We start from the raw sequence: 72089 nt of genomic DNA, 5'->3' as shown, positions 1-72089 counted from the left end.
TGGAGAATTTTTTTTTAACCTGTGTGTATCTTTCTTTTCTCCTCCAGAGGGGACAAGTTGGCCTGAGTGTCAAAGGCATAATACTGTACAGTATTTATGGTAAACAATTTGACAATTATAGACGCATAGAACATTCCTACCAAGAACCAGTGCCGCTCTTTAATTTATGTGCTCTTTTCATCTCTTCAGGACAATGTTATTGGCTGCACTGTTCTGTTCTCTACAGTGGCAGTCTAGCTCATTATCTCTATTCTATTCAACACCTAATTGAAATCTAATTAATCCAGGTAGATGTTATTAAACTAGATTACATTAATCTCTTGGAGAGTTGAGAAATTTAAAATAAATGGCAACATTGTTCTTTTTCATTGGTGAAAATGATTGGGTCCAAAGTAATTTGTGTAACACACTTGTAGCCAAACACAGCTGTGATGTGTATACACATGGAAAACAACGAACAAATGAATTTTGCCTTTAGGTGTAACCAGGTAGGTCAGGTGTGCATGGATATGAAAAGGTCACAGCAGAGAGAAACAATTTGCTTGCATGCTTCCTATGAGACTTATTTCCCATTGAGCTTAATTCACCAGAGATCCGAAAAAACATGAATATACTCCCAGAATAAAAGTAGGTCAGATTTAAGTTTTCTGTTTGCATTATAGTTCCTTGTATTAGCCTATATAAACTACCAATGAGCAATGCCAATTGTATGTCATTGACTTCAGATGGGCTATCCTTAAAAATGTTTTGGAGGTCCCCAGGCAATGTAGAGCTGCTGGAATAGCTCTGTGCAAATAGGCTTTGCCCCTTTCCCTGCCCAACTCCTCCCACCCCCTACCAACCAACTGAGGTTATATAAAGGGGAGGAAGGGGGCATGACCAGGGCTGTGCTGTGCTCCAGCTATTTTCAGACAGTTTAATAACCCTGTAGGAGTTATTATGAGCCAGCATAACCTGGAGAACTCCTGAGGCTACTCTAAGGGCACATTTACACTGAAGCTGGGAGTGTCCTTCCCAGCTCTGGTTGACAGACATCTAGCCCAAGCCAGTGCCTGTTCTACCTCAGCTTTCCTGTTGTTTTTAGTGTGCTAGTTTGAACAGAGCTCCTGTTTCAACTAGATCATCTTTCTTTTGGGAATAGGAGGGGCAGGGAGACACAATTTTTATTTAAAAATTTCCACTGACGGAGTGTCCAAGCAATCCTTGTAAATTGTTCAATTGTTAACTATCCTCACTGTTTAAAAATTTTCACCTTATCCATACATATATAATTCCTATACATAGATTTGAAGTCTATATACAGAATGAGTCTGGTAATATTTTATTTGACCTATAGATGTCTGAATACTGATGGCCTTGTATTTATGAAGTGATCAGTTGAAAAAGCACAAATGTAAATTGGCCTCATAGCTCCCTATAACAATAACTTAGGTGAAAAAATAAAATGCAGACCAGCTGTATGAAGTTTTTGCCTGTTGATTAGCTAATTGTACAATTATTTTTTCTCCTCAATGAACAAATTATGTTTAATAAATTAAATACTACATTTATTGCTGATTATCCCTATAATTTAAATACATATTAAAAACTAGAGCTTTGAGTGACTGGGAAAACTAGACTGGTAAGCATGCATTCTTTCCTATACATATCTGGGGAAAAAAACTTAAGTCTGGGGATGGCGTAATTTTAAATCAATGGAGAATTAATAACTGAGGAAAAAGAGAACAGAGCAAAATGACTTTAAACAATTCCTTAATATGTTGGAAAGAGTGCAGAAGAAAATTGAACTGGCCAAGTTCTACTCTTAGTTGCACATGTTTAAGTCTACAGTAATAGAGAGGTATATCATAGCTCCCAATAAAATAGTTAAAAGTAGAACTTTTGAAATGCAGTTTTGAGCTGCTTACTGAGCCAGGAAAAGTCAAATTATATATCAGTTTTCTCCAGTGTTGACTTTTAAATAACTTCAACATTTCTACTTATTGAGAGATATGTTATACATCTTTATTCCTTTGGACCTGCACAAGCCAATGATTGTTAAATTTACAACATCGCTGTGAAATCTGCATAATAATGATGAATTTGAGAGATTTGGATCAAAAATGTGATTTACTTCAGGGTTAGAAATCAGGCATCACTACAAAAGCTGAAACCAAAACAAAGACATCACAAACAAAATTTTTTGAGGATTTAAACAAAAATTATTATGAATTATTAAAATTTTCAAATATTTTTGACTTTTTATGAAAAAAACATCCCCTTTGATTTCCATTAAGGGCACCTTTTAGGCATGTGGAGTTTTGAGAACGTTGAATTTTCAAGAGCAATTTGTAAGCATGAAAAGAGCAAACTGGAAGGTGGGGTGGGTTTGTTTGTTTGTTTGTTTGTTTTTAAACACTGTTCAGAATGTTATGATGGTTTACTTAGAGCTCATGTTAGAACCCTGATCAGGAATTGATTTGACAGGAATTATGTTAGACAAGTCATTCTTCATCTATTAGTAATCAAGTTAGAATGATTGAAGGGGCTTAGTCTAGTGCCTAGATGAAATGGATAAGGTGTTTCATGTGTCCTAATGGAAATTGTCTGATTATGTACTGTAGGTCAATTTGATTAGAATGTTCTACTGAATGAAAGAGATAAGCAAGAATTCTTGGAAACTTTATTGGCTTCCTATTGGCTAAAATCTGTGTGGACAATTTTAAAATTGGTGAGCTGGGGAGTGTGGAGGACACATGGATTTTCTTTATGCTTGTGAATGTGCCTGTTGAATTTGAAAACAGCACTTTTGTGATTCCCAGGTCCCCCATTCCACATGCCAAGGAAACACAATTTCCCCCACGTCACATCAGTCTGAAGGCAGCGATTTTATTGTTACTCCCCTTGTGAGAATGGATGAAGGGCCTCAGAAAAGGCAAATGCTATCACAGGAGAGAATCACAGATGTGGGTGGGAGGGCAACATATATTAAATTTGTCCTGCCATCTGTGAGCTAGCGCAATGGAATCAAATAGCAAGTGATCTTTATTCCACTCTACCCCACTCTCCACAGTAGCTGAACCTTAACAGCTGGAAAAAGACACACCCAAACTTGATTTTAGCTTTGATTCTCCCATCATCCTTCAGAGCAAAATGCTGCTGCCAGAGCACCAGACTGACCTGAGCTCCTCACTTTTGTGAGAACTATGATCATTAGAGTGACGGTAATAGGGACACGTTTGGATCCCACCAGGAGGGCCCTCAGAATCCTTGTACACCTCTGTCCCAATTTCCCTAAAGGGCTACATGGAGCCTTTAGGGCTCAGTCACAATTTTCTCCCTTTCTCTGTGGGAGGGGATGGTGTGGGAGAAGGGGTGATAAAACACCGCGGCTGTTGAAGCTTACTCTGGCCAGTGGAAGGCTGGACATGGAGCCCAGGCCTTGCTAACACCAGACCTGGACCCAAGATCCAAATAGGTCAAACAGAAGGGTGAAAGGACCTTACTCCATTGCACAGCTGAATAAGACAGAGGCAAACTGTAGCCCGAGGTGAAAAAAAATCTGATCTATCAGATGCATTTTTGCTTTTTAATTTCAGTGTGACAGCTAGTTTCATGACGGGGACAAAGGTAAATAGGAGAATCTGACTGATCTCATCTATATTCAGAGGGACCATTAAAAAAGCAAGGAGTCATGACAATTGACACGCCTTGAGTTGTCCAGAACATCCAGGCTACCTATTGTGAGAACTGTTGTTTTGGAGGAAGCATGCATAGACTTTTCCTGCACTGCTTCTTCCTGGCCACAAGCTGCTTAGGTTCTTTTTTCCACGTCAGAGCTCTGTCTTTTGCATATTCTGGACCTGATTCTCCACTGTCTTGCATTCTGTGTAGTCATTTACACAATCAGAATGGTAGTACTGTACATTCACTTTGCACAGGTGTAAAACACTACTCAGGATAAAGAGCAGTGCAGAATCAGGCGCTCGATACACTTATCACAGAGACAATGAACAGAGATGCAAAGCCCAGCCTGGCCATAAAAACAGACTGAAGCACAGGGACATAGCTAATCACCTGATACAATCATTTACTTGTTATCTATTGTGGTGGTTCATTCATATGTAATCAATGTGTGATGAATAGATTTAGGTTGTTGGTATATGTACAGGAATAAGTAGAATAGTATTTTAGAGGGTGTAAAGTTGACAAGCATTTATGAGTGATGAGTATATTAGGTATATAAGCAAAGTAAAGCTCTAATGCAAGGCCTACAGGCTGAGGCCTGTAAGATTTTAGCTTAGCCTCATTAGGCCATCAGTGTAAAGAAGGGTTGATATGAGGAGGTGACCAGGAATAACCCTGTACCAGTAAAATAATGATATGAGGAAAATATGCTACAATGTACTTTTTGGAAATTCTGCAGTGACCACAGGTTACCATGGGGACTTGTTGATGTAAATGCTAATGATAATAAGGGAAACTAAGGTGATAGCCTATGATAAGTAGGACACCCCAAATTTTAGAGGGTGTGGAAGTCCCGATAAGGAGAAAGGGTTTGAACCCTCACGTATGCGCATTAGGATTATTGGTGTGAGTGTAACAGCATAAAAGTGGTTGTTCAGCATGAGCACAGAGGAAGACCACCACCCAGTAAGAGTGCCACTCATCTTGATGGTAGCCTTGGGGATGTGAGTATGAGAACACCGATGCTGAACATCTTAGGGTATAGCCCCATCTTCATTGATATATTGTAATTGTGGCATTGACCATCTATGTAGTAAAGCTTTTAATAAAGGGAAGCTTGATAACTGTTGTGATCACTGCTGTAGTTCTTCATGTGCTCCTAGAGGACCTAATGCCATTTTTAATGGTAATTCTCACCCTGCTAATTCTAATACTGTATCATTGTCAATATCAATACATCAGTAATATAAAGGCTACAGGGAAGTCCATTAAGATTCTACCGCATGTCCTCCGCCATACAGACTTTCTTTCAGTAGCCACTATTGAAACTTCCATGTTTTATACCTGTTCTTACACAGCTGTATAACCTAACATATCAAAATGAATTGATTGTGTGTAGATTATTAAGACGTGTTTCTCATTGCTACAGCTTTTCAGGAGAGATCATAAAACTCCTTAACAATTTTGCGTCATTTGAGTTCTTCAATAATGAAGATATCTCTGCATTAGATCAAGGAACATACATAGATCTTGGTCTTGAGTGGAGTCTTAAGGGACTAAAAGTTCCTTTCATAAATAATCCAGTTCAATCAATATTCTTATTTGTCTTTAAAAGTGATTCAAAAATTCAGCCAAGCCCTCCCACACCCAGAAACAGCAACAATTCTTGCCTCAAGGGCCCTTCTGGGCATAGGTCCATGGTACCAGTGCCTGCCTCCCCTTGTTGTTAAATGAGAAAGTGGTTCACTAAAAATCCATAGTCATGCAAGGTAGTTTTGAACAGGGGTTTCCTTTTCAGTTTGAAACCTCAGTGAATGCAAACATCAGATAGATACCAAAAAAAAAAAAAAAAAAAGGTTGAAGCAGGCAGTGCGCTGCTGAGCCTCTCCTCTGAGAAATGGAACAAGTTGCTTCTGCTCGAGAAAAATGCCATTTCGAAAGATGTATTTTTGTCCGTTCTATCTCATTTATCTGTTTTATCAAACAGATGTATTATATTAGATCATCTTTGCATGCAGGCTGATACACTGGATTCGTCTGACTGCTGTTCATCTGCAGTGTATCATCCTGAGCTGATTTCACTTGATCTGATTGTCTGTTTTTTTCTTTCCCTTAGTTTGAAAGTGCTTTCTGGGAAGTTGGAAAAGGGGTTATGGTGCTTCCACTATATTTTGCAAAAGAAGTTATTTTACAATGGAGCAAATATTCGTGTTGTGAGATATTTGTTAATTAATAATACGAAAATAAATTTATTTGCTAATCATTTTGTGCTTTCTCTGCATTGTACTAGGTGTTAATATTAGGCTAAGCGCTCTCTCCACCACAAATAAGCTCCTTTCTCTTGTGTCCATGACATCACAGTCTGTTACTGTAGAAGATATTATGATGTAACAAATTCAGCATTGTGAAGTGTAGGTTATTTCAAACTGTAAATTTAATTATTCCATTGGATCACCTAATCCACTAGTTTGCCAACAAATGATTATTCCCTGCAGTGTATTCTCTTGTACTTTGTCCACATTCAGTACTAAAGGCCACATTCAGATGCCCTTATAAATGCTAAATATTATCTTACTCCCTAAGTAGTTCTATTGAAGTTAAATATGAGTCCTCGTGAATTACAGTGTTACTAAACTAGAGTAAGGGTATCAGAATCTGACTCTACATTATTTCGGTGATGTGGCTTCTACCACTTTCTTGAGTAGACCGTTGCCAGTTGGCTGTTTCAAAGTCAGAAAATGCTTTGGTTTTTACATTTCCCTTTTAAAAAACTAGTTTTAATCATACTCTTAGACTAGTTTAAAGTGTTTTTTTCTCTCTGCTTGATGTCTACACTGTTCAAATAATTGTGTGATTATCATAATTTAGCCAAGCTACATACTGTGCATTTTTTCGCTCTTTCCTCAAAAATCAAGCTTGCTACAACCTTAATGATTTGTGTTTCTTTCCTCCACATTTTCACCAATTTGTTGATATTGATCTGCCCAGATCTTAGCTCTCAGGGCCACCTCTGCCATTTAGACAGGTCCTGTAAAGTTCCTGATCTGTGATAGGATGCCTCTCTGTATGCAATCTAAAATCACATTGCAGCACTTTGTGTATGGGGGGGGGGGTTGTGTTGCTGCTCTGTTGTGTGCAAATTCATATCTAACTTGTTTTTCAGTATTACCTGAGGTCTTTTTCAGTATCACTGCTTTTCATGAGCTCTGTCCCACTGAATTATCTGTATTTTTAATCATTTTTCCTTGCACATATTAACTTGTTTTTTTTCCAGTTTGGTTCTGGTTTTATTTCTTGTCTTGATCCCACAGTACTCATGTCAAGGTTCCTCCCCCACTCTGAACTCTAGGGTACAGATGTGGGGACCTGCATGAAAAACCTCCTAAGCTTATCTTTACCAGCTTAGGTCAAAACTTCCCCAAGGTACAAAATATTCCACCCATTGTCCTTGGACTGGCCACTACCACCACCAAACTAATACTGGTTACTGGGGAAGAGCTGTTTGGATGGGTCCTTCCCCGCAAAATACTTCCCAAAACCTTGTACCCCACTTCCTGGACAAGGTTTGGTAAAAAGCCTCACCAATTTGCCTAGGTGACTACAGACCCAGACCCTTGGATCTTAAGAACAATGAACAATCCTCCCAACACTTGCACCCCCCCTTTCCTGGGAAATGTTGGATAAAAAGCCTCACCAATTTGCATAGGTGACCACAGACCCAAACCCTTGGATCTGAGAACAATGAAAAAGCATTCAGTTTCTTACAAGAAGACTTTTAATAAAAATAGAAGTAAATAGAAATAAAGAACCCCCCCCCCCTGTAAAATCAGGATGGTAGATATCTTACAGGGTAATTAGATTAAAAAACATAGAGAACCCCTCTAGGCAAAATCTTAAGTTACAAAAAAGATACACAGACAGAAATAGTTATTCTATTCAGCACAATTCTTTTCTCAGCCATTTAAAGAAATCATAAACTAACACATACCTAGCTAGATTACTTACTAAAAGTTCTAAGACTCCATTCCTGGTCTATCCCCGGCAAAGACCCAGCATACAGATAGACACAGACCCTTTGTTTCTCTCCTCCTCCCAGCTTTTGAAAGTATCTTGTCTCCTCATTGGTCATTTTGGTTAGGTGCCAGCGAGTTTACCTTTAGCTTCTTAACCCTTTACAGGTGAGAGGAGCTTTCCCCTGGCCAGGAGGGATTTCAAAGGGGTTTACCCTTCCCTTTATATTTATGACAACTCATTCAGGCAAAACCTACTCATGAGATCTTTGCCTGAATCAGGATGGAAGGCCTGGTACTATATTTCTAACCAGCGAAGGTCTGTTTATATTAGCCATTGTCCTTACTGTAATGTTTTGGTAGCATGTGCTGTTACCGTTTGCATAGATATAATCTGTAGGCAGCAGCTATACCTAAAAATGATTCTTAAACAGAGACAGGGAGCTGAAGGCAGGGCAGACTTTACTGCTGATATGCTCAGCATCTAAAAAAGAACTTCCTCGTGGCTGACAATAAGCATAGAGCTGGCTGCTCTGTAGTTATACAAAGACTCTGAGAAAGAGCACCCAGTTGCTGGAATTCAATATCTTGCAGCTTTATTATTCTATGCAAATATGTTTAACATAGGGTAAAATTTTTGCAAGAGCCTAAATCTCATTTAATTTCAGTGGTATTTAGGCTCTTAAGTCACTCAGGGTACATCTCTACTGCAAAAAAACAACCCAAAACCCTGCAACAGTCAGCCTACAGAGTCAGACTTGCAGGGCTCATGCTATGGCATTAAAAATAGCTCAGTCTTTGAAGCCCAGGGAGCAGGGTGGTCTTCAGAGCCCAAGCTCCAGTATGCGTTGAAATGTCTACATGGCTATTGTTACTGCTGTAGCATGAGCTTGAGTCTGTAATCCCGGGCTCTGAGACTCGCTCCTGTGTTCTTGTTTTTTGTTTGTTTGTTTGTAGTGTAGCAATTGTTTTGGTTTGTTTTTCAAAAAAGTCTTAGAGGATTAGAAAATATATTATATGTTGTACAGCACCTAACAAAATGGAGTCCAACCTGGTTGTTTCCTGTAGGTGCAACTTCAATCTAAATGTTAAAAAATAAAAAAGTGATATTGGCAAGTATTGATAGGTAAGCTTTATTGGTTAATAAAATAACAGAAGACTTTAAGAGATGAAAACATCTGTAAGCCCTTAGACACCAATACTCCAAATTGCTCCATTAAAGCATCTCTTTTAACATCCCTGGGGTTCAGCCCAGGATGCACCAACATAGAGCAACTTTCAGGATCAGGGCTTTACAGTGTAAAAGAATTATATATATATACTGTAAAAGCAGTAATTATAGCAATAGACTATATATAAATTAGTAAAATAAAAAACTATAAAAATCAAGCCTTGCCAGTTGAAGCCAGACTATTTTCAGTAACATTTTCTTTCTCTTGTTATTGCAGTTCTTTATTTTATTAGTTACTTTTGAAATCAGACATCCTTCCCATACTACAAATAATACTAATTATTCTCAGGGCCTTCTTTTACTTGCTGATTGGAGCCTTCTTTACAACACATGTATATGTGCTTGACGAAACTTAGCTAACTTTAATTCTTTAATTTTATACTTAACCTATACCAATGCAAATCTTAATTGATACTGAACATTTTTGTTCCAGTCCTTCCTCCTGTCTTCATTTCTGTATCTATTTTACCCTCAGACTTCTAAACAATCTCTTGTGAAGCCATTGTATGATCAAGTGAAAGAAGCAGATGGGCTGAGATATGTATTTGTTTTAATACTGTAACTGCCTTTGATGCATATCATTCAGACTTTGGAGTTTGTGTTGACTAGGGTTGGAGAATAAAAGAGAAAATTATAATTTGGTCATGATATGACCATCACTTCTTGCAGTTCAGAGTACAGTCTTAACCTTTTTTCTCATCGGGGAAGTGAACCTGTTTCCATAGGACCAGCAGTAATGGATGGCTTCAGACTCTTTGAATAGTACCAAGCAGGTTTGGTGATAATACCAAATTGCTTGAATTATGGCCTTTTTTCTACTATTTTTACTGCTACTTTTTAATAGGTTAGGGTACCAACTGTTTTCAGACGAGTGGTCTAGAAGCATCTCTTAAAGTTCTTAATCTCAGCAACTATCTCCCAGTTTGTGCCCTTGTCTTTTGGAGAAAGGTTATTGCAGAGGACATAATAATGAAGAAATTCTGGTGTCATATGAACTCTTTAGATTTCCGAGATTCCTATTTCTCAGGCTACACTAAAGAGACTGTGCTGGTCCATTGTGAACTATGGTCATGTGCCATGATGATTTCTTTCATCTCAGTCAAAACCCTTTAGTACTGCTTGCAGTAGTTTTGTTGACTCAGCTGCATAACCTGGCAAGGTTGGTGGGATCTCGAGTGGTTTCATTCTTGCCTCATTCTTTCTTGAGGGAGCTCTGTTGTAATAATTGGTCCTACAAACTAATAAATAAGCCAACTGTAAAAAGTATATGAAAGTTCATAAGATGTTGCAATAACAAATGTTAATGTCAAGTTGTTTTCAATAATAAATTTTATAAACAGGTGCAAGAGAATGAGAGAGAGAGAGAGAGAGAGAGAGAGAGAGACGAAAGTAGTCCAAACAAAAATCCACATTGATATGGTACAAGGACTATGTTGAAATCATCGTTAGTAAAAACAGAAGATATGGAACTGTATATTAATGAACCAAATTTGGTGTGTTGGATATTAGTCCTAACTGGTGGAAAAATAATGAAGAGATGAGCTATTACACCCATCACTCCCTTTTTGGGTCACTAAGGAAAGACTCTATGAAAAGAAAAAACAGAAGAGATCAGATGTAGGCTACTAAAGTGAGCTCCACCATCTACAGGGATCCAGAACATTCCTTGTCCAAATCCTGAGGGAATTTCCTGATCAGATTGGGCCAGAGAAAAGGACCCAGCTGCTGTTGCCACCCTACCAGCTCTAGCTGAATCTCAAATACCACCTGAGATGCAGTAGGATTGGACTTTAACAACAACAACAACAGCTCCAGCTCATCTCAACTAACCTCTCTTTTAAACAAGAGGACAGTTATCAGCATCTTTAATACCTCCTAAAGGAACTGTCAAATACGTTTCTATAACTCTCTCCAGATAAAGGGAAAGGGAACAAGAAATGTTGTTAAAATAAAAGCTTTACTTAATACTTTATATTTTAAAAGCTTTAACTGATTTTCCCTTTTCTGAATCTTAAGAAAAAAGGCTAACAGGATGTTTAATTGTGTGTTTGTCTTGGTATTACGCTAGCTGAAGTCTCTGTATACCAAACCCCACACCTTGTTTAACACTGTTTAATGTTGGACAGTGACTGGGTTATGTTAACACGTTGGCCCTATATTCCATCTGAATTAATACAATAGCTCTCACACAGGTTTTCACGAAGTTCTGTTCAGTTACCCCTCATGTTTAACATGGATGTGAGAACAACAGTCTGTTTCTGTGACAAGGTTAATTGACTTATGGATAGTCTAATTACTTGATTTGAGTCTAAAATTCATAGCTTGCAAGCAAATGCTAGGGTAAAATAATGGGTTTTGCCCCAAATAATGAAGGACAGTAACTTCAAGTCCTTCAAACAAATGGGGAGGTGAATTTTGGAGGACTTCCAATGGAAATCCCATGCCATGTTCCTTCAAATCTAGAGACTATTACTCTCAGCAAAGGGAGAGAGATGGATTCTCATGTAGTTGGTCACTAACATTTAGGGTTTTAAAGATTAATGTCAGCACACAGATCTGCACCCTGAATGAACAGAAAGTCATTGCAGTCTTTGGCGATCTGATGATATATATCTATATCTATATGTAGATAGATATATATGGATAGATCCAGAACCAACTCTAAACTTCAGCTCTAATTAGCTATACATGGGCAAACTCCCTCCATCTGGTTACCACTATATTATCTAGATGCTTCACCAAACTTACCAGCATTATTTCCAACCCACATGGACTGAGCTTCTGACAACTTGGTCTTTTCAAGTCCCTCTTTTGGCACAGCACTGGGAAAGGAATGGCATTGCACTGTCCAGATATGATAAAAAGAGACTGTAAGCATGTAAGGGTATGTCTATGCTGCATTTTAAAACCTGCAGCAGTGAGTGTCAGAGCCCAGGTCTACAGAGTTGGGCTCATAGGACTTGTGCTACAGTGCTAAAAACAGCTGTGTAGACGTTGCAGCTCAGGCTCTGAAGCATGGGGAAGGGCATTTGGGCTCCAGAGCCTGAGCTCTAGCCAAAGCCTGAACAGCCACACAACTCTTTTTAATGCCATAGTGTGACCCCCTTGAGCCTGAGTCTGTGGACCCAGGCTCAGCAACTTACTGCCACGGGTTTTTAAAGCAGAGTGTAGACACATCCTTTCTCACCTGCAGGTGCAGTCCGTGGTAACTCCTCAAATCCATTTATTTTTGGCATTCTACAATTTTTGTGTTGGCCTTAATGAATTTTAAATGCACTCCTAGAGGCTTGGCCACATTTTAAATATATATATAAACTGGCAATGGAAATATATTTTTATTATGTAATGAAAATGGATCTAAGTTTTTAAAGATATTTCAAACTTTCCCCAGTTTCTCCAGACTAGTCTAGGTCTGTCCAGCGCTGCGCTTGGATAGCACTGTTTTTAAAAAAAATAAAGGTTTCTTTCTTGGCCCCATCTCCTGGCATCTGAGTTGCTAGAACTTTCATTTTCATAGTTTATTCTATGATTATGTTCATAGTTTATTCTATGATTACGTTCAGTGATTTTTACTGCTGCCTTAGTAGCTATGAAAAAAAATCACTTGATTACAATATACATATGTTTAAACTAATTACAAAGCAGGCACTATGTGAGATTGTGTGGTTGGATATACATATCTATTTAATTTCACATCTCTCATTGGTAGTTTTTATTTCAGTTTTTTGCTTTGTCCTTTGTATCTCTCTCTTCACAGAAGTTAGAAATCTTCTTTAGCTTAAAAATAGGTGAAGCTTTTTTAATAACAGTATTTCTGTCAATCTCTCCCATGTGGTGCTTTGAAAACTGAGCCAATGAATTCCAGCAATTTTGTTTTAAATATCCCCATCATTGAATTTTGTGTCCATTTACTGTAGAATAATATTCTCTCCAACAGAGTTGAACAGAGGAGTGTTAATTTTTATTCATAAGGCCAGTAAATTTTGTTCAAAGCACACATCTGCTAAAGGCTGAAATGACTATGAACAAGATGAATTGTGACATTGTTTAGATTTCTAATGGCAGTTATTTATTTTAAAAAAGTACAGGTTTTCTGGATTTTCCTTCCTTTTGAATACTGAAGAGGGTTGGTGAAATGCCAATTAAAAATATGGGTGATTTGAAATTATATATTCCAACAGAGGAAATAAAACAGTAAAAATATCCATTAAATATTTAATTATTTTCATTTTACTTATACCAAGGCCACATTTCCAAGGATATGTTAGCTCATCTGTACTGTACATTGGACCACATAAAGAATTACACTGTGCAATTTACTTTACATTTCCCAGTCGTGAAGGGAGATCATTTTTTAAAACATTATATATATTTATTAATAGTTTTATTAGGAATTGAAAGTTACATCAGTCTGAAAGCATTCTGCAGTGTTTGAGTAAAGTTAGTCATGGTTTCATTATGCTTCCAGGAGCTTACTATGGAAGTAACTCTGGCAAAGTATATGCAAGGTGCATACCATAAAAATAGAGCAAAAAATCCACCTTATGACAGCTGTGTTTTGTGAAACATGCCCAGCATTCAAAAAGCCATTAGGGACAGCTTTTGCAGATTTTAGTGACAGAAATCAAGAAGGGAATGATCAAGCATGGCCAGTAGTCCAAGACTCTGATTTTGAACTATGCATGTGAGTAGCCCTGTTGAACTATGATTAAAGTTACGCAGATAGCATAAGTATTTGCAAGACTGGGGCCCATGTGTAACTATATGGACCAATTATGGTCATTATGCACATGCTTTATATTATATTCTTAGTTGGGTCATTGACTAGAAAGCAAAAGGGACTGTTCATAGGTAGGGTTTTTCTGAGCAGATTAGTGCTGTTATTGATTTTAAGCTAGTTTCATTCCAGGTGCCAGAATTGAATCCTGTGGTAATAGCAGTTTGTCTAAAACTTCCTTCCTATATCCCCCAGTCTGTTCGCTGCCCAGCACCTGTCCTTGTGATACAATCTGAAAACTTTAATATATTCTGTGGGATACAGCAAAGCTATGCAAAATTCTTTGGCTTTCCTTGAACTTAGAAAGAAAGCAACCCTTCATTAATGTCCTATTTGTTTTAGATTCATAGATAACAAGGCCAGAATAAATAATGAAGATGATTCAATTCTCCTCTGAAGAATCTGCTTTGCCATCATGCCTTTGAGAGGTATAATAAGAGTATTCTTACTTAACACATGGCCATGGGATCCTAGACTCCCAGCAGAGTCTGCATTTATTTCTGAGGTTCCAGACCTTGGCAGAGGACTCCTGACTGTGAAAAGACCACCTAGGTCCTTAAGCAGACAGTGCAGTCACAAAAGATGAAGGTCCTTGCTGTGAAGGGGCTACAATTAAGATGGCTGGGATATATGTTTAGTCAGTACATATCCTTGATAGCCTCTACCAGCATGGCTCTTGCGGAACTCCTCCGTACCAAGGTATTTAATGATATGACCATATGATTTTTGTTCTGCAGGACTCCAGCATCATTCAGTGCACAGGATGGACAGTGAATGAGGAATAGTGTTGTAAGAAGAGGAATGAAGTTCCATTGTGGTAAGGTGTTAGGCTGGGAGAAAGGAGAGGCAGGATCTATTACTGGCTCTGCAATAGGATGGCTAATTAAGGCTTCATGGCCCAATTAAGACGATCATTTCCCAACTTTTGAGTGCTTCATTTTGCAACCATTGTTCTTTTAATGCTGTTTTTATGTAATATGTATATATTTACATTTACAATTTCTTATTAAAAATAAAATCCTCCCATATAATGACATTGATGCTTAACCCTGCAACCTTAATGTTCTCAACATACATTTTAAAATGGAATTCTGCATTCTTTAATCTTCTAATAGAAACAAGGGTTTTTCCTCACTCAACAAATTGTAGGATTGGGGCTTTAGATTCTAAAACCTCTCTGATTGTATTTGCAAATTTTGGTCTTAGTTATCAGGATCCTTAAAGATGTCTCTTCGTGTGTCATATTATGTAGAAAATGCAGCATATTGGATAAAGCATTCAGAGACTTTGCAAGGCCAAAGACTTAGTTGCATCTCCATCCCGGTTATTCATCATGGTAACAGACCCGTTAATAAAGATAGCACTCATGAAGTGCCCTTGTAAAAGGAGATTTTTATTTCCCATGAATACCATCCATGAGGTGCAGATGTTACAGAATAAAACATAATGCATTAGGCTTATACCTTGATACTTGCAGGGTTAAAACAATGAATAAGAATTAACACAACATAAAATCTTATCTGCTGTTGGAGGAGTATAAAATCTCCAGAGGTGTTCTGTTGCACAGCCATATGTTGTTTTCTCACATATGGTCTGCGAAAGTTTAAAAGATTAATAATATTACTAATATTAAGACTGAGGCTCAGAGAATTTAAGAATAAAAAAAATAGACAAATGTGATTAAAACATGTAACACTTAGGAAAAAAAACGGTCAGGCTTGTTGTCTAGCTTTAAAAAGAATTTCATTATGTGTCAATAGAATGGGTTTTTATCTGCACTTGAGCTTTCATGTCTATGTATTTCTTTCAGCAACACTTTATATAGATATTAATAAGTGATGAAATAACTTAAACTTTGTATTTTTGCTTTGTACATAAAATAAAGGAATGCCTGCTGTTTTGTCTGTAAAATTTTAAACAGTTAAAGCACCAGGCATAGTTCTAGCATTGAGCAAGTAATATTTTATGGCATGATTCAGTATCTTAGCTAGATTTGTTGTACTTATAACCTCTGTTCTTTATTTCGAGGTTGTGTACAACTTTTCCACTCCCTGCTCTAAAAACTGGATAGTCCCTTGAAATACAGACTCTGAGTTTACTTTAAAAAACATTTTATTAATAAAAACAATTAAAAAAAACACATCCCTTTTAAAAATAAATTAAAAAAACCCCCAGAGGGTCTGAAGAAATCCATAGATCTGTGAAGATTCCCTTTGTAATTATGAAGCGCTTTCAATATTAGAATGCAAACCTTCTATGGAATAAAAATGACATAGTGGAGAAGCTAGTATTCCATTCCTGTCTTGGTACCAGTGCACCTGATTTGGTCTTTATACAGAGAACTGTGATATCAAGCTGTGGAAGGCTATTCTTTTACAATGGTGGCATCTGGCTTCTTGGCAGACTCCCCAGGCTAGCACACATTGAGCTGCCTCTGGGTATGTCACATAGTAAAGCTACAGATGGCTGGTTTGTCCTCCTTGGACATCACCTTGAGAATAATGATTTGGGTGAATTCTTGTTCTGCTATCTAGTTTTTAAGAAGATCTTTTCCTCTTTTCTCAAGTGATTTTAAAGAAGGTCTCTCAAGATTTTTTCCCTCTTTTCGTGACCATTTAAGGTGCTGTGCTGATAACCTTGGAGACCTTAGACCCTATAATTACCACATTTGCAATGCAGTTCATCTCCATCTGGATCTGGAGGGGTAGGCTTCATGGGTCAAAAGTTAGAGTGGGCATGGGAATGGAACTATTCCTTCCCTCTACTGAGGCTGCCAACAGGTACTCATTAATTCCATTTCTGAGGTAATGTTTTTATACTGTGGGTACTTGTCCACTAGGATCCAGACCGAGACCATGAAATAGTCTCATATAAGTAACTAAACATAATTAGATGATGTTTCCCTGTTTCAATCCAAGTGACTAGTGAAAGCTGGGGGCCCTGTGTGTGTTCTAGGTGGGAGTAGAAATTGGTTGGTGTCAGTCAGTCAGTCTCTTATGCTGTTTTGTTTATTTACAAATATTGTACGAAGTCCTGGTACTCTGAAAGCAGAGAGAATCAAATAAGCAGGAAACAGCTTCTTTCACTCATAACCCCAAGGTAGGGTGACCAGATGTCCTGATTTTATAGGGACAGTCCCAATATTTGGGGCTTTTTCTTATATAGGCTCCTATTACCCCACACCCCCGTCCCAGTTTTTCACACTTGCTGTCTGGTCACCCTACCCTAAGACCACTTTTCAGCCTGCACACTTGACCCAAAAACCTCTTCCCAGGCTCCGTCCAGAGTCAGCCACCATTATTTTTAGCTGCTCCTTCAGGCTGAATATCTGTCTCTCCTTCCTTTTTCAGTTTTCTGTGTTCTCTCCCCTGGTAACAGTAGTCAGTCACACCCTTTTCCTACCTTTTGCTAGTTTCTGGGAAGATTCTATTAGGTTTCGTTTTAACTTTGTCCTCTTCACTGATTTATTCACACATCGTTTGAATGAGGTTTTAACTTTGCCACCCAGCTTATAACAGTGGCAAAAACTTTCCATAATCTAATGATCAGAGCCCCAGTCCTGTAACTAGTGGTACACAGGCAGACTGTAGGCCTGTCCACACAGAGTCCCTCTGACTTCAATAGGACTCCACCCAGGTGTGAGAGGTTGCCTATGTATAATAAGTTGGATGACCAAGGTCCAAGACTGGATTTTAATTGGTGATATAGAGATGAAATCCCATTAGTAGAGCTGAATGAATAACTTGTAACAAGTAATTAACATAGCAATTTTAGCCTCCTTTTTAGGTTGGTGGCCCACTCATGAACAGATTGCAAATGAATGGAATGAATATATATATATATATATATATATATATATATATATATATATATATATATTCACACACATATATAGTGTGATATTTTAATGTAATAGATTCATCTAAACTGTTTATCATTTACTATTTGATACTTGCTATTTAACGTGTATTATAATTTAAAATAAGCTATTGTTTCTGTTCTTTGATTAGCTGGCTGTGTAAGCACTCGTGGAACAAGTACTGTGAAAATATGGAAATGTCTCTTCTCTAAAATGGGAGATTCATGCCAGTCAGATTCTGTTTTATGGAAATATAAAATGGGATGTGAGCATCACCGAAGATAATTCATTATAAATTTGAACAGTATTGATGGAAAACCACTAAGGTACTCAGGCTGCTCTACCCATTACCAGTCCCCTATGTGATCCAGTCCTACAGAAGGCTTTTATTTATTTATTTTTGTAGTAGTAAGAGCTTTTGAAAAATAACACTTAAAAGAGATTCATTAAAGGGAATTTTGTAACAAATCAAATTGAGTAACTCCCTAAAAAAGTTAAATCACTTTAACTTAGGAATTTTTTTTATTGAAAGATGTATTTACACGTTTTCATTTTAAATGTATGTAACCTTAGTCAACTTGTTTCTCAATGCAAATATGCCATTATAAGCACCTTGAGACTACCTATAACTAAACTTCATGTAACTAAGGCTTAAAAATTCTCCAAATAGAATTAAATCTAGACATAATTCCCTTACATTTAATAAATTGATTATGATTTCAGACAACAATACTTTTATCACCGCCCACAGAGAGCCAGTATCATAGTGCTTTTCAGAAGCTACAGGGGATCATGTCACTTCAGAAAATAAAAACAATATCTCCTGAGAACATAGTATTATAATGGCAACAGATACAAAAAAGAGCCAAAGAAGGATATCTTATGCAGTCAAAGCAATGAGGGAATTTATGTCCGTGACATGTAATTATTCATATTGAAACTGGCTAGGACATTGTTGCAGCTACTGTTACTCTTGTTTTGACACTTTTTTTTAAACCCCCAGAAATAGTTAGGACTTTGGTTTCATTTCATTCAAATAGCAGCACATCCTGGAGGGATTCAAAAGCAATATTGACACCAACTAAATTACAGACATGTACAAAGGAATCAAGATTTTCAAAATTAGGGAACAAATTAGCACCTGGTGTAGCTTTATTTCTATGGAGCTATGACTATTTACACTGGATGAAGATCTGCCCCAAGTGCCCAAAGTTAGGCCCTTAAACTAATATTTAGGCATCTAAATAGGAGTCTTGGTTTCAAAAATGCTGAGCACCCAGCCACTTTCATAGAGGAATGCAGTTTTAAAATCTTGTCTCACATCATTTTTTCCTTGGGGGTCTCTTATCTTAGTGCTAACTAGACCCACCACCTTACTTAGCTTGAGAACTGCTTGCTTAAGGAGGGCCGAGCCTGAAATGTTAGGGCTGATTGCAGGGTTGTTAGTGCAATATTGCCAAATCTGAACAATTTCCATTGACTGTTTTGAATTTGTTCAAGTTACATAACACTTTAAAATGGCTTGAGCTCCCAGTGCCTAAATACATTATTTAAAAGTGCATGGTAACTATGGCACCATTGAACAGATGTAAGTTAATAAAATACCATGATAAATCCCTTACTAGACCATTTTATACAGTAGACAATACAATGTGGCAGTTTATTATCATTCCATAAAGAGCTCAGAAATAAAACTACTTTTATTTACCCAACTTTGCTCTACAAAGAACACGTACCCTACCACAATTTCAAATCCAGCAGCTTTCTTAGTGTCAGTAAATTTTGCCATAAGAAAGAAGATATAAAAGGGGGCTATTTAAAGGACATCATTGCTTCATCTTTATTTAGTGCCTAATGTGTTTATGTTTTGTTCTTTTGTAGCTTATGAAACTATCAATCTGGTGTTACAGTCAAATTATCATACAGGTAACAATACTTTGCTTTGTGCTAGCTTCTTCTGACATACATTATAAAGCTTTTGTTTTGTACTCTTGTTTTGCTATTTCAAAGTGTTTGAGAAAAGCACTTGCACTATTGAATTGTTTGCTTACTTTTTAAAAATGCTGCAATGCGGAGAAAGACATATGTGCAATAAACTGAATTTTAAATTTCCATCAGTTTAGTGGCAAGGCAGGCTAATTTTAAACTATTATCTTTCAATCATTATACCTTTCAACTGAATCACACATATACACCAGCTGTGTTAAAATGTCTATAGAGATATTAACTTTATGCAGTATATGAGCCTGACTGCTAATTCTGTCTTAATATCAAGTGACTAAAGACTTATAGCTTCTGACACTATGCATCCATGTCAGTTTTCTATTCTGGAGGAGATAAAAATATTATCTCGGTAAAGGAAAAAGTTCACTAGATTTACTTTGGTTTACGTACTTGAGTTACATTTTCAAATGCAACAAATGTTAAACAGTTGTTTATCCGCCATTCTGTCTTTGTGTCCTTGTATAATTTTGCCTGAAAGGAGCCTATCTTCACATCTGCCAGCTGTTAGATTAATTCCTCTTTATTCTGGTGGAAATAACTGTGGATGACCATGTCCGCTCTTGTATCTGCTATGGTGAGGTGCAGAACAAAGGCTTCAGAAATTGGTGGGTATGTCTCACCCAAAGGCTAACTCCTGAAACAAAATATGGTGGAAAGGGGGAATTCTACAGGTGCTGAACTTGTCCAACTACAAGTGTCTCCCTTCTGGAGCAGAGTAGAGGTATAAGAAGAGTACTTCTGATGATACTGGATGGGAATCAGGAGGATACAAAACAATAAGTGCTTCCAGCGCATTCTCCCCCACAGCCTAGATTGGGCAGATGAGTAGGACTCACTCTTCTGCTGAGCTTTCCCACCTCATAAGCCCCAATGCCCTATTAGTTCTACTTACATTTGTAATTATTGATTATTAGATGGCTGACAATTCTATTCATACAGTGATTCGACACTCCCCTTGAACACTCATCTCATAGGCATTAATACAAATTAGAATTTAGACAAAGTTGTTCCCAGTTATTTAGTACCAAAATTAATTTATTCTTCTACAGAAGCACCTGAAGGGAAATGGATCCTGAAAGTATGGGATATAGAGAACCAAACTACATATTCAATATCATTCATTTCTCAGGCCTTGAGCACATTGGAAAGTTATAAATATAGGAAAATGCTTAGGATAAATATAAGCTGGTGACAACTGTTAGCTGTAACTGCTGTCTTTCATCGTGCAGGTGAGATGTTAAATGCGGACCTTTTCTGCCTACTCCTTATGTTTTTGTCCTGGTGGATATTCAACCATTGCATTTTTGTTTCAAAGAGAGATGGCATTACAGTATTTCTCAATAAAACAAATTATGTGTTAACTACCACTGAATGCATAGGACCAACTTCAGACTTCAGTGGTGTTGAATGGGTGTAATAGAATTTGTTGCAAAATGGCTGAAGCTTTCATGTTTTGCATTTGATTAGACTATTGCCTATCAGTATTTAACAATTCAGTCGATGCCATATAATGATGTTTAGAAAGAAGGCACGATCTAAAACCAAACTCTGGTTTAAATAGCCAAATATCACCATGAATTCAAGAAATTCATAGTTTCATAGTGCCAAACCTGAAAAAAATCCCTTATCAGAGAATCTGCGGTTTGACTGGATAACACATGTGGGTGCTTGGCTCTGTGAAGGTATACCAGGAAGCAAATACCTTAGAACAAACACTCTCATTATTTTAAAGAATCTCTTTCTTGAGTCACTCTTTTTCCACCACTTTTTATCTGAAATTGTTAATGCTGGAGGCACAGGTAACTAAGCCAGATGGATTCTGATAGTCTCATATCACTGGCTGCTATACAGGTCTTCTTTGCAGCTGTCCTTTCTCCTGCTGCCTTGTCCTTGAATTTTGATGGCCGGAGTTAGTCAAATAGATTTCTCCAACTATATCATATTTACATTTTTGTAGTCAGAGACTGAACCACACAGTCCACTGACACTTTAAAGGCAGTACCAGAGTACTCAAGCAGCCTGGAAGAGAACCCGAGTTGCAGTGGACAGGGTATTTATTCTTCCTTTCAAACTGGACCCTTTTCAGTGATCCTTTTCAGAATCATTGGATCAGAGAGAGAGAGAGAGAGAGAAAAAACAGTAACCATGAGAATGACTCTATAGCCTGGTGGTTAGAACACCCCCTACCCCAATGACTTTATTTAAAATTATAGATCCACAGTGCAACAGCTTCAAGAAGAGAGACTGGAGGAGCCCTACATTAGAATATCTTATAGCCTAGTGACTAGAGAACTCACCTGAGACGTATCAGAGCCCACTTCAAATCCCTTCTATCCTTGAACTTGGGCTGAGTATCCTAACCACTGGGCTGAAAGTTATGAGGGAACTCCTCCTCCTTGCTTGTTATAGCGGTTCAATCTGGTGTCGCGGGTGTGGGAGTGTGAGTACACTCACTTGATTGGGCCCCACGCGTGAGTTAGGCTGAAGAATGTCTCTCTTTCCCTAGTGTGTGAATCACACTGGGGCTTAGGTGTCTGGAAACTTGTGTGGGGCAGTAGTGCACATGCATAGAAACATAGGCATCTAGGGAACTTTTTATTAAAAAAAAGTAAGCACACAGTGGGTTTAAGCACCTACAGTGTTAGGGGGCAGCTGAGCATGGTCTCTGTGAATCCCAGGGAGCCTGATTCTGCGATTTATGTGTCTACAGTGTCAAGCACCAAAGTCCTTTTGTGAATCTAACTTTTAGTGCTTTCTAGAAAATCCAGTTGAAAACTTCAAAAAGAAGGGAGAGGAACATTCAATGGGTCATCCAAATAAATCCCTTAAGGCCTGTGGTTTTAGTAAGTGTCTAAGGGTATGTCTACACTACCCCCCGGATCGGCAGGCAGCAATCAATCCAGCGGGGATCGATTTATTGTGTCTAGTCTAGACGTGATAAATCGACCCCCAAGCGCTTTTCCATTGGCTCCTGTACACCATCGCTGTGAGAGGCACAGGCGGAGTCAAGGGGGAGTGGCAGCAGTCGACTCACCGCGGTGAAGGCACAGCTGTAAGTAGATCTAAGTATATTGACTTCAGCTACGTTATTTACGTAGCTGAAGTTGCATAACTTAGATCGATCTCCCCTCCCCGCTGCCCCCAGTGTAGACCAGATCTAAGAATGAAAAGTTTTCAAGCTTCACAGAAAAGTTTTCAAGCTTCAGGTCTGGGAAAAGTACAGTGTGTTCCACAGCTAAATATAAGGTGGGACAGACTGCTACCTTTCCCATTCCGGAAGAAAAGCTCTGTGTATCTTGAAATCTCGTCTCTTTCACCAGCATAAGTGGGTCTAATAAAATATATTACCTTACCCACCTTGTTTCTCTAATATCCTGCTACCAACAACAATACTACAAATAAGAATTTAAAGGAATTTTTACACAGTACTGTAAAGCCCCCAGGATGGCTTTTGGAGATTTGGGATAGGATAGGGAAGAAATAGTTTAAGGTTTAATTTTTACTACTTTGATAGGGTGAATGTGACTGGATGGCTGACATTTGAGAACAGGATTTTGTATAGTACCTGACCTGCATTATTATTTTTTGTAAATTGAGTTCTAGTCATTTTAATGTATCTGTATCTGTATATGTATCTACTATAAAATAGTTCAGAAAACAGACATTGATTTAGAAGTTAAAACTATAATGGATCACATTCTGCACTCTTCATTCAATTGACTTGAGTGGCAGCTTTGTATAATAGTAACATCACTGAACAGCTTTTTTAAGCTGTAGATCCCAAAGTGCTACACAATGGTATTTCGTCTATTTTATTTTAATAAATGGAGCATATGAGTGACAGACTTGTTCAAGATCACTCAAAGTTAATGGGACACCTGATACTAAAACTTTGTTCTCCTACTCTGCCTGGACGAGTAAACCATTCCTGTAAGGAAACATGGGTTACATGTATTTGGAGCAAAAATCAAAGCAGGCCAGCAAGATGAATCTTTTACAACTCATCTTGACATATTCCTATTCCCAGTTATTCCTTGCAACATTCTATGGGTATTAATGGTCGACATTTTTTCATGCAGAATGTTTTCATGGCAAAAAATTGTCAATTCTGAGGAAAATTTTTGAGTTCCCAGCAGGAAATGCTAAATGGAAAATTTCCTTTCATTTCAATTGAAAACACTTTTTAGTTTCAGCTTATTAGTTTAAGAAAAATGAAACAACATTTTATATCAAAATGTTTCACTTTGACTTTAAATGTCCTGTTTGTTTCACTTTGACTTTAAATGTCCTGGTATATTTTTAACCACAATTTTTTACCAAAAATAAATAGGGGTGAAAATAATGTCAAAATAAGTCAAAATGGACAGACAATTTAACTAAATAAATGGAACTAAATAAACATTTTTTATTTTAAATCAGTTCAAAACTTTCCATGGGAAACCCAAAACATTTTGACTGAAAAACTTGGACAATTTCTTAAAATTTCTCAGAGGTTTTTTTTTTTTTTTTTGGACAGCAGAGTATTTTAGCTGTCTGTTTGACAGCTCACAACTATACTCTTACTCTACTCCAGGGATCGGCAACCTTTTAGAAGTGGTGTGCCGAGTCTTCATTTATTCAATTTAATTTAAGGTTTCGCATGCCAATAATACATTTTAATGTTTTTTAGAAGGTCTCGCTCTGTAAGTCTATATATTATATAACTAAACTATTGTTGTATGTAAACAAGGTTTTCAAAATGTTTAAGAAGCTTCATTTAAAATTAAATTAAAATGCTGATCTTACACCGCCAGCCCGCTCAGCCCGCTGCCAGCCTGGGGTTCCATTCATCTAGGCCGGCAGTGGGCTGAGCGGGGCCTGCGGCTGGGACCCCAGCTGGCAAGGGGCCGGCAGCCAGAACTCCAGACAGGCAGCGGGCTGAGTGGGGCCAGTGGCTGGGACCCCAGACCGGCAGTGGGCTGAGCGGCTCAGCCCACTGCCGGTCTGGGGTTCCGTCCGCCAGCTCCTGCCAGCCAAGGTCCCGGCTACCGGCCCCACTCAGCCCGCTGCCGGTCTGGGATCCCAGCCCTGCCCACATAGAGTGGGTACCTACCTTCTCCCTGGTTCTGGCCCATTCTCTTCCTCTTTCTCTGCACTGAGCTGAGGGTGGGAGTGCACTGAGCACAGGGCTGGGGGTGAAGGAGCAGGTTGGGGTGCAGGGTCTTGCCAGGAGCTAGAATGAGGGAGGGGGCTCAGGGTTGGGGCAGGAGGTTTGGGTGTGGAGCGCTTACCTGGGCAGCTCCCATTTGGTGTGAGGGGTGCAGGTGGGAATGTGGGGTGTGTATGAAGGAGCTCCCGTTTGGTGCTCAGGGCAGGGGGCTGGGGGTGTGTGAGGAGTGTACAGGAGTCAGGGCAGGGGGCTGGGTATGTGTGAGGTATGCTGGAGTCAGGGCTGGGGTTGTGGGGGGTGCAGGGGTGAGGGCAGAGGGCTGGGTGTGTGTGAGGAGGGTTCAGGGGTGAGGGCAGAGGGCTGAGGGTGTGTGTGAGGGGATGCAGGAGTCAGGGCAGAGGGCTAGGGGTGTGGGCTGGGGTCATGGGGGTGCTCCCAGCCCCCTGCCATGAGCCCCCTGCCGTGAGCCCTGATTCCACCTCACTCCCCAAGGTCCCTGGAGCAGAGAGCATGCTGCAGTTCTGCTTTTCCCTCTCCTGCTCCATAGCAAGGGCTGTCAGCTGATCAGCCGCAGGGAGGGAGAGGAGGAGGGGCAGGAACCCAGCACACTGGGGGAAGAGGCGGGGGGAGGGGGAAGCTTGCCTGCCCTGCAAGGAAAGAGCGGTGGGCAGGGGGTGGAAAAGAGCGGGCCGGGCCAGGCAGGAATTTGAATGGCATGCTGCTGTCTGCCAGAGTCCGGCAGACAGCAGCGTGTCATTAAAAATTGGCTCATATGCCGTCTTTGGCACGCGTGCCATAGGTTGCCGACCCCTGCTCTACTCTTTTCCTGCTAAATACAGAATGCGAAAGATATCTATTTTTTTTTACACAGAACTTGCACAGGTTTATTAGTCGAGCTGAGCAAAATTTGGAATTTCTATTTTAAGATTTGTTTTCATCCAAAAGTGGGATGAAAATTTGAAACAGTGATAATTTTTGTGGAATGAAATAATCTGAAAAAAAAAATTGTAAGTGTTGAAATGGATTTTTTTGGTCAATCTTTCAGTCAAAACAAAAAAAAATCAATATTCTAAAATAGAAGCATTTTGTTTCAGTTTGTTGAACTATCCCAAAATGCTTTGTTTTGAGTAAGTTCGGTATTAAACAGCATTTTCCCATCGGAATTAATTTGCAAAATGGACACCATTAAATTAGTCTTGAATAAAGACTGGGAATGGATGGGTCATTACACAAAGTAAAAACTCTTTTCCCATGTTAATTTTTCCCCCCTACTGTTACTCACACCTTCTTGTCAACTGTTTGAAATGGGCCATCCTGATTATCACTACAAAAGTTTTTTTTTCTCCTACTGATAATAGCCCACCTTAATTAATTGGTTTCATTACAGTGTGTATGGCAACACCAATTTTTTCATGTTTTCTGTGTATATTTATCTTCCTACTGTATTTTCCTCTGCATGCATCAGATGAAGTGGGTTTTAGCCCAAGAAAGCTTATGCCCAAATAAATTTGTTAGTCTCTAAGGTGCCACAAGTACTCCTCATTCTTTTTGCTGATACAGACTAACATGGCTACCACTCTGAAACCATTTTCCCATTGTGTTGGATTGTCTCATGAGAATTGTAGTTCATGAGCCTTATGCCCACATTCTCCCCTATGGGCCAGGCTCCCTTACTGGACTACATTTCCCATGAGATGCTGAGACTCATGTGATTCTCATGATGCATGACACAGGTTGTTTATGGGATGTCTATGCTGCACTATTGCAGATATTGTCGTCTATGGAGCCCAGCCCAAAAGAGAGAATAAGGGACCAAATGACTATTCCCATCAGGCAAGGATCTATAATAGGAATATGCAGTTTAATGTTGTTTTGTCTTGAATTGTTTCATTTTGGGCCAATTCAACAAAATTAAATATTCTTATTCAGGTCAAACTGACTCAAAACAAAATATTTAATTTTGATTTTTTCATTCTAAAACTGATCATTTTTTGACCAAATTGAAATTTTACTGTGGAAAATGTGGATTTTGCAGAAACTGAACATTCTACTGCAAAATGATTTCGACCAACTCTCGGAACAGTGTATAAGTTGAAAACCAACCTGTACTGATACATAAAGCGGACACAAATTTTCAAGCCAGTTTATTCTTCAAAACAACTTTACTTATTTAAATATTTCTGTATATGTAATAATAGTAACTTATTTTCATACCAAAAAGATAGAACTATTAATGAGATACATCCCCACTTTGGTGTAAGTTGGCATAACAACACCTCAGTGGAGCTAGTCCAATTATTTAACAATAAAAAACAAATCTAAGGCCTTAAATGGGTTGTTCAAAACCATTTCCAGTGACTGGGAAGCATACCCCAGCTTGGGACTTCCAGAGTATAATGACAGACTATGACGTCTCTTTAGGACTGCCCTTAGTACACTCTCAGTGCAGGAAGCCAAACAGAGGATAGGGGAGGAGCCAATTACACTGGCTTTGTCACCCAAGGATACATCCACGAAGGGCTAGCTGGAAACTCTTCTGGCTTTTGAGTCCCTTTGTGCAGGATTGAACCTGTTTGTATTTAGGGTTTTGGTTTTTTAAATATATTTCTTTTTAGAAATAGTCTGTGATCAGATAATTGAAGATGGTATTGTAATGAATATACACTAGCATTGCAGCGAGACAAAGTTAAGGCTGCAAGTTCAACTTTGACTTACATTTTCAGAGCTTTGTCTGTTTACCCATCCATGCTTAATACGGCATCAAAATAGTTCACCTTTAATTTAAATAATATAGGATGTCTTTGCACCTGGAGGGTTTTGTGTGTGTGTTACATAAGTGAAACTTCACTTCTAGAGAAAAAGTTCTACCCTGCTAGTCTGTAGTCGATAAGATTGACTCATTTTGCCTATATGTTCCCACCAGGCAGCAACGGGAGCCCCAGGGCCAGGGGTCGTGGGAGCAGCAGCAGCAGCAACAGGGCTCGTGCCCAGGGCCAGGTGGCAGCCCATCAAAGCCTCAGCGCCCCCTGCAGGAAAGCGAGTTAACAACCGGTTCTAAAACTGGGTCTGTCAGATGACTAGACTGCTGACTAGTTCTGCTCTTTGTCTTATCATTCTGTCCTCTTCTGATTCATCTTTAATGCTGATAACTTGCACGTTCTTATTCATTTTAGAGTTAGATTCTGTACTGTTTTCTCATAAGATCCTTTCATGGTCCATCATTATCTGTGTATAGCTCCTTTTCTTACTGCCTCCCGGCTATTTCCTGATGTGTATCCCACTGCCACATACAAACTTACAGGGTGCATGTGCAGCATTTCGGCTATACAATAAATTGGAATCATGTTCAAAAAACCTGCAAGTCCAATCCAGTTTTTTTTTTTTAATTTGTGGGATTTTTTTGCTTTGTTTGTTTGTTTTAATTGTGTGTGCACAATTTATCAGGCAGAGATCTTAACTTTCTGACCCAGACCTGACCACTTAGTTGCAGAAGATAATAAATTTCTCTTGGTATGCTCTAGTTTAATAGTTCTGTGTTCTTAATAATAAACAGTCAAAATGCAGCTTTTGGGTTATGTTGCACTGCCTGATTGCAAAAATCAAACAAAAAAAGTATATCTTGTTTTAGAGATCTAGATGCCGAAATAAAAAGAGAGACTGTTTAGCAACCATTTTTTTTTTGTTTCAAGGCACTATTAATCTCAAACATGAAAATCTCCATTTAATGTTTGATCATATATTAATTAATTAAAATTACACGAGAAAAAAACCCACCATGACTTTGAAGTTCTTCAGTGATACTCTGGTATGCCAACCACAGTCATGTGTGAAAATCATGGGGTAAAATGACTTGGAATTATCTCCACAAACAGCCAATTATATTGAAGTAATCCATGCAGGTTAATGACTTAAAAAGCAACTCAATTAAGAAAAGTCCTTAATACCAGAATTGTGGCTCACTATTTGTACAAATTGATTTACTTGTTCAATTTCAAATGTTCAGTTCAAATATATCTAAATAAATCAGAGGTGAAATCCTGGCCATTGACGCCAGTGTCAAATTCCAATGGCCCTCAATCAAGCCAGGATTTTACACCAGTTTTCTAATTTTGTCTAAAATAATGTAACATATAAGGGGTTCAAAATATATGTTTTAAATGTAACATTATTTGCTTTTCTGTTTAATTATGATTCTTGATCTGTGTATTTATCCCGCTTTGAGAATGTTGTTTGATCACGTAATTTTATTTATATTTAAAGTATTAAAATGATAACACCAGCATTGGGCATCCTCATAACAACTAACCATACAATAATAAAGAATAGTTCTGTAATATGAAGAGAAAAGTTAAATACCTTATATTCCATTCTCCATTATGGAGTGAACATACCCTATATCCCATTCTCCATAATATCATCATCTCCACAGAAACCCTACCAAATAGGTGGCTTTTGCAGTGTCCCCTGACATCAAAAAATTGCCCCTCTTGCAGACCAAATGAAAAGAGCAAATTCCAGACCCCAGGAATTTTCCTGGATAACATTATAAGAGAGAGAGAGGGGACAGCAGCTATAGGGCTCAGTTGTCATCCAGAATCATGTTTGTTAAATTGAATCAATGTATTTTAATTATTTTGTGGTGGGTTATTTCATTTTTTTGGAATTTTTAAAATATGGATACCATACGATCTTTTAAAAGAACAATGCTTTCTCTCACTTTTAGTCATTATATATTACTGGATTATAGACCTCATTTGAAATTGGTGATTTGCTATTCATGAGATTAGAAGGGTTTTTTTACTACATTTTCTCAGATAGAAGATTCTTTTGATTCTGAAGAAGATATATTCTGCAAAATCATCCATTTTACCACCTTTAATTTAATTATTTAACAGATACAATTCTTATTAAAATATTTTGGTGTTCTTTGTTACTTTAACTATATCATCAGTTATACTTGTTATTGTCTTACCTCATTCATATTTGCCTATAAAAGAAATCACAACTTTGCACGTATTTTATTGTGAACACACACATTTCACAATATATAATGAGCCGCTGCATAAAACATTGACTGTGTGTGTGTGCGCACACACACATGCCAGATAAAGAAGTACTCTCTAATAGTTATTGAAACTTATGTATTTGTTTACCTAATAGAAATGTCACAATAAATAAAGTTTTATTCAATAATGGTAGCAACAAAAATAAATCTTTACCTTTTTTTTTAAATGTAAACTTTCTAAAAGAGCCGGGGCCAGAAAAGGCTTTGTTAAAAATTAACTTTAAAATAAATATTCCACAAAAAAGAGTCATTTTTTCTCCAATATTTCTTATTCCTCTTCCTTTTTCTATCTCCCCCCCCATCCCATCTTACCTTTCTTCTTTACACTTTATTTGTGGACTCCCTCTCTCTCTCAGCTACATTTTTTATTTGATCTAATTTTGTTAACCTTTCTTCCTGCCTCAGACAAGGTCCATTAAGTCCAAATATACAGTAACTATTATTAATAACATATATAATCTAGTTGTGAAAACCTTGCTCACTGGTGACATCACCAGGTCTACTGGCATGACTGGACTGCATTATATATACTTCCTGTATAAAAGCAAACAAATGGAGACCAAATCAATCAGTACACTGCCTTGGGTTCCTATTGGACTACTTTCTGCTACTGAATGGCCAAACTCAGATTGGCCTTGTTATTCCACACCCTTATGACCCAGTCATGCTTGTCAAATCATTGTCCCTAGGAATGAAGCCACTCATTGAAAAAGCGACTAGTGGTACAGAATGCAATGTAGGCTGCCCAACTGCTCTGGTCCCTGCACTGGCTTTTAAATGAGGCTTTGATTCAGTAAAGTACTTAAATACTTGCTTAACTTGACTTCAGTGGGATTTAAGTACTTGCTTTAATGACTAGACTAGAACATGCTCAAATGCTGTGCTGAATCAGGGCTTGATGCAGAGTAACATTCAAGGTCCTTGTTTTGACCTTTCTGTTCTCCAGAGATTTTGCCTAGCTTCCTGACAGAGCTACTCTCACTTCATGAAAATGACCACCCAAAGCCCGATGGGAAGTATATAATGATCTTTTGCCTTGTCAGGGAATGGTCTTCCTAATGCCCTGACTTTATGTAGGTCCATATTTGAATTATTCATTAAACAAAATTCTTCTAGAAATTCATGCATTTAGGAGTTCTTCATTGTCATGTCTACATTATTGGTTTTCACTGTTAAGTCAAGATAAAAAAATAATTCATTTTATATACAGTAATTTGACCAAAGAAGAGACATTTTGCAGAGCACAGGATTGTTGTTGTTTTTTAATTCTCCTTGTTGTACATTAAAAGAGAACTGTTGGCTGAATAAGATTTCTGATTTCTAAACTAGTGTTTAAATCCCCATTGAAAAGGTCATTAATATTTAAATAAATTTTACCAATGAAAGGAAACAGACTTGATATTTTAGTTTCTTGGTGCAAAGTAAAATATCAAAATGTCTGTCATCTGGATGTTCTATATTAGTTATAATTATGCAAAAGATTAACAAGAAGAGTGTCAGATCTGCCTTTACCTCTTCTACTATATACTCAATGAGTGTTATACCAGATTATTTTGTAGCCAAGTTACTTAATTAGTCCATTTCACAAAATGAATGTACTCTATGTTACATTATTGCCATCTATCTACCAGTCCATTGACAGCTAAATTAAAATTATATGGCAATTCCTCTTCATTACCATCTTGCTAATTTTCATTAGGCTTCTATATTTACAGGATCTTACATTCTGCATACTTTTAATATATGAGAGTAATATGTTTTTAATACAGCTGTGTGAACCTTTCAAAATGAATTCATATGACAACCCTTCTCCAACAGAATGCAGGCTATAGGAAATTTTAACCAGGCTGTTTCTTATTCATGCAGTTATATTCTATGATTTCACACTCTGAAAGCAAGGTAAAAGATCCGTCGAGCAGCAGTGGGACCTTTCTAGTCAAGATGCTGCAGACTAAGGAAAAGCAGACAAGTAAGACTATTACTACTATATATTTCTTTTCTTTTCTGGAGGACATAAAAGCTCGGAAGGGAGAAAAGTGGATCAGTTGACAATCTCATGAATAGCTCTGGGAACTGAAGAGGAAGGAGCAGGATAGCTAGCCTTGGATTAGCTTGCTGTGCACGTTTGGGCTGCTGCCTTTTCAAACATTGTGCATCAGGTTTTATACCCCCTCTTTCATACATTTACATATGTGTGACCATTGTTTACTTGTGTCTTGTCCCCTTATCCATATGTGTCTTTCCGAGTACCCATAATTGGGACTCTGATTGCTGACATAAGTTGGTCCAGTCAAAGATATTACCTCACCCACCTTCTCTCTCTTATAAGGTATTTGCATCAATTCTGCACATTTTCCCGATATTTCCAATACATTAGTGCAGTTATCCTTATGGTTGCACATACTAAAAATTTCCTAGCACCCATAGTTTCAAGCATAAACTGTTATTTTTGGTTAACTTGTTTTTCACAAAGCACTTATTGCTAAATCTTATAATCTTAAGTCAGACTGCTTTTGCTAACTTTTATATCCTTATGTTGAAACATTTCTAACAATTGAACTACTATACGCTGCAATGGACCTAGGTTACTGCCAAGTCTACCTCCTTAACATTAATACCCAAACTGTATGTTCCCCTACTTGCATTTCAGCTATATTGGCTTTACTCATAATTATTAAAAAGCAATTTTATACTCACTATAGGAATTAAGCTTATCTCATATCCTCTCCAGGATCAGGTCATGAATCACTGGTCAACAGATAGAGACCTTTGGAAGATAGAGGAAGAAAGCCCACCAGTAAGTGGATCCTTCATATGACAGCAAATGGTAAGTTTTAGGGTCAAATGCCCTGTTGGTGAAAGCTGTCATGGGTGAAAGCTTGATTCACTTTGGGTTGATAATGTAGGGAACATTGCCTTCCTTCCATGATGAAGACAGGGCACAGGGAAAGATTTTGTGAGGAGGGTGGTTTGGGGTGGGAGAGATCAAAGTCATGGCAAAACACAATATTTTGAGCTTCTCCAAACTGAAAACTTGGAGTGAATCTTTGGGGTGGTAAAGTCACACCTACTGAGATAGAAAGAAATGGTTTTAAAAGTCCAGAGACCCCAACCCAGCAAGTTTTTAACCAAGTTTTAATTTACATAAGCCACTTCCCATTTCTGTAATGCCTCCCACCAGTTTTCAGAGCGAACAGGGCGATCAGTCTTTAAGTGCCAGGGGGTGATGGGGCAGTTTGCCAGCCTAAGTAGTGTTGCAACCTGTCACAGGGTTTCAGCACCACTTACTGTCACAGTCACAATGGAGGGGCCACTAGAGAAAACCTGAGTGGCACTGTGACCCTGTGCTTCAGATCACAATGCTTGGAGTGGGGAGTTGGGCCCAGCCCCACAGGACAGGAGCTGCCACTGTTGGGTGAGTGTAGGGTGGGCTCACTCTGCAACCCTGTATCCAACTTGGGCCTCCCCTCTGCACCAGGATAAGGGCCAGGATTAGGGTTGTGGTGCCAGGGTGGATGGTGTTGCTGCAGCTGGCAGTGCCCCCTTGGTGGGGCGAGGAGGTGATGATGATATAGTTGAAGTTGGCACCATTGCCCCATTGCCTCCTCACCCAGTTTCAAAACCTGGCTCTACCACTGCATCCCATGGGAGGAGCTCAAGCTCTTAACAAGCACTAATACATTCAGCTTTTCAATACCACCATGAGGAGGTATTATCCCTATTTTCCAGAGGAAGAAACTGTGGCACAGAAAAGTTAAGGATAAAAATCCTGCTCTTCCTGGTGGGAGATGAAAGGGTCTGAAGAGAGGAAGAAGAGGAAGTGGGGGCTAAAAGAGAGCAATATTAGTCATAAGTATGGTGCAAAAATGTATTGTGTCAATACAATACAATACAATACATATGTTTCAGGGGTGGAAAAGATGTGCTGTCAGGCTGTCATTTTGTTATTGCTTTGAAAAGGAGACAAATGTGCCCTAGTTAGTCCATGCTTTTGACTTTCTCATGTGGTCCCAGCAGCAGACCCATGCCCTACCACCTAATATTCTCTCAAGTGCTACCTTGCTGCTCCACAGACAAGTTGGGGAAAAGAGGCTTTCCCCATTAGTGCACCAATTCAATACAAGGTAGAATCAGGCCGTAAGTATTTGGTCCAACTACACTATTAATAATGGTAGTATTGTGAATAGAATCTACATGGAGGTGTCCTGATTGCCAGTCCCCTTTTCTGACAAATAGATCTCCTCTTCTACCAAGACCCTGCAATGTGCTAGTTAGAGAAAAGAACTGGGAATTAGGAGGATCCTGATTTCTAATCATGTAGAGCCACTGACTCACTGTGTGACAAGCTGGTAAATTGAAGTGGCTCAATCCAGCTAGAAAAATGGCTAATAAACAGTGAAAAATGGATTCAAGGTGTGAACTTAGATTTCCTGAATAAATAAAGTACAAGAAAAATGATCACAAGATGGTACTGTATGAGATGTCGTTGTATCTCACTGAGTAAAATATACTTACCACTTGACCTCTACTAGCACAATGTAAAGAGAAGCAGCTACGAATTTTCTTGATGCACTGAGATTTAGTAATACCTGAAATAGACAGACAGACATCGTGAAGGAGTGTCTAGCTGTTTCAAAGCAATAATCCAAAGACCATTCTAATATAAGACACAATAATTAATAACACAAGCTCAGATTGTTTTCTTTTTGCATTTCATTTTTTTTAATGTAATTGACTTGAATGTTAGCCACCAGCCCCAGTCACTGTGATATCAAGCTTTACTATCTATGTCTAGTTCAAATCCTACCACAGTTTATATGTTTGAAAGTCATTGTTATGGGCCTGAGCCAGTGCCTATTGATGACCATGGCAGCTTTTTGATGGCATGTGTGAATTGATTTAGTGGTCTCAATGCATTTCACTGAAAGAACCATTATTTCTGGAAGCTGTTGGCAATCTCAGAAGAGAGGCCAAGGACTGGATGAAAATGGAGATTAACATACCCTTGCCTCCCCTAGACAGGGTGGGTGGGGAAAATTGCATGGCTAATATAGGCGCTGTACTTGTCCAGGGTTGCTACATAGAGTTGCAAGATTTTCATGAGGAGAGCCCTTAACCCAGCATGAAAACCACCCCAACTTTATGCAATCAAGAGTTTAGAGCACTCAAAGGGGCATGTGCAAGTGATCAGTACAGATGCACTGGGTATTCCAATTGCACTTCTGAAAATCATACTAATAATTTTATATACCATTCTGATTGGCTAATCCTGAGCTGCATTCTTAATATTCATCCATGCTCTCCTGTTTAGTAATCAAAACCACCACCCGTCCACCAACACAACCACCAATGGCTGTATGAGTTTTCAATTAAAAAAAAAACCCTGCAGCACATTAAAATCTGAAAATCTGGGTGGAGGGAGGGTTGCATAAAATTAATGGAACTGAGTACGAGTATAAAAATAGCAATATTGTGCAGATTGCCTTGTTTGTTGTCATATATAATTTAGTAAAATACTTTTTAAAATCACCTTAATGGACAAAAAAATGTCCAGCTTGACACACCAGAATGCCACATAGGGCCAAGGGGCCATGCAACTGAATTTTGGTCCAGTTTTCTGTAGAATATATTGTTTTTTGTCCATAGAATTGCCATAGTAAAGTATGCACGGGCCGGTATAGAATCCCTATTTCCCAGCATAGCTAAAAAGGCATCTTTGACAGAAAAAAATAGCCCACTATCGTTGTCTAGTACGTTGGCCTGTGGCAAAGCCTTTGAGAGGTTTATTTGTGTGCAAAACTTCAGGCATATTACTGATGAATTTCAGTCAGAGAGAGTTTAGAAATCGGTCTAATAGGCACAGATAAGGATACACATTCTAGACAGTTTTGAAATAATGAGCTGGCTTGAATGCTATCGAATCAAGAGAAGGTAGCATTAGAAAGTAGTGAAAGCTAGTATTTACACACTGATTAAATGACAGTACTTCACCCTTCTTGCTCTTGTTTTATATTCATTCCCATCTATCACTTGAAAGCTTTTCCATTAAGGGCAACACAATCCTCTTCAGTATGATGAGACTGATTAAACAGAATAGAAGTTAAGGTTTAGTCACTGGCAAACAATGCAGCTAAGCACGTCTGTGTTGTAACGGAGCGCTATGACAAGGCTCACACACCTTCAGATGCTCAGACTCCAAGACGGGTGTGTGAAATATCTATAAGAAAATGCAAATGTGTTCTAAGTTTCTCCCTCTCTCTCACACACATACTTTCACTCACACACTCTCTCTCTCTCTCTCTCTCTTCATTGTGAATTTAAAAATGAGCCTGAAGCTCACAGGAGGAGGGCAGGGACCCCAGCATATCACTGAATGGGCCAAATTTACCCGCTTTTTGGGATTTATTTTTATTAATAATTTAAAGAATAAGAAACTTGAGAAATTCCATGTTGCTTCTCCTGGAATGATCCAGAGCAGGAGGAGTGAGGCCAAAGTTAGTCCTTAAGCCCCCTTTAAACCACTCAGATTCTGAGCTCCTGTGGAGGCCCAAACAGCCTCCTGATAGCCCTGAAGGGGTTTGTTTCTTTCTTTTTTTTTTTTTCCATATCTTTCTATCATGTTTCAGAGAGGGTTTATTTTTCTATATTCATGGTCTTCGGTTAGTTATTTTATAGATTTGTTTATTGGTCTGTATTCCTTGCAGAGCAGTTTCTCTTGATTCATTCAGTTTTAGATATTTGAAAACAGTCTTCAGGTTATTGCAAGTTGAGCTGGCTTTCCTCAACAGGCTCCTTTTGGCCTTCGGGTTTTCATCTGTTGTTGTCACTACTAAATGCATGTTGTACTCAATTAGTTGGTGTGGGTTTGGGATGTTCTTGTCTCCTGCACTGAGTATCTTGTCAGAATCCTATTTCTGATCCTGGTCCTGGCATTGGATGCTGCAACATCCTGGCCCTTTGATGGCATGAAGGCTTTCATTCTCTTGTCATTTTTCCTCAATTAATAGTTCTTAACCTGCCAACAACCAAGTCCTTGCTTTGTAAGTCTGAGACATTGACATGATGGTAATAATGCTAGAAGCTGATGAGACCTTTGCTACAATTGCTGCTAAATCAGTTAAATTCACTAGTGTACACATAGTCTAAATATAGTATGGAATATTAAATATTCCATGTGATACAAAGACCCTAAATGAGGAACTCAACACCAAACAACAGAGGATTAGGTTTGAAAGGGGGGATCTGTTTCTCAGTAATGATTGCACAAAGTTTCTTTTTTTACAAAACTCCTTTGTTTTCTATTTCAGCATTTCTGGTGTCAATACTTTACAGTAATAAACAGCGAGATAATGCCAGGTCTATGTGTGAGGAAGGCAAGTCTGGGTGTGAATGCATGATGTACAGTATCTCTTAATGAGACACAGTACAGAAGTATGTTTCTCCCTGTGTTTATTGCTTTTCTTTCTTTTATATTTCCTCTGTGGTTGCTGGCTGTAATATGCCCCCTGCTCTGATTCCTAATTGCTGTAAAACGACTAAGTGGGAGGCAGCTACAGCAGGGAAAAAATAGGTGATTTTTTCTTTGTGAATCTGACTCAGCATTTGGCAGATAGTCAGACAGGATTCTGAACCACTAAGTCATCACTCTCACTCATTCTCTCTCACTCTGGGTCTGCAGGCTCCATCCGTGATTCATGGTTCATTGAAACCTTCTTGTACTTCTGAGGGGCTGAGTCACCGTAACATTCTCATCTCTCTCTAGTTCCTCCTGTTGGCAGTGTTGTGACTCATTGGGCAGTGTGAATCAAGTCAAGTAACATCTTGGATGACACAGACAAATCCAAACTGTAATTAGGTCACAAATGGAAAATTCATTTTTGGTCTCTCTCACCCTAATGAATGTTTGTCCATCTCCATAAAACAGTTACACAGTTTGTAATCACTGTGCTACTTCCAAATAGGAGATTGGAATAGGAGGTGTGTAGCAGCTCAGTATAGTGCACTTGTAGTTGTGCAGATAAGCTTGCACCTCATCCTCCCAAACTATGCCTGGAGGCTGCTACCACAGTCATTTCCCTCACTTTCTCCACCATCAAATTTACTTTAAAAGGCATTTTAAATAAAGGCTGTGGAGTGCCCTTAAGAGATGTTTCCCCCAGTCAGGACATTAATATGGTGAAGTTGTGCAGAGAGGTGACCCCATACATGATCCATTAGGGAAGGGTATTTGAATTCTCCCAGAAGCCAACCTCCTTTGGAGCTCTGCTAACAGGGAATGGTGGTGTGACAGTGCACCCCATAAGGCGTTATGGAATATTTTTATGCTACATATGCCATGTAACATATCTATGTAAAGGTTATGATCTACTGAATATATTCATCCTATTTGTATTCATGTCATTGTATTTGAAGTTATGAATATTGGCTGTATACTTGTTTGATTTTAAATAGCCTTAGTAAGGCATTTGGTCAGCTTCTTTAGAAAGGAATTTGCAAGTTAAGTGCCCAACCAAGAAGTACTTAACGCACAATGGATGTTGGAAGGCTCCAATCCACATAACAAGTCTACATGAGGATGTTCAAGGTAGCATATGGACAATGGCTGCTGCCTGTAAAAACTGAGTCATGCATGGACATGTGACTTGCCCATGTGACTCCAAAACTCCATCTTGGAGCTGGACTTTGCATAGAGAAAGTCTATTTAAACCCCTGGGAGACCCCTCCATTTTGTCTTCAGCTGGCTAAAGAGATAGCTTCTCCACCACCGAGCATACCTGAAAGAAACTGGAACAAAGAACAGTAACTACAGAGGGTGTGAGTGATTGCTGGACCCAGACTAGAAGGAGACTAGTCTGTAAAAGAAAGGTTACTGGAATTCCTCTAAGGGTGAGGTTTTTATCTGTATGCAGTTTTCTTACTGTATTAGACATAGACTTGCCTGTTCTATTTTATTTTACTTGGTAATTCACTTTATTCTGTCTGTTACTACTTGGAACCACTTAAATCCTACTCTTTGTATTTAATAAAATCACTATTTCCTTTTTAATTAACCCAGAGTATGTATTAATACTTGATGGGAGAGGGCAAACAGCTATGCATCTCTCTCTGTAAGTGTTATAGAGGGCAAAAAATTATGAGTTTACCCTCTTTAAACTTTTTATGGGGTAAAACAGATTTATTTGGGGTTTGGACCACATTGGGAGTTGGGCATCTGAGTGTTAAAGACAGGAACACTTCTTAAACTGCTTTCAAGTAAGCCTACAGCTGTTAGGGGACATGGTTCAGACCTTGGTCTGGGTTTCCAGCAGGCTAGTGGGTCTGGCACAAACCAGGCAGGGCACTGAAGTCCCAAGCTGAGAGGGCAGGGAAAGCAGGGGAAGAAATAGTCTTGGCACATCAGTTGGCAGCCCCAAAGGGGTCTCTGTGATCCAACCCATCACAGGTGGTCATACATGTACCGATGTTGACTGCAATGCTGATGATTCTTGTTAGCAGTTTATTGTCCATAGGGGAAGGGATATGCAACCCTGCAGGGGAGAGTTGGGAGTGGAGCAAGGCAAACAATTCACAACAAATAATTTATTTGGCTAATTCAGCCTTTTTTGCTGTTTATGAATTATCCATGTACGGGTCTTAATGTTTATCATTCACAGTTGTTTTAATACATATTTTGTGTGAACAAACTTTAGCCAATGGATTGTTCATTAACTCTTCATTCTGAGTATGCATACAAGTATCTGTCATTTTGTGATTAATGGTTTATGCTGTTTGATACATAGGTAAGCACTACCTCTTTTGTTGGTATAGCTTATATCTCTCAGGAGTGTGAAAAAACACACCCCTGACCATGAGTGACATAAGTTATACTGACAGAAGCGCTGGTTGGTGCTATGTCAGCGCTATGTTGGCGAGAGAGCGCGTCTCCTGCCGACGTAGCTACCGCCGCTCCTGGAGACGGTTTTATTATATCGCTGGGAGAGCTGTATCCCATCAGCATAGAGCAGCTACACGAGTGACCTTACAGTGGTGCTGCCACATCGGTACCGCTGTAGACAGGGCCTTAGTCACATGTAATTGTTTCTCTTTCCTACATGGTTGATCTAATCTTTATAAATAGGAAGGAAACCTGAATGAACTAATGGGGAAGTTAGAAACACTTTAATAAGATGGGAGGGGGAGGAAGCGGGAGAGAGAAAGAAAAAGAGAGCATTTTTGAAGTGAGAGCAGCACACTAAGAAGAGAGTGAACGAGGAGAAGGAGAGCAAGTCCAGGAAATTTTTGAACATTTTCCCTCTTCTGTACACCAAAGAGCATTATACATGGCTATGTATATAGACCCAGATTTTAAAATACATGGTAAAAATATACAAAAATAGGAGCATAAAGTTAGGCTTTTAAATTCATATTTAGGCACCTGAATAGATGACCTGATTCTCAAAAGTACTGAGCACCCAACAGGTCCGTTTAACTCATGCTCTTTTTTATTCTCTCCCTGCCACCACCCACAACAGCCTGTACTAAAGCTTTACCAAGCTGTGAAGGCTGTGATAAAGCATTCCTTTGACAGCGCCAGTGACGTCTGTCTGTCAGTTTCAGTAGGTGGATGGGTAGGTGGGAGGGTGTATTCCTACCTCAGAGAAGCAGGCCACTGAATATATTTCCAGAAGTGCAAGAGGTGGTTGAAAAAGGCGGCAGAGGGTTTGTGGGGGAAGGATTTCTAAAATTTTGGTTTGCATTTTTCTTTGAATCTTTATTTTCATCAGCATTTTCTGACCAGCTCTAATTAATGCAAGCTGGGTCAGCTTCTGTAGAAGCAGTAGCAAGCTCATTTGCTCGCATGCCATGTGGACTTCAGTAAATTTAGACAAGCAATTGTCCTATTAGAGACATTTATATAACTGATGCTGGCAGTTCCTCTTCAGTTGCTACTGCTGCTCTGGTTTCAGAGTAGCAGCCTTGTTAGTCTGTATTCGCAAAAGAAAAGGAGTACTTGTGGCACCTTAGAGACTAATGCTCAAATAAATTGGTTAGTCTCTAAGGTGCCACTAGTACTCCTTTTCTTTTTACTACTGCTCTGTCATTTTCGGTCTCTCCTATGTACAAAACAGCCAGTTTTAGCTATGTCCACATGACTATGACTCCTGCCTGATGCTGGTAGCACATTCTTGTCAGGTGCAATTCACATGCTCACCCTTCTGATTCGGGGTGACATTTTTTTAAACTTAATCACCAGTGAGTGAGTAGCATCACACTTTAGAATTCCAGCCAAACACTGAGCTAATGTTCTCTCTAGCAGTGGAGATGTGATTGCTTAACATTCAAGTTTTCAGATTTGTATGTGTGACGACACTAGTCTCAAATGCATCTTCTTCAGAATTCCTCTTAGCTGTTTGATTGCTATTTCCTTTTTCTTTTTCATTAGGCAGCTTATTTTTTCATATGGTTTACAGTGCCATTTATATGAAGATCACTGCTTTTTTCCTCTCAGACATTCACCGAAAGGGAGGCTTTGCAAGTCTATCCACCTGCGTAAACACTTGGAGCTGTATATGACAACATATTTTATCACCTCCTCCTTGTTTTGACTACTACATACATCAGATACAAGACCTCCTGGGATATCCATTTGCATAACTCTGTTCTCACCTGCAATTTATTAATGGCCTAAGTCATTTGCAAAGGCAATTTCCTAGTCAATGATTACCCACAATAAAATGCTACGTTTTCAACATTTCCAATAAAATAAGTCTATTCTGAAGACTACGGGAAAAGATCAATACGACAGAAAATCAGTAATGTTGTTATTGCATCACTACAGGATCTGATTCTTATTGCTTTTGGCTTTATTTTATCGACAATCATTTCCCAGATCAGAGATGCTGTTTTAGTAAGCATTCAAAGAATTCTACCATACTGGAATATTAACTGCATATATTTGGGGACAGATGGCAGCCTTTACCAAACAGCCAAAACTGGGGTGTTGCACAGCCTCATGGCCTCAGTGGCAGACTTAGATGGGCATGAGGCAGATTGTGCTTCAGAATGCACACTCTCTCCTGCAGCTTTCTGGTACACAGTGGTGTGCTTACTTGTCCATCTCTTTGGATATCACCACCTGTTTTCCTCTCTCTGTGTCCTGTCAACTCCATCACCTGTTGCAAAGGGAGAGAGAAGCAGATGATTTGCTTCCTGCCTGTAAGAATGAGCAGTCTCCATGCTCCCCTATGTGCAAAGAAAGTGAGATTGCCTCTAGCGTTTTTTTGTGCTAGGCCCCAAGGCAGCAAATACCTGAACTATGTGTTTAACTTTAAACACAACAAAGTGTGATAAGAGGGCAGAATGGAGGTGAACAGCTTTGTTCAGTCCTGTTCCTTGCAGTGGATTCCCCGGTAACATGATCAGCTATAATTTTCCATGAAGAAAACCTCCAAACACACAGAAAAAAATATTTTGAGTTCAACCAAAATCAGTTTAATGAAAAACAAACAAAAAGCCAGACAATCAAGATTCTTTTAAAACACCAGAGAAGCAAAGTGTTGAAATGGAATGATCAGCCCAGACTTTTCAGAAGGGATATTTTCCTTCCTAAATTGTTGTAAGAACCTGATTAATGTTGCTTTCACCTTAACATGGAATATAACTTATAAAAATGGACTATGAAGGTGAAAGCTTAGCAGGATGTCAATGAACAAAATACAAGTACGTTTCCTAACATACAAAATAAATCTTTGGCTCTGTAGTTTTCCTCTGAGAGCTTTGGGTGTTTTAATCCAATATATTCTCATTCTGTGTAATAGGCTAAGTGCTACAAACAAAGTTCTCTCAAATCTGCACTGTGGATCTTCACTTCAGTATTCTACTAATGCTCTCACCATGTGTATGGAACTCCTGTTGATGGAATGCTGTGTATTTCACTAGAGCAGAATATTGGAAAGGAGCTACATTATTGCCCACCTGAGGGGACAATTTGGCACAGTATACCAGATCCTCAGGACAGGCCTTCTGTTCCCTCCCAATCTTGTGCCAAGCTCTACTCATCCAGAGAAGCTAGCCCTATATGGTCAAACCTTTCAATGGGTCAGATCCTCAGCTGGTGTAAAGCAGCCAGCATAGTTCAATGTATAGAATATAAAATCAAAGTGACTATTCATATGTATAAGTATTTTTAGCTCCATAAGTCCAGGAGTAAGATGAAGGGTCTGACCACAGTGAGCTCATTGCAGGACCAGGGTTTAAGTTTGCAAGGATTAAAAAAGTGAAAAATCTTCACGTGGGGATACTATTGTGACGTTGTACTTTAAAAGGCAATCATCCTGGGCCAATGTTTACCACCATTATTTATGCTGAGTAGTACTTTTTCTGAAAGTAATGGTGCTCCCATTGATTTGACCTGGACCACTTGTGTAGCATGAATAAGGAAGGTAGATTTAAGCTCATGTGTAATAGAAAGCAAAAGATATCCTATAATAATGTATAAAAGTACTTAATTCACATGGAACAATGTAGGCTGAATGAACTCATAAGCAAAGGGCTGGGGTATAATACTAGCAGCTCTGAGACTGGAAGACTGAAATTGAAGGCATTTTAATAAGCCAAAGGTAGTGGGCTGGTCTATCTGACCTTTACATAATTAAGTCTATTGTTCTTCAGATGAACAGGGCCTGGAATAGACAGATCAGGAACAGAGCTGCTATTAGCCATTAGCAATTTGGGGTATTTTTATTGGCACAAAGGGAGGAGAGTTAGTAGAATTTTGGCAAGAATCCCATATATTCCAAGTGTCTCTGAATTTTTCAAATTGCTGAGACACTTGAAATGACTCAGACCAATCTAAAATGATTTTTTTAAAAATAAAATGAGAGTTATTGGCTCAATATATAAAGGATATTGTGCCCCTAGCTTTTAAGTACAGATTGTTAAAAAGGTGAAGATGAAAGCTAAACAGGATGTCAATGAACAAAATACATGCATGTTTCCTAACATACACAAAAAAGTAAATCCTTGGTTCTGTACCTTTGCTATAATTCTCTAGAATAGCTTGTAGGATAATCAAACTGCCTATATACATCATTCTAATGAAATCATTTACAGGGGCTTTTTGCTCAAAAAGGTTGCTGGTGTCAGTATCTTTCTTGCCCCAGAAGAAGTATCCAGATAAATTCTGTCAGCAGCAAAAAGGTGGGTACGACATAGATGTCAGGGGTGAAAAAGAGGGAGAGACTGCAGTCTAGGTGGAGCTTGTTTGCTTCTGAGTTTGAGTCTTTATCAAAAAGCTCTCTACTGTCCTAATTATTAGTTAATATAGCGGCTCTCTCAGAGGAGAAAATATCTTGTTGAGAATGATCACATGCTGAGTATTCATGACAATGTAGGTGCATCCTCCCCACGGTTTGTAAATTCATTCTGAAAGCACTGTATAGGCAGTCAGTTCCTTTCCAACTGCACAGCACTTTATTTATGCCACTTGCATACATTTCAGAATAATGTTCACAGATTAATAGTCCATTTTTGATTTGTTTGTTGACTACTGTATATCAAATGTAGTGTCTGTAAAACCTTCTGTATACAGTCACATATCTGTTGTCCAGTGAAGTGAGGCAGAATTGTCTTGGAGTACCTGAATCTCCAAATCCTGGAAATGCAGTGTATTTCCATTTCTCCTTGGAGTGATTATGCACATATAATTCCACTGTAGGAGTATGTGTGCCCAATACACTTGAGCTGGAAACTTTCACAAGCAGTACCTCTAGGTGGTGCATGCAAATCCACCCTCCTTGTGCTCAGAGTCAAAAGCATAAAAGGGGCATGGCTGCTGCCTCCTTCTCAGTCCCTTCTTACCAGCTGGGGTGAGCATTATTCTTGAGCCTCCATTATTCTTGAGTGTTGATTAGCCATCTTAGAAAGAGATGTTTCAGAGTAACAGCCGTGTTAGTCTGTATTCACAAAAAGAAAAGGAGTACTTGTGGCACCTTAGAGACTAACCAATTTATTTGAGCATGAGCTTTTGTGAGGTGAGCTGTAGCTCACGAAAGCTCATGCTCAAATAAATTGGTTAGTCTCTAAGGTGCCACAAGTACTCCTTTTCTTAGAAAGAGAATTTCTCATTTTGTACATAGCTATAGTTCAGTTGGTATAGTTTAGTAGTTAGTTAGTTGACAGTGGTTTAAGGATTTTTGCCGTACAGAAATTTCCCAGATTTAAACAATGTGCCATGTGCAGGGCTGTTATCCCTGTCACAGATAGATGTAAAAGTTGTCTAATGTGTATGAATCAGGCACATGTTGGGGACAAATGCCCTATCTGTACCTTGTTCCACTTGTGGTTGAAGAAACCGAAGGATTTTTACCTTAAGGTTCATCTCCTCAAAAAGGCAATGTGTCCTTCTTCTAAGCCTGACTTTTACCAGAACAGAGAAGCAAGTCCCTCCACAAGGAGTGCCTCTCTTGCTGCCATGGCTCAAAAGCTGGTTTTGTGTGAGAAACAGATCTTGTCTTCTCCAAAAGTCTCCTTGAAGCATTCCAAACTTTCTGAGGCTGATAGGCTGCACTCCTCATCTCACAAAGAGGTGCTTAAAAAGTCCTCAAAGGCCAAGTCAAGGTCTGGTCGACTCTGGCATGGCCATCAACACCAGTGACTTCACCCTTCCTGGAAAGATCCTATTCTTCAGCAATGTTGGATCCAGCTCCAGCTTGAGACGCTGCAAACTTAGCTCCACTGTTGGTGCCGCAAGCCTTTCTTATGGCAAATGACTTACTATGTCTCCTTTTGCTGCACTCACCATAGCTACACCATCGAACTACACCATAAGCCATACTGGGCCTTGCTGACTACTTCAAGGCCTTCTGGACTGCCATTAGTTGCACAATCCAAGAGGAAGTCACCCTCCAGCTCCCGAAGCCACTAATGAAGCTCCTTGGATCCACGCCCTTTGAAGTCCACAGACCAAGAAGAACCCCTAGATATTCCTTCTCAAATGTCTTCCTCTTCTCCTGACAGGCTATCACATTGGAGTCAACTTCACCTCTACCTGCAGACTTTAAGGTCTTTCAGGACTTCATGTGGAGAGTGGCTGCTTCTCTAGAAGTGCAAGCAGCACATGTGCAAGACAATCCACATAAGCTGTTAGCTGTCCTGCAGACTCCTGCTCCCAGGAAGGGTGGCCCTGTTACCCAAAGTTTTCATAACCCAAAGTAGTGGTATCGTAATTGTTTCACTTCAGAAATAAATCAATGGGAACACAGTGCTTCCAGCTGATGAACGACTGATACAAATAAGCTTGCTCTTATCTAAAAAAAAAACCCCATATGTATGCTCCTGTCTGTGACCTAGTACCCTTAGTGACCTGAATGTAGTTTTGTCCCATTGAATGGTTTCTCCCTTTGACCCCTTAGCAACAACTTCCTTATCATTGTTACCATGAAAACAGTGTTTTTAGTAGCAATTATATCTGTGAGAAGGGTGTCAGAGCTTGAGGCATTGTTAGATGACCCATCTTCACAATGTTTAATCTAGAGATCAAAAAGTCTTTTAGATTGTATGTTGGGGTAGACTAAGCCCAGAGGCCCCCTGCTGGAGGTCTCAGGGACCTGCCACACCGATCCCAGGAAAGGAGCAGTAGAGAGGTTCTAGAGTGGCTGCAGGAAAAGCAGCCAATGAGAGAGGCTGCAGGGAGCAGCCAATCAGGGTCCAGAAAGCCCCCCAAAATAGAGCTGCAGGGCCAGAGTGAGTTCTGTCTGCTGGCAGGGACCAGGGGAGTAAGAAGTGTGCCTGGCTGGCTGCAGGGGCTGAACATATTAGTTGTTGGCATGGTCCAGGGAAGCCTGAGAATAGTTCCTGGCTGGCTGCTGGGACTAAGCAGGTAGTTACTGTCAGAGACTGGATGAGTGAGAAAGAAACTTCTGGCTGGCTGCCAGTACTCAAGTAAAATGGGCTATGGGGAGGGGGCCCAGGGAAATGTAGAGCAACAATTAATAAAGGGACACAGCAAGAGGCTGCTAGACTTAAAGGGTCCCTGATTTGGGACCTAGAGCAGAGAGTGGGACTGAGTCTCCTCTCCCCACCAGCCACCAGGGGAAGTGGCTATGCTCTAAGGAAGGGAATTAGAACTGTGGCATCCCAGGGAAGGGGGCTGTCCTGGGACTGACTCAGCAAGGAGCTGTGGTCAGCAAACTGAGTCCAACAGGAATGGTTCAGCAGGAAGGCTGAGAACTCAAGTAGTAGCAAGGAGTCCCCAGGGAAGAAACCCTTGAGGTGCTGCTTGATTCCAGAGTAGGAACCTTGCAACTTAGCCAGGCCAAGCGAGGATACCATGATGGGTCCTGTTGGACTGTTTTAGAAGAGTGAAACCAGGGAGTGCTGCAGGATATTGGGGACATTTTGGATTGTGACCCCTGGACACAATTTGTTTTGCACATGGACAGCGTGTGACTTGGCTGGAGGGCTGGGTCACCAAAGACCCACCTGACAAGTGCAGTGGCTGACACATGCACATAGTCTATCAGGGGGTGCTCAGAGGTGTGAGTGCACTCCATTATAGAATGTAGCCTTCACTGAGAGGATTAAAGAGCAACCAGTTACAGCCAAGTATGTATATCACTGGATTTCTGACTGTATCAAGCTTGCTATAATCTAACAAAGGTTGCTCCTCCTTTCTTCAAGAATGCCCATTCCACCAGAGCTTATTCCACTTTGCCAGCCAGCCTGAATAACATGCCAATAGTACACATTTGCATAGCATCAATGTGGTTATCACTACATATCTTTTTCAGACACTATGCTATCATGCAAGCTTCTCAGGATGATGAGAATTTCAGCAAATTAGTGCTGCAGTCTCTTTTCAAGTAACCTGAAGTCCCACCTGTCCACCTGCAAGGGAACTGTTGGTGAATCACTTACAGTGGACTGCATATGTACACAATCACTTGATGGAGAAAAATGGTTACTTAAATGTACAATAACGGTTGTTCTTCAGGATGTGTTGTGCAGTTCCCCAATATTTTGGATCTTAGATGTCGGCAAGAAGGAACTGAGAGGGAGAAGGAAGCCCTGCCCTTTTTACATCCTTGGCTCTGAGCATGAGGAGGGTGGGGATGCATGCGTTGCTTGGTGGTATTGCTGGCAAAAGTCTCCAACTCAAGTGCATTTGGGTTACATACACCTCCAAAGGAATGTGTATGTGCACAACACATCTCAAGGAACAGCAGTTTCTGTACATGTAAATAACCATTTTCTTACTAAAAAAGAAAAGGAGTACTTGTGGCACCTTAGAGACTGCTCAAATAAATTGGTTAGTCTCTAAGGTGCCACAAGTACTCATTTCTTTTTGCGAATACAGACTAACATGGCTGTTACTCTGAAACCTGTCATTTTCTTACTGAATTCAAGGGGAGTTGCGTGCATTCAGCACTTCAGAGCCTGCCAGAATATTGCAGGGGAAACAACCTGGCAGAGAGACACCAGTGGACCGAACATACTGCATTGACCAGTGCTGAAATCTTATCCTGTGGTGTAACATAAACAGCAGAGGGCAAGGTGTTCAGGAAATCTGATATTATAGGGGTTGGTAAACACCCCCAAATGTAGGAGTTTGGTCCTAACCACAAAGTTCAGTAACCTCAGCCACATCTTGATATTAAAAATTTAATTTCACCTGCCCAGAAGAGCCTTATGCTCAAGGGAATCTTTCCCAGAATAGGTGGCATAGAAGTTGTATGATGCTATCTCCTCCTCATTCTCAGGGGATGAATTCCAGGAAAATAGAGCTATTATAAGCTTGTGTTGTGGAACTGTGACAAACTGCTGGGGATACCCAGAGCAGTGAGAGACTGCGCTACCCCTCTTATCCTCAGCAAGTGGGTGACAACTTCCTGACACACCAGTTTATCTGCTTTGCCAGCAAACTCCCCAGACCTCTCCCACCCCAAACCTTACCTAGCAGGTAACAATCGGTGAACTCCAGCCCCTGAACTCTGCAGAGATGTGTATCTGAAATGCCCCTATCACTGTACATTCACAGAAGATAAGTTTGCTGCTCCTTTAAAGATACAGAAACAGCTGCTTGCTATGTTGACTGGAGTTAAGAAACAACATCAATTCAATCACAACATTGGTTGGTGTAGATAAAAAGTAAAACAAATTTATATAATGAAAAAGAAAGAGGTTTTAAATGAGTTCAAGAATAAGGGATAAAGATAGAAAGGGTTGCAAACAAAAGTAAAAATACACTTTGTAATAATTAAGACCTAATTAACAAGCTATTGTCTTTGTTCAAGGAAGTTTCCTCACCAGTCTCCCTCTTCCTGCAATGTCTGCCTAGCTCTTAGTCAGGATCCACATCGAGACTCAGGTCCTAGATTTTGTTTTCTCCTCAGTGAAGGATAATTCAGGGGTTTTCTGCCCCTCTTTATAGTCCAATCTACCTTTGAAAAGTATAACTCTCAAAGTTCATTGAATCTGCTGCAAGTAGCTGGAAGGCTTTTTGAAGCAGGTTTATCCCCCATTGAGATTAAGTAGTGACTTTTTTTTTTCTTGCTCTCCTGTTGGCTTTGTTTGCCTGGAATACAAATGTGCTTTTCTTTGTCTTTGGTCATCCCTTGCTCAGTTTACATGGAAGACACATTCAAGCAGTTGGAAGTGCATTCCTTTGTCTGGAAAAAAACTGTTTATCAACTCCCCTGACATGCCTGGTTTAAATACATTTTAGTCATAATTCCAGCATATCTGTATAATCCTTTGTGGGTTGACCATACATACATCACATAAAAATATTAGTGATACATCACATAAGAATATTAGAGATCAGTGAGTAATTAGCTTTCCAATGACATATTACATGACGCCTTTTAGATACAAATTATAACAAGACTGAGTTGGGGTACACTGAGCTAGTCAGGCCAGCTGAAACTCACTGCTAAATACCAGGGAGCCCCTTGCCTTCTGGCATAAGGATGGCCTTAGGTTCACAAGCATCAAATCAAAATTTACAAGCACTCATGTTGCTTTTGGCTGACATGAGCAGAGATAATTCATTCAGACTTGATTTGCACTCTAACCATTTACTTAGACCTAATCAAATGGCTTGAAGAGAGCAGAGGATGCTCTTCTCATTTGGATTTGAGCCTGTAAACTTTGTCTTTTTATATGAGGACTTTTTGGCTTCAACAGACATTTTTCTCTCTCATTCTGAATTATTGAATAAGGCCAAAAATCCATATTTTGACAACTAACTAAAAGAGGCCTGATTTTCAGCAGAGTTGTGTGGCCACAAATCTCATTAAAATGAGTAAGAGCTGCGGGAGTGCAGTGCTTTTCAAACCAGGTCACTTCTTTTAAAATATCTAAATGTGGATTGAGGAGTCTAGTTTGAGGCACTCAGTTTTGAAACATTTTCCCTAAAACTATCTGAGCATTGTTATTTTATGTTCCACTGTTCCAGCCAGCATGTCACACTAAACACACCAGTGAGTGCTAAACATCTGTAGAAGAGGTTCAACCCTCAGGGTTTGTAGTCCAAAGGACTGGGATGTGTTATAACAATGAGAATACTACCAGTATAGATGGAGTTAAGGAGGACTCTAGAAAAATTCTCATTTGTACCATTTGTTCTTATTAATATTGCTTCTCTCCATCATGAGCATATTCAATGAATTGATAAACATTTGCCAGCCATTTAAAGTGTTAATAATTATTGCACAGAAATATTCTGTGACTTTTTAATCAATATTTTGACTGAGTTGCTTAAGTGTTTTTGGTTAAGCTCCCTTGCATTCAGGAAATAGATAAACTCCCTTCTTACTGAATACTAGGGAATATATATATCATAGAATATCAGGGTTGGAAGTCATCTAGTCCAACCCCCTGCTCAAAGCAGGACCAATCCCCAATTTGTGCCCCAGCTCCCTAAATGGCCCTCTCAAGGATTGAACTCACAACCCTGGTTTTAGCAGGCTAATGCTCAAACCACTGAGCTATCCCTCCCCGCAGTATATATCTATAGCTATCTATATATATCTATATCTATCTATCTATCTACGAAGGAAAGAGTAGGTGTCTACAGAAAAACCTTGAAATCAAAATGATTGTGAAGGCCTCTAACAGATAACATAATCTAAAATGTTTTTCTACAACTCTTATCTACATTTCCTGTCCAAAAGATCTTACACAGGAAAGACAAAAAACTGTAAAGTCATTTGTCCAGGTCACCTGGGGAGTCTGCAAGAGCCAGGAATTGAACCTATATCTCTTGAGTCCCAGTCCTCTAGTTTGACCATATAATTCCTACAAAACACACACTTACATGTCTCCACCCACTCCTCAATGCTAGGAAATAAGTCCTCCATTTTTTTTTTCTGCATGGCAGTGAAATGAGCTATTAAAACACTGGTGTAACCATGTTCTTTTTTTTTCTTGTTATAAAGATCTTCTGCCAGTAGGCTTTTGGGTAGGTGTTCCCTATCCAAATCAAGAAATGCACCTATACCAAACTCTCACATTGAATCATCTGAACTTTGGCAAATTCAGATCCAAATCTAGAGTCAAAATGTTCAGTTTCTATAATAGGCCAAACCAAAACCTTAGATCAAAATACCCCCAAAGTATGGGGAAGTCTGGATCTGACCAATATGTTATACAGGTAACCTACAGAGGCTTGATCCAAAGCCCATTAAAGTCAATGGAAAATCTTTAGGCTAAGGCAGTGGTTCCCAAACTTGTTCTGCTGCTTGTTCAGGGAAAGCCCCTGGCAGGCCGGGCCAGTTTGATTACTTGCCGTGTCCAAAGGTTCAGCTGATCGCAGCTCCCCGTGGCCACAGTTCGCTGCTCCAGGCCAATGGAATCTGCTGGAAGCGGCAGCCAGTATGTCCCTCGTCCCGCACCGCTTCCAGCAGCCCCCATTGGCCTGGAGCAACGAACCGCGGCCAGTGGGAGCCGCGATCGGCTGAACCTGCAGACACGGCAGGTAAACAAACCGGCCTGGCCTGCCAGGGGCTTTCCCTGCACAAGCAGCGGAACAAGTTTGGGAACTACTGGGCTAAGTTTTTCTGAGGATCCCATTGAATGTCCTTTGAAAAATCTTAGCATTTTTTATTTCAGGAGGAGTTGGATGAGGCTTTATATGTATAAGAAGTAGCAAGTTGCCATTTGTTTTTAATTAGCAGCATTATCTTTGAAAACTCGTGGAGATTGGGGGTGGTCCTGGATGATTGGAAAAAGGCAAATATAGTGCACATCTTTAAAAAAGGGAAGAAGGAGAACCTGGGGAACTACAGACCGGTCAGCCTTACCTCAGTCCCTGGAAAAATCATGGAGCAGGTCCTCAAGGAAACCATTTTGAAGCACTTGGAAGAGAGGAAGGTGATCAGGAACAGTCAAAATGGATTCACCAAAGGCAAGTCATACCTGACCAACCTGATTGCCTTCTATGATGAGATAACTGGTTCTGTGGATATGGGGAAAGCAATGGATGTGATATATCTTGACTTTAGCAAAGCTTTTGATATGGTGTCCCACAATATTCTTCCCAGCAAGTTAAAGAAGTATGGATTGGATGAATGGACTGTAATGTGGACAGAAGTCTGGCTAGATTGTCGGTCTCAATGGGTAGTGATCAACAGTTCAATGTCTAGTTGGCAGCAGGTATCAAGCAGAGTACCCCAGGGGTTAGTTCTAGGGACGATTTTGTTCAACAGCTTTGTTAATGATCTGGATGATGGGATGGATTGCACCCTCAGCAAATTCACAGATGACACTAAGCTGTGGGGAGAGGTAGATACGCTGGAGGGTAGGGATAGGATCCAGAGTGACCTAGACAAATTGGAGGATTGGGCCAAAAGAAATCTGATGAGGTTCAACAAGGACAAGTGCATAGTCCTGCACTCAGGAAGGAAGAATCCCATGCACCGCTACAGGCTGGGACTGACTGGCTAAGCAGCAGTTCTGCAAAAAAGGATCTGGGGATTACAGTGGATGAGAAGCTGGATATGAGTCAGTAGTGTACCATTGTTGCCAAGAAGGCTAATGGCATATTGGGCTGCCTTAGTAGGAGTGTTACGAGCAGATCAAGGGAAGTGATTATTCTTGGCACTGGTGAGGCCACATCTGGAGTATTGCATCCAGGTTTGGGCCCCCACTACAGAAAGGATGAGGACAGATTGGAGAGAGTCCAGTGGAAGATAACAAAAATGATTAGGGGGCTGGGGCACATGACTTACAAGGAGAGGCTGAGGGAACTGGGCCTGTTTAGTCTGCAAAAGAGAAGAGTGAAGGGGGATTTGATAGCAGCCTTCAATTGCCTTAAGGTGGGGTTCCAAAGAGGGTGGAGCTCGGCTGTTCTCCATGGTGGCAAATAACAGAACAAGGAACAATGGTCTCAAGTTGCAGCAGGGAAGTCTAGGTTGGATATTAGGAAAGACTGTTTCACTAAGAGGGTGGTGAAGCACTGAAATGCGTTACCTAGGTAGGTCATGGAATCTCCATCCTTAGAGGTTTTTAAGGCCCAACTTGACAGAGTCCTGGCTGGGATGATTTAGTTGGTGTTGGTCCTGCCTTGAGCAGGAGGTTAGACCAAATGACCTCCTGAGGTCTCTTCCAACTGTAATATTCTATAATTCTGCTTAACCTTTAGTCACATTTCCATTGATTTATTTTCTTACAACATATCTGATCTTGATTATATGTCACAATAATAATGAAATAAATAATAAAATAATAATATTTAATAAATTAATAAACCTTTGCCAGTGTCTAGAAGCAGCAGGTATGAACATTGCAAAGCTGACAAATTCTACTTATTTAAAATTAGAGTAATTTTCACTTGCAGATAATACAGAAGGATTCTACTTCAAACCTGGGGAAAAAATAGAATTCAGAACATGTCTATTTCTGAAGTTTAAGCACAGTCATTTTGTCTAATCATGCCTTATGTGTTCATTCTGTTTGACATAGTGAATTTTCCACTGAGCAAGAAAAAAATGACAAAGGTGCAAAATGTTTAAGAGCTGGGATTCTCGAGGCTGTCATTCATGCTATGTCTTTTCAAATCTCATCCATTCAGAAGCTCCCATGTTATTGGAAACCCGGGGGAGTGGAAATTTTCTTCTTTAAAATTTAATGATACCATCCAGCAGACTTAGTACACTGTTTCTGACAAGGATTACAAAATTGCTGTCCCCCTAAATATTTTTTTTAGTGTTCCTTGCATTTATTTTTCATAAAGTGCTTCTACCATTTTAATGTGAATGATGTTAGCCTGGGTTTTTGTTTCATGCAGGAAGCTTGCTGCTGTTTCTGATTTATATTGATTTTAAAGTAAACTGTGGTTTGGATGAAGCCTGACTACTGTCAATTGTATCATATAATTAGATTAATGCACAGCACATTACAGCTGAGCAAATGCAGGCCTGGTTGGGTTTGAAAAGACTGAAAGGAAAGGAAGCATGTAGGTTACACATCCAGTTTATTATTATTATTAATGATTATTGTTTGTTTCATTTGTTTGCTAAGTGTGGGTGCTGTCAATGCCACAAAGAGCATTTAATTGAGTATTTGGGGGGAGAAGGAATGAAAGGAAACAAGAGAGGGAATATATAACTGTGGCATGATATTTTTCCCCAAAACCAAGGTTTGTGAATTCAACATCACGCATAGCAGGTAAGGAGTAAACATTCTACCTTATAATCAGCAAGATCCCTTTGCAGTCTGGGCAGAGACTTCAGACAGGAACACTCACCTGCATCTCTGCTTGCAATCAGGCAGCTAGTGTTCAGGATATCTTAATGAGCCTAATTGACAACATGCAACCCTGAGTCCCCAGAGAACAGAGAGAGAAACCAGCTATAGGAAAACAGACAGAAGTGGAACTGCAGGTAAGAAGTAATAGTAAGATGGTATTGCTCTTTGGGTCCTCATGATAGTGGGTGTGATGGTATGCCCCAACTTTTCTTCATTGTTTACCAACAAACAGCAATAGACATGGTATTATATCATGTATACACTTTCCACCACCTGATTGCTCCCACAGACCTTTCTACATACTGCACTTTTTACTTATCTGGGAGTGCAGGGACTCCTAGATTTAAAGTCTGGTTAGTCTAATCACTGTTCTGTAGCTGTCTCAGTAGTTTCAATGCAGTGAAAGATGAAGCTGGTTGTTCTAATATATTGTACTTTGAGACTCTGAATGCTTCATATAACATCTGAACTAAAAATGTCCCTCTCCCCACCTAAATGGTGCTAGTGGAGAAAATTAAATGTATACTAAAAGAGAGAAAATTTACTCTTTCATTTTCCATCTTACTTTTGTATCTCATTCCTCTTCCGCTATCTAATAAAGAAAAAAATATGTAGTTCACTGCGTGGGATTTTCTGCAGAAGTTTCACTGATAAACTGAAAAAATATCTTGGAGTTGCACATTTGCAAGCTGATTGCTCTCCCTCTGATATAACCTCTTTGCTAGGTACACAGCTCCTGCTGCCCCTCTGGTTTTCTCAGCCTTCCAGCCTGATACGAAGGGTTGATTCTGATGTGCTGAATCAAGGTTACTTATGTGAGGCTGGCAACCAGTGGAAGCAATTGAGGGGAAATTGCTGAAGCGAAATCAGCAAAGTATCAGTGATGCAGCATTTTATGATATTTTGCAGGTAAGGGAGTTATTAATTCCTTATACATGTGTGTTCAGTTTAATGTGTGATGTTCACAGCCCCTATAGTGAAGTTTCACCTTTCTCATCTTTCACTTGGCTGTGACTGTGTTTTTGTTTTTGTTTTTTTTTTCCCCCCAGAGCTTGAAAAAGACTGCTAGGCTTCCTCTTAATGTAGTTGTATGAATACAGGCCGCGTGCAATAAAATTATTTACCTGCTGCAGAGAAATACATATAAAAACCTGTTTACTCTCCCATTAACTCATCAAGCTCAAGAATGGGCCTTGTGTAAACTAGGGGAGAATGTGTTGAACCAGCTTGTGTATATGCTATATGTGTATATATATAATTACTGTTCTCCTGTGTAGTATGTGACATCTACCCAGATGTAAATATTCCCTCCACTGGCTGACTTGGTGGAGCTGCTTTCTTTTGACTACCATTTAGAGGCCTGTGTACTGGTACTTAGAACTGTTCCATTTTAATTTTCTCCTTATGCTATATCTGTGTCTTTATTACAACTAATAGGAAAATGGAGGGGTGGGAAAGTTCTCCTGGAAAAAAATGACTTTTCGTCACAAAACTGAAAATTTAACTTTTTTCTGCAGCCAAAAAATTCCTACCCAGAAAAGTTAGTTTAAAACAAAAATCTAATTATCATGTTTGAGGAAAGCAGGCACTTTCTATGAAAATATAAGTTAAAAATCTAGTTTTCATTGGGAAAATAAAGATTTTGCAGAAAACTTTTGACCACTTCCAATACATAATACAAATATTTTAAAACCAATAACCTGTTGCAAAAAAAAAAAAAAAAAAAAAAAAACCCTGTTCCCTTTACACAGGTTTGTTCCTATAGGGTAAAACAGAGTCTATTGTGGACTCTGCACAAAGTCCTCTGCAACACTTAGTCTCTCGATAGGGCTCTGTGGAAGGATCATGATTGTATTGGGGCCTCTAGCCTCATGGATTGAGTCTCTACACAAGCTTTCCCTAGGCCCATATGAATGTGGCATTGGAGTGAAACCAGAGATGTCTGAGACAAATTGGCAAAGAGAGGTATAGCTGCTACTTCAACCCACAGATTGAAATCAATGTGTGGGAGGAGCTGTATGGGAGCTTAATTTTTCTTTCCCAAACACATTCCAATTCCCCATACTACTTATGCATAAAGTCAATGTGGGAGAAGTGCATTTTAACCTAGATTTTATGGTATCTTCTTAAGAGTAGTGGTTGCAGTTATGATGGTGCTCTAAGAAATCCTTCAGAAAGTGCAGTACCTTATGTTTGCACCAAATTTAAAAAATGACCTGGACCTTCATAAATGAATGAACAGAGTAGGACAATGGAATGTGAGGTGTATGTATGAAGTGAAGCTCAGTATTGTGACCAAAGAATTGGAAAGATGCAAGATAGATATATGTGGAATCTCAGAGCTGTGATAGAATGGTAGCAGTCACTTTACGATGATGGATGGATATATGTACCACTCAGGTTCTGAGAAAGTGAGAGAAAAGGGGGTTGCATTTATCTTGTTCAAGGAGATATCAAAGTGGATATAATCCAAGCATACAATTAGTGATAGAACAATTACAATTCACCTTTGAGTGAAGCTAGTCAATCTATCAATTACATAGGCCTGTGCCTTTACAACAATAGCTGACAACAACACAATTAAGTCCTATGAACAGTCTGAAGAGATGCTCATTAAATCACCAAGCAAAGACATCACCCTTGTTTACTGGAGATCTGAATGTGAAAGTTGGAGCTATAAGCATCATAAAGAAGTAATGGGAAACAATGATTTGGGTTTACAAACTGAAAAAGGAAATTATTTAGTTATTTTCTGCTGTTCTCATTATCTGGTCATTTCAAATATCATCCTCACCCAACATCCTAGATATTTATATACATGGATGTCACCTGATGGCATGGCAAACTTTATTATGTAATTATACATATATGCTGGAGATCAAGCATCCAATGGACAAATATTTTCCTGAGTGCAGACTGCAGATCAGACCATTGACTGTTAGCTTCAAACATTACAAATAAATCTTAAAAAGATAATGTTTGGCAGGTCCACTGCATCTGGACTTGTCCAAAATCTACATGACTTCCGTGAAGAAAGGGTTTGAGTCATTGTTACAGGTGAAAGATAAGAGCAACCAGACCAAACTTAGTTTTCATTTTATTCCAATCAGCCTCAAAGCCACCAAAAGCTCACATTCCAAAAAAACAATGTTGGACTACAACACAGTGTTTGAGATGGGGGGGGCGGGGAAGCAGAGTGAAAGAAAGTGGTTTGGAGACTGAAGAATGCAGGAGAGAATAGAAGAAATTCTGCAGACATTCAAAGGCAGATTAAATGAGACAAGGGTAAATATAGCAGGGCAAAATGTGAGGAACATGAGAATTATAAAGAGAAGGATAATACTAACTGTGTATGTTTACAGTGGTCAGACTTACTAAAATGTTTTCCCTGTGACTGAGCACAATAAAAGATCATGATGGCAGAGTTATTTCTGAAGACAATGATATCAAATGCAGATAGAGAGATTATTGTGCCAATCTGTATATCTCATCAGAGCCACTTTCAAAACAGGATGACAGCTAAGAGAGTTAGAAGCCGGAACCATCAATACTGAAAGAGGAAGTGGTGCATACTATTATGAAAATGAAGTCTATGAAAGCAACAGAGGTAGATAACACACACCAGCAGAATTGCTAAAAATAATTGGCAATCACAGTATTGATCTCATGTAGAAAAATCGTAACCGTGTAAGGATGACTAGAAATTGGCCTGCTGGCTGGATAAAGGAAATGTTTCTGCCTTTACCAAGGAAAGGTGATCGTGTAGTAGTATTATCACCCACTGATTATATGTTTCAGACCATCACAGCCCAGCTGAAGCATATGAGGCATAAAAACAACTTCTGGGAATCTACTCTAACACTATAAATATTATCCTTACAAGAGGAGACAAAGAAAACCCTCTCTACCAGACGGTTCAAGAAATTATCTGCTGCCTCCTCCTCTTTGGCACTTCTACTCGCGGAGAAAAAGGGTGGAATTGAACTAGGGCTTGTTTAAAAGCAGTGTTGACTACTCCAATTCATTTGATACCATCTGATGTAACCATCTCTGAAGGATACAGGCAGACAAGGGGATTCTACAGAATTCAATGAGATGCTTTGGAAGTCTCTACTGTCAGTAACAGATTATGGTGCAAACAGCAGCGAGTTACAGTGAGTGGTTTTCCATTGAACGGCGTGTGAGACAAGGGCACATTCTGTCCCCGAGTCTCTTCAACACGTATGTAACATTTATAAGACAAGTCCTGGAAAATTTTGAAAAAAAGTAAAAGGAGCTGAGTTTTTTGCTGGTGGATACTTTTAAAATCATCCTCAGGTATGCTGAGGATCTGGTGGTCTTTGCTGCAGCTATTGATGAAATGCAACAGATGATGGAACAACAGAAGTTAAGGCCAGAAGGGACCACCATATCACTCTAGTCTGACCTCATGTAAAAACATATAGTGAGGAATATGGACTATTCCTGAATGTGGTGAAAATGAAGTGCAAGTAGGTTGACATGATTATTAATAATAATAAGAGGATGGAAGCACCTCATTCCAATGACTCACATGGGTAGAGTTTATTTTGTGGGCAAAGTCTGGAGATAAACCCCAATTGATCCAAACCTAGTTCAACCTCTGCTTTTCGGCAGCAGAAGAGATGGTGCGGGGAAGTTGGCTATGTTCCCTCCTGAGGAATCCAATGCTTCATTCAGGAGATTAATGTGCATGGGTCTGTCCCTATGTGCTCCTTAATCCTGTCAGCACCACTTAAATTTCCCTTAAAGCTCCCTACTAACAGTCAAGCTGTGGAAGCAGTAAATTAATTACATTTTTGGGATCATACACATCCAACCAAGGGAGGCTACTCCAAAGAAGTAGGAAGAAGACTAGTGAGGGCTCAGTCAGCCATGGCATCGCTTATGGAAGTGTGGGAAAAACTGTGGCATCTTATGACTATACTGCAATTAAAAACCTCTGGCTGACCCACGCCAGCAGGGCTCGTGCTAAGGTCCTCTTTAATTGCACTGTAGACACTAGGATCCTGTGAAGTGGGAGGTCACAGAATTTGACCTGCAGACCAAGCACGAATGTCTGCACTGCAATTAAACAGCCTGTTAGCCCAAGTCCCTTAAACTGAGTCAGTTGGCACAGGCCAGCCATGGGTGTCTAATTAAAGTATAGAAATACACAATAAGGCTTTGATTTCACCCATAGACCCTAGATTTTCACTGAAATCTGTAGTCTTCAGCTGATTATGTATTCCAGCAAATATTTTCAGAAGTATGGGTGGACTATGCTCTGTCTCAGTTTCTAGGTTTGTTTGTTGCTTGGAGCCATTTGCTATGCTATCCTTTTGTTCTGTGGCAAGGCTAATTATTCCAACCATTCAATAAGGGCTAAGAAAACACTTTTAAAATGAGACCTTGGATCTAGCAATAGTCCATCTAACTTGTGTAGTAGAAATAATACACAACAATGGTTTTTCATGTAAGATCACCAATTGCTAGTGATCAGGCATGAATCTGAAGATTTCAGTGTTCAGGCCAGTTTTGGAGTGAGCCACATTTTGTATGGCAAAAGCAAAACTAATATGGAGGGACAATTTTTAATCTGATATTGTATAAATGGGTACAGCTTCACTGAAATTAAAGATGAATGCTCTAACACTAGGTCTGAATTTGTTTCAGACTTCCACTTGACCTAGTTTGCGCACTCCTACTTTTTTTCATGTTCCCTCAATGCTTGTCTACTGACTACTAAACCGAGAAGTCAGGTGGAAGGAAATGTATTGTTCACCTGTTAATGTTGTTTACAGAATATCTTGCTTCTAATGTAAAGGTTTATTACAATCTATTGATATTTTATTTGCCTCTCTAGTGTAAAAGCTTTAACTATTAATCTTTTTACCGTGAACTACTTTATTTATTATTTGTATTATGATAGTCCCTATGGGCCACAACTGTGATTTGGGTTCCATTGTGTTAGGCACTGTATAAATACACAGTAAGAAATTGTTTCTGTCCCAAGGAGTTAACAGTCTAAATAGAAAAGACAGCTAAAGGGAGAATAGTGGAGAAACAGAGACAGAGGAGAAGTGATTTTCCTAAGGTCACAGTGCAGGTAAATCATGCTTGGCAGCCAACAAATTCTCCACGTTGAGTTGTAACGCATAGAACTGGACCGATGACACAGAAGTCACGGGGCTGCACGTTGAGGTTATCGGTGATGACAGTGTCGGGATTTGTTGCACTGGTGCTCGTGGAATTCAGCTCGCTGGTTGGATCATTAGCTTCCCCGACTGCTGTCAGGTACTGGTGGGTGGCACGATGAGGGTGCTGATCTATTGCTGCCTATTGTCTCATCCACCACGCCAGGAAACACTCTGGCAAGAGGAATGTATATCTGTTATAGTTCCCAACCAGTCCCTCATCACTGACCCCACAATTTGCCTGCCTGGTTTTGACCTGCACTGTCGCCAATGGTCGTTGGTGAACAGGTTCCGGACTGGGCAAGGTCTCTGTGCAACCAACCAGTATCGCTGGGGGCCTTCGAGACAGCCCTTTGTGCAGATGATGACGCACATTGTCGATTGAATGCCTGCTGACTAGGTTCAGCGGTGTCCTAGAAGAACTGCATCACACCACTGAACATGCCATCACTTGATTAGGTGACGACGCGCATGCTAAATAAATACATACAGAGCAGGTCAGAGTCAGAGCTGGGATGAGAGCCCAGATCTCCTGTCTCCCTTTCCAGTGCCCTACACGAGATCAGATTGCTGATGCAACTTGATTGCCAGACATATCTTACTGTGAAAGGTAGTTAAAGAAAATACATTAAACACAGCAGCTAGCCACTACTAGGCACTAACAAGTAGAGCCCTGCAAATCTGTGAATATACACATATGTGGTTCTTTGCTTACCATCTTTGCAGATGGTGGATGCGGATCAACATTTTTTTATCTGCACAGGGATCTAGAAGAATAGCTCTCAACAGGAGTGTGCAGCCTTCTGGAAGGGCATGGTTTCAGGGGGTCCACCCGCAGATGCGGATCTGGAGACCCGGTGAGAGGCTCGGGGCACTGGACTCTGGCACTGTGGGGCCGCAGCCCCCCTGGAGCTGGTTGGGCCACAGAAACCTGGTTAAGAATTGCTACTCTAGATGGTGCTGGTGTGGGTGCAGATGTGGATCAATATAGAAGGTGGAGTGTAGATCATGAATCGGATAAAATTTAATGACCGCAGATCTGGATTGGATGGAGATCCATATTTTTATATCTGCACAGGGTTTTTACTCGCGCGGCTTATGGCTGTTCAATTGCAGATGTCACGAGTAAGGGTCTTCCTCATGCTAATACACATACCTTCCTGTAAAAGTATGGCAAAGTACTATACAAATACTCTAATTATTAAAAAGAAATCTTCAGCCCAACCAAGGATTACACATGCTAATATAAAACGTAAAAATAAATAAATTACAAAACTCTACAGAATGAACTTTTTAATCTGTTTTATGAGACTTATTTGGAATAGCCTAACATGGCATAACACCAGCTAATCATGTAGCTCATTCCCAAGCAAAAGAACATTCTTGAAGTTATCATGCATATTAGTTTCAGAATATTGATATCAAGATTTGTGTCATGTTTACAAAAGCAGGGAATAGTGTTGTGACGTGCAAGACTTTTTATTAAGATTATGAAGTATTGGATTTTGTTTTGCTTAATCTTCAAATGCATTTTTGTCCATTTCCAATTTTTTTAACATTTAAGTGTTGAACCACAGCTCAAGCCTAAATGTTTTAAATGAAACAGGAAAATATATATCTTCAGTTCTGCTTAGAAAATGTTTGTAATTTTGCTAAATAGATAAACAAGTTGTTAACACAGTAAGCAAGGCAGATGGGGCTCTGCCTCATCATAATGAAATATAAAAACATATTTTCATTTTTTTCCTTACTTTTCATATTAGCGAGATAGCAGATGCCAGAAAGCATTACAAAAAGCTTAAGAATATATTGGGGTAGAAAAATACAAAGAGCAATCCTCCTGCTTCTTGGAACCATTGTAACATTACTAATAAGTTGAAACCAAAAGGGGTTGATTGTAGAGCAAATTCTATCATCTGTAAAGTGGAGGTATAAAATTGAAACTAGGTGTTCACCAGCGATTCAGACTCTGGCAAATAGGCAAATATTTGCTTGTTTGCACAGGTAAATGGTGCCATTTATGATTAGGCTCAAGTTGGAAAAACAACCACTACAGGTCTGTCTAGTTACGCCTATCTTTTAAAATGTAGCTTGTAATTCTTTGTGCACAGAAAGAGACTGTGATGGGACTGCAGTGAACTAACCTTGTGGCTGGCAAGGTTTAGTGAATAGGTGCCTTGAACATGCTAACATTCATTCAAGCCCAACAGAGAAAACATGGACACTTGATCCTCTTGGACCCATATGTATGTTTTTATATACAGAATCCAGTGGAGTTATTGACACTAAACTGAGTTGCGGGGATGGGAGAAGTTGGTAGGTGGAAGAAAGAATGTATATCCAAAATACTTTATAATTTTTAAAAACATTTTTTTCATATGTTCATGGACATCTAGATTAAAAATAATTGGCCAGGGGAAATTTGGGGTGAAGATTTTGTAAATTAAATACAGAAATTGGCCATGTTATAAATTATTCTAACTTTTTAATTCTATACGTAAAATAAACTATCATTTTTTTTATTTCTATGCAACGTTGTCTGAAAAGGCAGACAGAGAAACTTAAACTAAAAATGGCCTACTCTGATGCTCATAATTATGCTGGTGGTTCATTTACAGTATATTACAGTAAGAAAATGGAAAAGTTTTTTCAAGGGAAACATCAGGACTTGCCTACTAGTAGCATGGTTTATTATTTGTTTGAAACACATGTTATAGGCACAACACTGATGATAAAATACGTCCCTCTTTCTATATACTGCTACTAAAATACAGATATAACAAGTATTCTCTCTCAGTGTGATGACTTCTATCAATATGGAATAGCTTTACATTGCTTTTTTCCGTAACGTTCACTTGTAAGTGTTGTGGAGCAGGAAGCAGAAGACAGGAGATGAGTAATGGTTTAGGTTGATATGGGCCAAATAGACTGGCTAACAATAGGGGCATGGAAACTTTGCTCTGATGGTTCCAGCCCCTACTGCTGGGCTGAGGGTCTGTTACTGCTGTAGCAATATCCTTCTACCTAGGACCTCAAAGGGACGTCCCTGCAGCATTCAAGATCTGCAGTTAGGGAGGGGCACACTGGCAGTGGGAAAAACATGAAATTGTTCTTGCACCTGACTCCATGGAAGACTGGTGGGGAGAGACAGTAATTCATCCTGAGACATGAGCTGTTGAGGTAGGAAACCACCTGTACTACTCATCTCCTTCCCTGCCTGTGCATGCACTTCCAGAAGTATTTCTATGGGAGAAGGAGACAAAGTCCCAAATCACTGTCATGAATTTTGTGTATTGCTATTTTGTTGCTAAAGAGTTAATGCAGGGAAAAGTAGGTTCTTTATTAAATAATCCATGTAGATGCATGCACATATGATGAACAAAAAGAGCCTTGCTTTTGTTATATTTGATACCCCTAGCAGTAACCTATTGCTTGATCACACATAGAATAACCTATCTGTTTTGTTTTCTGGTTAAATTTAGCATGTCCCAAAATATTCCAACATGAAACATAACTGTAAGGGTTTTATTTCAGTTACTGCAGTATCTTAGAGCAATCTTACCCTGCTCAGACTCATTTAGAATGTTCCTGCAAAGGTAACTTTCCTAGCTAAGCATATTGAACACGGGACCCCTATCTTTGCATCCCTCCACTGGCCAACCTTTCTCTGTTGCCTCAAATGTAAGCTGCTTGTTCTCCATTTCAAGGACCTATCCCTCTACTGGCTATCATTTCTCATTCACTTCTGAGATGTTGACTCCCTCCTCCAATCAGCACATGATGTCAGTTTCCATAGCTCTCGTGTTAACTGTTCAAACAAGCACCTTCGTGGTTTCTACCATGCTGCCCCACAAGTTTGTTGTTAATGTCCAAAAATATACCTCATTATCCTCCTCCAAATTCCTACTTAAAACACTCTTGCCATGATGCCTGCAAACAACTTGACAATGGTTAGGTTGCTGGTGTGCCAAGACCACTGCCTATCATGCTGACCAATACTCTTTCCTTGTGTTCCCCTGTCTGTCTTTCTGCCTGTCTCCACTTATTGTCTCTTGTCTTTTATTAGATTGTGTACTCTTTTTGGGTAAGGACCATTTTTTTTGTTCTACGTTTGTACAGCACAGTGGGTTCCATGACTAGGACTCGTAGGAACTGTGACAGGTTTCAGAGTAACAGCCGTGTTAGTCTGTGTTCGCAAAAAGAAAAGGAGTACTTGTGGCACCTTAGAGACTAACCAATTTATCTGAGTATAAGCTTTCGTGAGATACAGCTCACTTCATCGGCTGCATACTGTGGAAAGTGTAGAAGATCTTTTTATATACACACAACGCATGAAAAAATACCTCCTCCCACTCCACTCTCCTGCTGGTAATAGCTTATCTAAAGTGACCACTCTCCTTACAATGTGTATGATAATCAAGGTGGGCCATTTCCAGCACAAATCCAGGGTTTAACAGGAACGTCGGGGGGGGGGAGGGGGGTAGGAAAAAACAAGGGGAAATAGGTTACCTTGCATAATGACTTAGCCACTCCCAGTCTCTATTCAAGCCTAAGTTAATTGTATCAAATTTGCAAATGAATTCCAATTCAACAGTTTCTCGCTGGAGTCTGGATTTGAAGTTTTTTTTTGTTGTAATATCACAATTTTCATGTCTGTAATTGTGTGACCAGAGAGATTGAAGTGTTCTCCGACTGGTTTATGAATGTTATAATTCTTGACATCTGATTTGTGTCCATTTATTCTTTTACGTAGAGACTGTCCAGTTTGACCAATGTACATGGCAGAGGGGCATTGCTGGCACATGATGGCATATATCACATTGGTGGATGTGCAGGTGAACGAGCCTCTGATAATGTGGCTGATGTGATTAGGCCCTGTGATGGTGTCCCCTGAATAGATATGTGGGCACAGTTGGCAACGGGCTTTGTTGGAAGGATAGGTTCCTGGGTTAGTGGTTCTGTTGTGTGGTATGTGGTTGCTGGTGAGTATTTGCTTCAGGTTGGGGGCTGTCTGTAGGCAAGGACTGGCCTGTCTCCCAAGGTTTGTGAGAGTGTTGGGTCATCCTTCAGGATAGGTTGTAGATCCTTAATAATGCGTTGGAGGGGTTTTAGTTGGGGGCTGAAGGTGACGGCTAGTGGCGTTCTGTTATTCTCTTTGTTAGGCCTGTCCTGTAGTAGGAGACTTCTGGGAACTCTTCTGGCTCTATCAATCTGTTTCTTCACTTCTGCAGGTGGGTATTGTAGTTGTAAGAATGCTTGATAGAGATCTCGTAGGTGTTTGTCTCTGTCTGAGGGGTTGGAGCAAATGCGGTTGTATCGCAGAGCTTGGCTGTAGACAATGGATCGTGTGGTGTGGTCAGGGTGAAAGCTGGAGGCATGTAGGTAGGAATAGCGGTCAGTAGGTTTCCGGTATAGAGTGGTGTTTATGTGACCATCGTTTATTAGCACTGTAGTGTCCAGGAGGTGGATCTCTTGTGTGCACTGGACCAGGCTGAGGTTGATGGTGGGATGGAAATTGTTGAAGTCATGGTGGAATTCCTCAAGGGCTTCTTTTCCATGGGTCCAGATGATGAAGATGTCATCAATATAGCGCAAGTAGAGTAGGGGCATTAGGGGACGAGAGCTGAGGAAGCGTTGTTCTAAGTAAGCCATAAAAATGTTGGCATACTGTGGGGCCATGCGGGTACCCATAGCAGTGCTGCTGATCTGAAGGTATACATTGTCCCCAAATGTAAAATAGTTATGGATAAGGACAAAGTCACAAAGTTCAGCCAACAGTTAGCCGTGACATTATCGGGGATAGTGTTCTTGACGGTTTGTAGTCCATCTTTGTGTGGAATGTTGGTGTAGAGGGCTTCTACATCCATAGTGGCCAGGATGGTGTTATCAGGAAGATCACCGATGGATTGTAGTTTCCTCAGGAAGTCAGTGGTATCTCGAAGGTAGCTGGGAGTGCTGGTAGCATAGTGCCTGAGGAGGGAGTCTACATAGCCAGACAATCCTGCTGTCAGGGTGCCAGTGCCTGAGATGATGGGGCGACCAGGATTTCCAGGTTTATGGATCTTGGGTAGTAGATAGAATATCCCAGGTTGGGGTTCCAGGGGTGTGTCTGTGCAGATTTGATCTTGTGCTTTTTCAGGGAGTTTCTTGAGCAAATGCTATAGTTTCTTTTGGTAACTCTCAGTGGGATCAGAGGGTAATGGCTTGTAGAAAGTGGTGTTGGAGAGCTGCCGAGCAGCCTCTTGTTCATATTCCGACCTATTCATGATGACAACAGCACCTCCTTTGTCAGCCTTTTTGATTATGATGTCAGAATTGTTTCTGAGGCTGTGGATGGTATTGTGTTCTGCACGGCTGAGGTTATGGGGCAAGTGATGCTGCTTTTCCACAATTTCAGCCTGTGCACGTCAGCGGAAGCACTCTATGTAGAAGTCCAGTCTGCTGTCTCGACCTTCAGGAGGAGTCCACCTAGAATCCTTCTTTTTGTAGTGTTGGTAGGGAGGTCTCTGAGGATTAGTATGTTGTTCAGAGGTGTGTTGGAAATATTCCTTGAGTCGGAGATGTCGAAAATAGGATTCTAGGTCACTACAGAACTGTATCATGTTCGTGGGGGTAGAGGGGCAGAAGGAGAGGCCCCGAGATAGGACAGCTGCTTCTGCTGGGCTGAGAGTATAGTTGGATAGGTTAACAATATTGCTGGGTGGGTTGAGGGAACCATTGCTGTGGCCCCTTGTGGCATGTAGTAGTTTAGAAAGTTTAGTGTCCTTTTTCTTTTGTAGAGAAGCAAAGTGTGTGTTGTAAATGGCTTGTCTAGTTTTTGTAAAATCCAGCCACGAGGAAGTTTGTGTGGAAGGTTGTTTTTTTTATGAGAGTATCCATTTTTGAGAGCTCATTCTTAATCTTTCCCTGTTTGCTGTAGAGGATGTTGATCAGGTGATTCCGCAATTTCTTTGAGAGCGTGTGGCACAAGCTGTCAGCATAGTCTGTGTGGTATGTAGATTGTAATGGATTTTTTACCTTCAGTCCTTTTGGTACGATGTCCATCTGTTTGCATTGGGAAAGGAAGATGATGTCTGTCTGTATCTGTACAAGTTTTTTTCATGTAGTTGATAGCAGCAGGAGAGTGGGGTGGGAGGAGGTATTTTTTCATGCTTTGTGTGTATATAAAAAGATATTTTACACTTTCCACAGTATGCATCTGATGAATTGAGCTGTAGCTCACGAAAGCTTATGCTCAAATAAATTGGTTAGTCTCTAAGTGCCACAAGTACTCCTTCCCTTTTTGTAGGAACTGTGGTAATTCAAATAGTAACAAAGGACAAACAACTTCTGCAGCACAATTTCTGTGAAATTCTAATGTGGAATAATAGTTTGTGTGTCTGAATTAGATTAACAGCTGTACAAGGAATGCTAACACATTTTATATTGTAAAAGGAATGTTTTATAATAATATAACGAGCTACTTATGTATTAATTTAAAATCTACTAAAGTTGAGCCATTATAAGTCTCGTTTTATGGAATGGTATAATTTGAGGAAATTTATAAAGAACAAGCAAAGGCTCCCAACAATTTATCGCAAACGGTGAAAAGTAGCTAATGTAATTCAGTGTTTAGCTTTTCAGAGGCTAAATCTTTAATAATAAGAGTAACAGACTCCGAGAAGACTCCGAGAAGAATTCTGAGTATATAGATGTAGGAATTGAGTGCATTACTGTTTGTCTCATAAAATTGGCTACTATATATGCATGTAGTGCACAGGATATTTTAATAGGATATTTTAGTTATCTGAGATCAGGATTGAATCTATGGGGCTGAAATCTGATCTCTGTGCAAGAATGAATAATTTGGGGGAAAGGAAGGAGGAGCACTATATTCACACAATAAGGACAGTACAGATGGTTGGTGCTACTCTTAATAAACTATGTTGTTCATTCTAATTGTTCTAGGAAGTGTGTGTGTGTGTAAATCTGGCTGTGGATGATGATTGCCATAGCTAAGCTCCTGTTAGTTATCAGTACTTCCACTGATGTCCTTGTGGAAAGTGATAGCTGATTGTGTGGTCCTGTAGGTCAGTTTCTTGTTTGGAGCAGAAATCCATTGATGGAAAGGCAGATATTCTTACTGTAATTTGTTTATTTACAATGTGTACATATTTCCTATTTTCCTGAGGACAGGTGGTAACAGACTGCACATGGACAACTCCCTTGTTAACAGATTTCTTAGGCTGGATACTGTTGCCCAGTCCCAGGAAGCAGCTACTTTGGGCCTCTGTCTGTCCAGGACACTCATAAAATTCGAACAGCTCTAACTACTTTAATGCACTCTGTGCCTCTTTCTCTTCCTTTGTCCCTGCACTTAGTCCAAGTCCCTCAAACTCCATGGTTTGGAAAAGGGGTTCAGGTCATTAACCCACTGCTTTTGGGCAGCTGTGCAACACAGGGATGCTCAGAAAGTTCCAACAGCCCTGCCCAGTGGACTGCTTTTAACCAACACAATGCCCTTAACTCTCCAAGGGAAGTTTTACTGTATGTCATCGTCAAGCCTTTCTATGGACAATGTCATACTGAATATTTATACATCAATGATCCCTTTCTGGTAGCCATTAGCACCTTTCACTGTAACACCACTTTACTCTTGTCCACATCTGGGTCTGTATGTATGTCTTCTTTTAACATCCCATGCCATGTTCTGACTATCCAATCAAAGATTGTTTTCCTAGTCATTTTTTTTTAATGGATATAACATAGCTGCTTATAGCAACTGAGACTTTTCATTATGGGGGAAACAGTGTTCCGCTGAAATTTAATTCATGTGAAAGGGAATTTGATATAAACCATATTTCACTGTGCAATCAAGTGCATAACAAGTAAAAGTGGAAGTGCTGGGCTGAGCACAAACTCAACTGGATCATATAATCTTTCTCTAAAAAATGTTAGGTGTCATAGTCTAGTAATCGCAGATTTCTTCTGGTTGGTTGAGAAGGGCCCAAGGCATCCTACAATCTTTAGTGGGAAGTGTGGTTAGAATCTGACTCTGAAGATGTGCTGCTATAGAAGTAACGGGACAAGTATCTGTATTGGAAAGGAAAGAGACAGGGAAAGAAATAGGAACAGAGATAAGTTTGTAAGAGCAGGGGCCTCGCAAGGTTCTGATATCTTGGATAAACTACAAGACCATTTTCAAGTGCTTATCTGAACTGAACCGTGTTTTGTTGAGGTTCACCCATCAGTAAGAGAGGCAGCCCAGACTAGAGAAGTAAGTAAAAGGACTAGAAGTTGAGATTCTCAAATTCTATTCCTAGCATTTCTATCAACTCATGGCCTCAGTCCAGTCCTTACTTCCCCAATTTTACAGAAAGAGTAATACTCACCTAGTTCCAGTGGTATTGAAATAAGTTACTTTATACGTTGCTTTGAAGACAGCAAATGCTATATAAGTCATATTGATGGTCATAATGGCCATGCCAGCTCTACTGCCAGAGAGTCCCCTATACACCTGAAGGAGGATGGGAATTTTCCTCAAATGATCTGACCCTTTAGATTAAATTCACATTTTTTCAAGGCTGTTAGCATTTCACAGCATCTCTAGCATGAGATGTCTAGCATCCCATAGCTGTTCTGTATCCCACAGGGAATGACCCTATGTGGGTGCCAGTCCAGATCCTCACAATTGGCTTTAATTGGTGTTGGAAGGCTGGGCAGAGGATCACGTTCTTTTCTCACCCTGAAAGATGGTCCCTCCAAATCAGGATTGAGGCACATTAGCAGAACAATATGCTCAAAGTAGAGTAGCATAGCTACTGGCTGTGCTGTAGTCACTGGCCAATTTTTTTTAAATGAATGCCCCAAGTTAGGCATCTAAATAGAAATGGGCTACTTTTTCAAAGGTTCTGAGCACCTTCAGCTCCGAGTGGAGTGGCAGCTGTCTGAAAATCTGACTGACTTTTTTTACACCCAACTTATTCTAGTCCAGAGTTTAATTCCCACCTGAGGACCAAGGGTGGGATAAGAAAGAGGCTGGCCAGATACAGGTTCATGTTGGGTCCTCTTACTTCTGAGTAGGAGTAGAAAAATGGTTCATCCTCAAAGTGACCAGCAAAACTCGTCTTCCCCTCCCCTTCCCCAATGCTTTTGGAGGCATTGTTTGTCCTCATCTTCATTCACTGTCTTGTACCAGACAGATCGACTGGGGAAGGTGGGAGGAGGAGATTACTGGTTCCCACTACATTATTTGTGTGTCATAGTTTCCTATCCTGTTTTCCTTCTCCCATTGCCCTGCCCACAACTGTTGGTCTCTTTTTGGGGGCATTTGAGGGCTGGTGGGGGTATCTAGCTTGATTGACCTCTTCTACCCTGAGCTAAATGCATGTGAATGTAACCCTTCTGCCCATCAGAGTTGGCAGCAACAAGGGCCGGGTTCAATATCTAGGGGATCTATTCCAATAACACAATGCAAACCGGCTCGAGCCCCCACCCAGTGACCTGGGACAAATATATACCACCCCCGCTGGGCGCCTCCAAGAGGCAAGACTTCCCTTCTCGCAAGCACATAGTCTGAGTGTAGCAAAAAGCCTTTTAATAACAGAGAGAAACAATGTGGCATTATGTTGGGGAAACACCACCAACAGGATTCATAACACAACCCATGAGCAAAAAAAACCCACCCCGAGCAAATTGGGGCATGCCCCTTTCCCTTTGGTTCTTGAGTCCAGCAACCCCAAATCACCCAAAAGTCCAATGACCCAAAAGTCTCTGTCCCTGGTCAGGGCAGCCCCAGAGTTCGAAAGTTTATCTGCGGAGCTTTATCTCCCAACCTGGGTGGAGATGGGACGGGGGTAAGAGGCACCTTACATGATCTGAAGCTGACCGCCCCACAGCTCCATAGGCCTTCGCTTCGCTCCGCTCCGCCAGCCGCCCCACGAACTCCTCCACCAGGTGGTCCACAAACTGCTCCGCGTCCCACCAGCAGCTCCCGCCATCCTACGAACTGCTCCACAAGGCACTCCAGCCGTCCCGCAAACTGCTCCACAATATATCTTTAGGCTCCCCCACTACTTAACACAACACTCAGTGATTTCAGCTCTTAGTCAGTTCAGCTCTTTGGTGAATTCAGCTTGTAGTTTGGGGAGCCTCAGTGCTGGTGCACTATTAGCCCAAAGTGAGCTCTGCAGCCTGTAACTAGACTCCTAATGGAATCAAAATTAGCTCTGATACTCCACAGTGGAGAGAGGAGGCAGTGCAATTAGCATGTAAGGCCCTCACCAAGGGGCCCATGCCACTAAGTATTAATACTTGTCCCCAGCCTCTCTCAATTCACAGAGTTTTGGAACCCATGACCCTTGCCTAGCAAGTGCTACTTAGTTGATGGTGAGTCCCTCCATCATAAAAAAAGGCCAAGTACAGTTCCA

This window comes from Lepidochelys kempii, chromosome 2, assembly GCF_965140285.1.
Source record: "Lepidochelys kempii isolate rLepKem1 chromosome 2, rLepKem1.hap1, whole genome shotgun sequence".
In the NCBI taxonomy this organism is placed as follows: domain Eukaryota; kingdom Metazoa; phylum Chordata; order Testudines; family Cheloniidae; genus Lepidochelys; species Lepidochelys kempii.
The sequence above is the reverse complement of the archived record's forward strand: the minus strand, read 5'-3'. Positions refer to the sequence as shown.